This window comes from Castor canadensis, chromosome 15, assembly GCF_047511655.1.
Source record: "Castor canadensis chromosome 15, mCasCan1.hap1v2, whole genome shotgun sequence".
NCBI lineage: Eukaryota > Metazoa > Chordata > Mammalia > Rodentia > Castoridae > Castor > Castor canadensis.
Genome location: NC_133400.1, coordinates 47395423 through 47456370, shown reverse-complemented (window position 1 = coordinate 47456370; position 60948 = coordinate 47395423). Strand labels below are relative to the sequence as shown.

Genomic DNA, 60948 nt, shown 5'->3' with positions numbered 1-60948 from the left:
CTTGGGCTTGAAAATACAGGAAATATTGTCATTTGCAGCAAATGTATGAAGCTAAAGACATTGCATTAAATGTAATAAGCCAGAAACAGAGCAACAAAAGCAGTGCATGATCTTACTGTTATGTGGAACTTAAAAACACTCAACTCACAGAAGTGGAGACTAGAATGGTAGTTACCAGAGTCAGAGCATGGAGCAGGGGGAAGGAGACATTTTGGTCAAGGGTACAAAGTCGTAGTTATATAAGTGAAATAAAATCTAATGTTCTATTGCACAGCAGGATGAAAATGACTAGAGCTAATATTAATACATAATTCAAAATCACTTCAAAAGGATTTTAAATGTTATCACTGTAAAGGAAAAATCAATATTTGTTTGTTTTATTGTTGTGTTGGGTGATTGTACATTGTGGCATTTATAAAAGGTCTTACAATGTATCAAATTCACACCATGGCAGACATGCTAAATAACCTTGGTGTGATATTATATAATTTTTACCATTGTAATGTAAAAAAATTAAAACCTTTATAAAACATCAAACAGAATGTTTGGAACACTGAGGCCAAATCTAAACATTTAAGCTAACAATTAGACATAAATGTCATGCTTTGGTTAGTGATGTCGTCTCCAGATATAAATTTGAAACTTGGAAGACAAATCACTTAGTGCAACTCAGGCCTGTGTGAACAGCAGGGCAGTTTCATTCTGGGATACTGGTACTGGAGTCCTGAGGGCTCCAGTATGGGCATTTTAGGTAAAAGGCCAGAGTTATGCACAGGGATGGAAGCAGAAGCTCTTAACACCATCTTTCAGATAACAGATATGACTCCACCTTTACAGGCAGCAGGGCAAAGTAAAACCCTAATGATTTCAAGTCAGGCTGGATCCTGATTCAGCACAAAGAAGAAGCTGTATGTTCTACTCTATAAAATCTATGTACAGCATAGATCCAACAGGCTTAGTGGGATTTAGAGAGAGTGGCAGAACACATGGTTTTCAATGATCTGCTTCTCTGTTGCTGGGAAGATCTTGTCACAGACCGAACAGTTCAAACAAAGGGCTGCCTTTGCTGCTGCTCAAAAATATGATCCCAGATTCCATCAAAAAAGTCTGAGTTGCAGATGAGACACCTCTCAATGTGATACAGCAGAGAGTCAAGATCCAGACTCATGTAACTCAGCAATCTGCTGCTTGTTGTTCTTCAAGAGATCATTTTCTCTTTCCATTCTTTTTTTCTCTTTCTGCAAAACATCACATGTAATCTTGTTCTCAGTCTTCTTGACAGGTCAGTGTTTTCATCCATTAACTCCTGTTGTTTCTTCATTGCAGTCATTTCTTTCTACATCATCTGCTTACTGTCTGCTCAAGCTTCTTCTGGTACTCTTGCTGTTCAGTTAAACTAAGAAAGAGTTGACCATTTTCATTTTTCAGATGTTGCAATTTCTCTGTCTTATCTTAATCTCCTTGAACAAGGTTCTCTATTTCTTTCCCTTGTGTTGACAGCTGGGCCTGAAGGTGATACACTCTGATTCCCATCTTCTCATTCTCTCTTCAGAGAGAACCTTTTGGTTGTGTTCCTTCAGTTGAAGCAGCTCAGTCTCCCAACAAGTTTTCTCCTCTTCCACTTTCTGTTCTAACTTATCATTGATGATCTGTAGGGTTTCTAGCTCCTCCTTCTTCCTTTGGAGCTCAGACTGAAAATCTAAGTTCTGCTTTTGGAGGCTGGCACAGCTGTCCTTCAGCTCCTGGTTTTCTTTGCAAAGCTCCTTGTTGTGTTGCTCAATTTCTTACACCTTTCCCTTCTTGGTAAGAACCAAGATGTCCTCTCCACTTTCTTGATGGAATTGGAAAAGGGTACTTGCTCCACAAACCACACCATCCTGATCCACATAGCAGAACTGGTAATACTTGTCATCCTTGGGCAGGTAATAAGCTTTGAGTAGGACTTCCTGCTGTTTGGATAATTCCATTTTTAGATCACTGGACAAAGCAACCCACATGAAGATGTAATACCCACAGGTTGTCTTCCATCCCACTGTAAAGATGCCAATCCAATCCTTTCCATGGGGGATGAAATGCTGGGTGAAAGTGTATTAGCATGTGACATACCTTCCAGGGACGTAGAACTTCTCCACACTGTTAAAGATGACTTGAGAGAAATGACAGTGATCCAGAAAGACAGTCAATGTGGGGGGAAATCTTCCACTGTCTTTTCCATGGTGGGGTCCTGCTCAGGTCTACATCCCCCAGCAGTGTGCTTTGACCTTCCAAGGTCCTCCATCTTGAGACTGATTAGGCAAGATTTAAGCCAGATATTCCTTGTGAAATTCAACTCCTGGCTCAGGTTCACCAATTTATGTCACCAGTTTCTACACAAAATCACAGGTCCTTGAGATCCACAAACATTGAAAAGCATTTCAAAGTGCCTCACAAGGTGAAAGTTTTAGCAAGTATTTATTTTAGTATAACAAGAGAAAGTATAGACAAGAGGGGGAGAGAAAAAGAGAAACATTTCATGACTCATGCAGGAAATGGGAGCAAAGATACCTATATTCTCATTTTTAAAGACATTATGTTGTATGTCATAATATATTAAATTTCATATCATGAGTATGACATTTATCAAAAATGGAAAAGATGTTCACTCAATATCTTAAGTTAACTGGACAGAAGAAAACATTTTTTTTCTCTTTTCTTTTATTCATATGTGCATACAATGTTTGGGTCATTTCTCCCTGTTTCCTCCCACCCAAGAAAACACTTTTTAAAAAAATACTCTTGATTTTTTTGTTTCTGGCTAGGCTGAGATGAAATCTCATGGTTACTTTAATGTTATTATTATTATTATATTATACTGAGGGTACATCATGACATTGTGACCACATCCTCACCAGTACTTTTTGTTTATGTTTTGATGATAGCCGTTATGACTGGAGTGAGGTGAAATGTCAGTGTTGTTTTCATTTTCATTTCCTTTATGGCTAAGATTATTGAACATTTCTTCATGTAATTATTATATTTCTTCCTGATAACTGTTTAATTTATTTGCCCATTTATCAATTGGATTTTTTGTTCTTTTTGTGTTTAAGTTCTGGAATATTCTTTGAATATTCTGGATATTAATTATTTAAATGATTGTTAGGATGTGGAGGAAAAAGAACACTTCTACACTGATGGTAAGAATGTGAATTAGTGCAGCCCCTAGGAAAATCATATGGAGGTTCACGAAAAAGCTAAAAATAGACCTACCTTATGACCCTGTTATACTACTGTTGGGCATATATCTGAGAAGTGTGAATCAACAAATGAGAGAGATCGTTGCACACCCAAGTTTATCACAGCACTTTTCACTATGCCTACGCAATGGAATCTGCCTACATGCTCAACACTGATGAATGAATAAAGAAAATGTGGTGTATATACACAATGGAGTATCATTCAGCCATTAAGAAGAATGAATGTGATTTTTGTGGAATCACACTTTGCTTTTAGGTTGAATTTGTGTGACTCAGTTTCTCTACCTTTGTGACTTGTGTGCACAACAAGGGTCCTTGGAAGAACCCAGGACACCACAAAATCCAGAATTCCATCAAAACAGAAGGAAGAAAACATTAAAGATGACTATATAACATGTAGGAGAAATGTAAGAACTGAAGTCATAGAGAGTCTGTGAACATGAACATGTTACTCAATGAGGAGAATGCTTTAAACAGGCCCCAGACCTAATTGTGAGCAATTAAACGCTTGCTGGTATAAAACTAGGACACGAAGAGAGAGAACCTGGAGAAAGTGAACAATGTCATGATGAATTTAGGTGCCTCAATTCTGGTCAAAATCATAAGCTCACCCACACTGAACACGATGAACATCAGCACTGTGGGGCAGCCTTCACCAGATGCAGTCACATTTAGATACATGAAAGAATTCATAACGAAAAGAAGACATTCTCACAAAAGCAATGAGAAGAAATCTTCAGATATCACAGTTTCATCACCGACATGAAAAAGCAGTCATGTTGAAAAGAAACACTTTGAATGTAAGTATTGTATGAAAGATTTTACTTGTTCCATACACCTTCAAAAACATGAAATAACTCACACTCTAAAGAAACCTTGTGGATGTAACCAATCTGGGGAAGCCTTTGCATGTTTCAGTCATGGTAAAACTATGAAAAAAATTCAGCCTGGCAAGAGACCCTGTGAATATAAGCATTGTGGGAAAGCCTTCTTTGTGTGCAGCAATCTTTGAATGCATGAAAGGATTCACAGTGGAGAGAAACCTTATGAATGTGGGCAATAAGAGATGACTTTACTCATTCCAGTAGCATTCAGAGGTGTAATGCCATTTACTGGCAGAACCTGGGTGACCGAAGCCGTGAAAAGATGAGCAGACTACTAAGTCCTGCTCAATAGCCACTTTAATGAAGTATACATTGCTTTTTATAAACTCCTTTTACACAGAGAGCATTTGGTCAGAAAAAAATGCCAAGTATTATGTGTCAAGGTTACATTAGCACAGGGAAGCACAGTTAAAATTAACTTTTTGTTATGTCTCCTTTAAAACAGGAACAGAGAAGCAAGAGAAGCACACGGTCAGCATAACTTTCTTATTTACATCTGAAGGACACGAAGCCATCTGGGAACCTTGAATACTGTTTTTCTGAATGTCTGGCTTTTTCACAAGGCCAGATACCAACTCACACAGGCAAGGTCCCACTGCTGGCTCTGACAAAGAGGCATGAAAGAACCTCTTGGTAGAGAAATTCTATGCACATAAGCAATGTGGCAAATCCTCCCTTCATTTGATTAACCTTCAAACACATGAAAGAACTCATACTAGACAGAAACCCTATGGTTGTAAGCCATGTGGTAAAGCCTTCACTCAGTACATTCACCTCTGAATTCATAAAAGAACTCACACTGGAGCGAATCCCTATAGATGTAAGCAATGTGGGAACTCTTTCACTTGTTCTGCTCACCTTGGGATTTATGAAAGAAAAGCACTGGAGAAAATCACTATGGATGTAAGCAATTGGGGAAAACCTCTCCCTCCACGTACCATCCAAGTCATGAAAGGACTCACCCACACTGGGGAGATATTCTTAGAACTAAGCAATGTATGAAAACTTTCATCTTATCCAGTTGCCTTCAAACACATGAGAAAACTAATACTGGAGAGAAACCACAGGTAGGTAAGCAATTTGGGAAATCCTTTACTCATTACAGTGCCCTTTATACACATCAAGAAATCACAGTAGAGAGAAGCCTTGCTTATGGAAGCAATGAGGAAATCTTCAGTCTTCTGACTTCCTTTTTCAAAATGGAAAAACTCACATGGGATTTTACTGCATGTTGAATATGGGTAGATTTTTAAGATGTCTTTCTTGCACTTAGTGAGGATGCACAGTGGACGGAACATTTATTACTGACTAGCATATGTTGTTGCCTGTTGTTAGGGTGGTTCAATCCATAGATATGAAACAAGTTGTTATGGAGAGAACCTTGACAAGGACAGATATGCAAATATGTTCAGATGGCCCATTGAAACAAATGTACAATGGATCAAAAACCTGTCATTACAGTGTGTGTGATGGTGTACACTCTGCAGAAGTATTGAGTGGACCACAAGTATGAGGCCACTGAGGCTGTATAACAACTTTAAAGACAGCATGCTATAAATACAGAGACCGTGTTTCCAAAGATCAACAACATAAGAAAAATCTGCCCCTGAAAAATATAATATTGCATTTTTCAACAAATTGTGCCAAAATCCAGTGATAATTCCTCATGTAGTTGAATGCCATACAAGTGAAGTGAGCAAGTTGTTACAAATTTACATAGAATGCTCTATACAATACAGTATTCCAAAAGAAATTACTAAGAACTATAAATATTTACTTATTCATACATAATTTCAGACTTAGTATTTCTGAATTTTCTTCTTGAAAATAAGTGTTATTTTTCTTATCGTGATGACTGCCTGTAGTTCTAGCTGTATGGGAAGCTGAGGCACAGGAATTGCTTAAGACCATAGGTTAAATACCAGCAACAATCTCTTTCTACAAGAACAACAGCTCAATAAAAAGAAGCTAAGTGAATTAAGGTGACATAATTCCATAAATTTTGCTGATGAATTTTGTTTGAGTTTAATGGGTAGTGTTTTTTAATGAAATTCATAAGGTGTTTATACTTTCATTTACAAAAGTTTGGTTTCATGAGTGAATTCAAATATATTAGTAATTGTTTAGTTGGCTTCACTTGAATGTAGATTTTGAATAATTGTAGTTAATAAGCCATTTAAATGAGTTTGTGTCAATTGTTGGCATTTTCCTATTGTCTTCTTCTGCAGATTCTTTACATTTATTTCTACATTCTGTTTCCTTTTTCTCCAGAACAAGTGACATCAATTATATGAAAGCTATAATATTTTACTTTTTGATGTATATGTTCTTTCTACAAGGCTTCTATATGTGTTCTTTATAGTCTTAACAGTTTTTAAATGACTTGTATACCAAAAATTAACTTTCTCATTTACTCAGAAAGTAAATGTAAATATCCCATCATAATTATAGTTTAGATCTGATTTATTTTTGCTGTTTTTCCTTTCATTTCAGAAGTCACTACTAATATGTGCATTCAAATAAGGTGTTATTTCCTCATGCAAAATTTACTTTTCATGTTCTTACTATCATAACATTTATTGTGATTGTAGGTTGTGCTTTACCCATCATGCCAAATTATACCTCATGGTGCCCTCTTGCCATAGATCACCAAGGACTTACCTTTTTTCAAATACATTGTAAAGAATTTTGCTATTCAAAAAAGAAGGAATGAACAATTTTACGTAAGATAAATGAATTTAACATGAAAATATGATTTATTCAGGAATAAATATGTATTTCAGTTTTTTGTCATTGAATTAATACCCAATTCACTTATGATGGCACAAAGTTTTGATGAATAACAGTAATTTTAAGTGCTATCAAAACTTAACCTACCTTTTGTCCTCATTTCCTGATTTGTGTGGTACTTTTAAAATATTTACACACCTTGTGCAAGACAATGGGCAAAGCATTAGTTAAAATGAATGTGCAAAAATCTTTTCCATCCCATACTAAAAATTAATTTTCATTTGAGGAGCAGTGTAAGAAAGTGATGACTCTGTTATACAACAAAATTGAGAGCAGTTACAATTTCTCTACACTGGCTGGTCAATGTAGTCATGTCTCCTGTGGTTGAACTCTAGTGGTCAGAAGCACAGGCTCCTCATATTCCTTTTATTCTGCACAAAACTGCATCTGGGATAAAGTGATCACAGTTTCTTGTTGCCTGAGGACAGTCCTTCGTATTCCTGTTACATTTGTTTAACCATTTTGCTTAAATAAGCTATTTGGCTTCCATTTTATTTTGTCATTTGTAGTTTGCTTAGCAACCAGAATGTGTGGTTTGTAAGCAGAAATGGCTGTGTTTATTCTGGGTTGTCCTGCTTCTCAGGACCAGGCAAGGCATACCCAAAGCTCTCCACCTGTTCATCCAGTTTCAGGTACCTTGGAATGCTCATTACTGGTGGGTAAGCTCTGTTGGTGATTCAGTGATGTGTACTATAAGCCTTGGTATCCTCCACCTTCCTGGCCTCTGACTTCCTACACCTTGGCCTCTGCACATAATCACTTGTACAAATGAATTCCCCCCTCCCAGAGCTCTCAGCAACCTCCCTTAATTTTGGCCCAAACAGAAAGAAATGTCCACTTCCACTTGTGACTCTAACTCATTTTTTTTACCCACAAGAGCTCTGCATTTGATCTGATTCCAGCCTTTCCCCTGTAGCTAGACCAGCACTGCAGGCCAGCACTCACTAGATCAGCAAATGACACTTGCTGGAGTTCCCTGACATTGAAAAATTCAGGGACAGTGCTGAAGGTATGGCTCAAGAGGAAGAGCACCTGCTTTAGAAGCATGAGTTCAAACCCTAGTCCTATAAAAAAATTGCTTCATGCCAGTGGCTCACACCCATAATCTTGGCTATATGGGAGGCTGAGATCAAGAGAATTGCAGTTCAAATCCACCCTGGGCAAATAGTTCACAAGACATCATCTTCAAAACCACCTGAGCAAAAATTGAATGGAGGTATGGCTCAAGTTGTACAGCACCTGCTTTGCAGACCCAAAGCACTGAGTTAAAACCCCAACCCATGAAAAAAAAGAAAAAGAAAAAAGAAAATTGCAGGGACCATCCACACCGAATTTTGCAGTCTGAATAGTCTGTCAAAATGGCCTTCTTCTACTCCATCTCAACTGAACACCAAGATGAAAAAGGAACATTACCAGTGCTTCATGTTGTGCTTACCCCAGGTGTCCTTAGACTAAATCTCTATACTAAGACCAGTGTCATTTGTGTTACTTGGCTCTCAGCAACATCTCTATGCCACAAACTGAAGTAATCTTTCTCTCCAGTGTGCATATAATGAAAATATATTGACAATAATGTCATCTTATAGTATTCATGATATTAAATGATGACAAGATGATGTTGTGAAACAAGTCATAAATTAAACTGATGTATAATACTACATAAACAGCTAAAATGTGTGGGTGTTTCTGAGTCTAACATTTGTGATGCTGCTGAGGACATGTGGTGACATATAGGACTTACACCGACAGAGTCATCCCGATTAGGTGCATGATCTTGAGTAATTATGCTCACTGTGCTTGACTTTCTGTATATGAAGGAAAGAATAATGTTGGAGAAGTGGAGAAAATATCAAAGAACATACTACCATGGAGGAAATCACACAATATACAGTATGAAATAAACATAATATATAAATGAAGAAATGGACAAAGTGAAGATCTCCTGTTCCTCAATAAAACATAAATCCCTTACTTTTCTACCATCTTCCCTGTCATGGAAGGAAGTTGAATCATATGACACCAGGCACAGTGGCTCCTGATTTCAGTGTTAGCTACTTGGGAGGCAGAGATGGAGGGATGGTGGTTCTAGGCCAGCTCAGGCAAAATATGTCATTCCCTTCCTTCCTGGATTGCAGTTTCTATTAAGTTTTGTCACAACTGTTGTCATTATGTCACTACACACAATTGAATTTTTCTTTCTCAAATGGATACTAAAGAATTGAAATTAGTTCCAAATATAGTGGCTCACACTGGTAAACTTAACTACTCAGTAGGTAGAGCTAAGAGGATGACAGTTCAAGGCCAGCTAAGACAAAACTGTTGCAAGACCCCATCTAAAAAATGAACTATTCAAGGATCTGCCAGATGCTGGTGGCTCACACCTGTAATCCTTGATAATTGGAATACAGAAATGGGGATTGGCAGTTGGAGAGCAGCCTGGGCAAAAAGTTCACATAACCCCATCTCAACCAATAAAAAGTCAGGTACAGTGATGTTACTACAATCCCAGCTACATAGAAATCATAAATAGGAGAATCGAAGTCCATGGCAATCTGGGCATAAGGTGAGATCCTATTCAAAATTATCTAAAGAGTGGCTCAAGTGATAGTGAGCTCATACAGCAAGTGTTAGGCCTTGTGCTCACTTCTAGTATTGCCAAAAACAAAGTTTAAATACAAGTAACTGACAACTCTGAACAGTAAAGTAGATATTGGGACATTGCAGACATTAAAAAGTACTTCATGCTATTCTTATAAAAAGACTTTTAGGGGTCAGGAGTGGTGGCACATGCTCATAATCCCAGCTACTTGGGAGACAGAGGTAGGAGTATCATGGGATTGAAGTCAGCATGTGAAAAAACTTCGTGATACCCTATCACAAAAAAACAGTGTTGGTACTCCAGATTCTTGGAGATGGACATAAGAGGATTGTGGTCCAAGGCCAATATGGACAAAAGTACAAGCTCCAACCTGAACAACAAACCTGAGCAAATATGGCAGGGTGTGTGGCTAAGGTGATAGAGCACCATGAGGCTCTGAGTTCAAACTCCAGTACTGCCAAAAAATGCTTTAAAAATGTCCCAGGTTGACAATGACAGCATACCTCCTCTCTAGAAAATGAGGCTCTCTCTCAAAATAATAAACTTTGCTGCTCACCTCATCTTGTACTCAGGTAAGTCACCTTGAAGTATTTATACGTCCTTTGATGTTTCAAGGGGGAAATCAGAGTGGATTGCCTCACCAACAGGAGAAACCCATAATAAGCTAGCACATAAACAAACATTTTCTCAAACTGGTAGTCAGTACATGTTGCATCATTCACTCTATACAGAGCAGAATGGTAAGGTCATAAACACATAAAAGGGCAGGTTAAAAATCCTTCAATAATGTGAAAGGAATGCACCACAGACAACTGTGGCCCAAAGTAAGAAAAAGTATTGGTCACAGTGTCATGTCTGAATGCAAGATCACATATCATATACCTTAAAACTCAGCATGGCAAAATGCTGCACTAGGCCTATACTTCTTTGAGAATCATGATAGAGAAGCCCACAGAGAGGGCGCACTGCCCCTCACTGACCATATCTACACCTAAGCAGCTGAGGAGGCACTGCATAGGACAAAGACATGATCACTGAGGACATTCTTACCACTTGCACTCTGACTTTCCATAAAGAAGATGGATGTACACTCCATCTTGTATACAGTGCCATCTATCATCATACATATTCTTTACTGCCCACATTTCTATCTTATGAACAGAAGTTTAAACATTTTTTAAACACCTCACTTTTATCCAAAACATAAGCACCAGTATTGCAGAAATTGACTTTCCACACCTCAGCATTCAGAGCACATTGTGCCTGGATTAATACTTATAATTCTGTGTGTTAACAGTCGGATAGCAATCTATAAAGGCTGTGAAGTTAACAGAAACCCTACAAGAGAAGTTGAAACCCAATATCTTGTGGACCATTATAGCAGTTCACTTCTATTCAGAGCACCCCATAGCTTTAGGAATCCTCTTCTCTCTGTTGACTCAGATGAGCACCATCCTTGGTGCTGTGACCAATAATAAAGCTAATATTACAACAGCAAGCATCACAGCTTGTGCTCCCACTAGTGCTGAAAGCTTTTTCCTAGGAAAGTAGTGCTAGTGTCCACACCTAGACATGATATGGTGATAACAATATACTCAGGAACCTAAATGGATGTGGAGGTGAGTGAAGATGCACTCTTCACCTACCTGAAAAAACTCCTGAATTGTTACTAGCCAGGGAACATGATATAACTATAAATTGGAATGGAGTGAATGTCAAAGGCAGAGTGGTGTGAACAAAAAGTCTATAAGTTTGTTTGTTTAAGATAGCTATACACTGGGGACATGGGGGAGTAGGGGTTCTTGAATCTGATGAGGGCATTCCTGAGAACCTCTGAGAGGCTAGTGGTTGTCCTTGCATTCTGGGTGTTTTATTAATGGCAGAGACAGTATATTTTACAATATAGTCATAGATAAATAAGTGGGTGAAATCTGAATAAAGCCTGTGTTCTCTGGCTTCTCTTCAGATCGTATGACTCTTGCTTTTTACTGAATAAAGTCTGTAGTGTAGTCAGTAAAAAAAAAAAGATAGCTATACACGGACATTTCCATGTATATGTGTATCATTATCTGAATTGGTTCATCTCTTCTATTTTTCTTCTTTCTACCTAAGTCCCCTTCTTATGGTGATTTCAACAGGTTTAAATATTTTGTATTCACTCTGGTATAGAAAGTACATCAGCCATATTCACCTTCTTAACTTTCTTATTTTACCCTACCTCTCTTTTATGTTACTTCACTCTAGCATGACCTGTTTTTCATAGTATTGCTGTACTTGGATACAAGTACATCTCTATTCTCCATATGAGAGAAAACATGGGGCTTTCAGCCTTCTGAACCTGGCCAATTTGACTTAAGATGTTGTTCTCCAGTAGAACTAGATATCATTTTTGAAACAAGGTAAATGAAGCTCAAAAAGCCAAATGTCTCATGTTTTCACTCATGTGAGAAATATAGAGATAAAATAATAATAATAATAAATAATGGGACATAAGATGAATATAGAAGATGCACAATGTGGGGGAATCAGTCAGAGGGGGGATGGAAGGAGATGGTACTGGGAAGGGACCAGGATCATATATATATGAAGATAGCATGTATATATATGAAGATATCATGCTGAAACCCACTAAGTACTATTTGAAAATGGAGGAAGAGCAGAGGAAGGTTAAGGGATTACATTAGAAAGGGTTAACTAGTTTAAACTATATTGTATGCATCAATGGAAATATCACAATAGAACCCCTTTGTAAAATTAATATATAGTAATAAAATCCACACATGATAATCTAAGAGTGAAAATATCTTTATACTAAAATGGAGGGCATCACTGATGAAACTGAATTTTGTAGAAAATGGTCATTAAAATATCATATAATTTTCTCCTGAGTGTTAACTTTTTACAACCACTTTGAAAACTTCCTTGCATTATTCTGTAACTTAAAATTTTTCATACCCTTATCAAGAAGCAATTCTAGTCAAATGCATATATTTAATAAAACTCATACATTGGAAACATTGACATGTAATAATGTTTCTAGGGATATTATATGTAATAGTAGAAAAGATGTGCATTTTATATAGCTATTAAATAAGAAGCTACTCAATAACCAAAACCAATAAGTCATTGTTATAATAAACTATGTCACTGTAGTAAAATAATGTCACTTGGGGGAAAAAAGCACAGTTGTCAAAAATATGACCTATAGCATGAAAAACTTTTCTCCTGCAGTTCAAAATAACTAAAAGTAAAACTTCTATAATTCTCCATCAATATATATTTGGTGATGCTATACAGAAAGAGAATAAAACTCAAAATTTGAGCAGGTGAGTTTATGGATTACATTATATAATAAAAAATAACAGAAGTAAAATGTTCATAGATTACTAAGTGCATTTTACCTAGACCCAAAAATGGATGTTTCTAAAGGTTTTTAAAATTGTTATTACTATAATTATGGACATCAAATACGAGGAAGCAGTCAACCATTCTCTAAAATATTTCATGTTCTATACATGCTAAATTTAAAACTTGCTGTTGTATTTCTTCTTACACAAACTCCTAGGCAATAAGAAGTTTTTACATATTGGTGGTTTTAACATGACCATTGTTTGATTGTTTTCTTTAACAATAAAGTATTAATATAGATTTTTAATTTATCCCCTATCTATGGCCAAGAAAACTAATCTCTCTCCTATGTTGTGCTTAACAGAATTCAGTTCTCATGTTCATAAGAAAAGATTGATCCAAGATTGCTTATGGAAATTTTTTTCATATGTGGAAATAGTCACCATCCAAATGGAAGCAACCATGTTATATTCCTGCAACTGAATGTGAGTAATAAAAACACAGGCATCCAGTGCCCTCTTCTACCCACTTCAAGGGTATGGCCATGTCTTACTTTTTCACCAACATCATATTGGTCTAAGACAGTACCTGGTCCCACATGGAGAGTGGCAATGGCCTCCTAAGTGTTCATTTCAGTTTGCTAGGCAAAACTGCCAACCATCCCTGTTACCTTCTTGGCAAGCCAAATTCCTCTGCATTCTCCTTATTTTAAAATCCTGTCTTCATTATCTTTGCACATTTTCTTTTTTGATTATATACTATTGTTGTACCAGTGGTACATTGTGACATTTACAAAAGTGCTTACAATACATCTTAAATTCACTCCTCCATCACTCTTTATTCCTCCTTCCGCCACTCTTAGAATAGTTTCAACAGGACTCATTTGTTTTATTTTCACATATAAGTACCTAACACTTCCACCATATTCAATCTACTAAACCTTTTCCCAATATCCTCCTCTCTCCAACTTGTACCAATCCCCAGACAAGACCTATTTTACCTTCCTGTCTCCCATTTTTAAAGAGACATTTTTGTTCATTTAAGATAGTTATACATGGAATTTCAATATGACATTTCTATTTATATATGCCTTACCTCCTAAATTGGTTCATTCCTTCCATTTTGTTCCTTCCTATCCTAGTTCAAGTCTTAATGGTGATTTCAACAGGTTTAAAAATTCTATATTCATTCTTACATAGAAAGTATATCAACCATATCAACCTTCTTTACTTCTTTCTTTCACCCTCCCTTTCCAGTTAGCACTGTCACGTTAGTGTGACCTGATTTTCATTCATGTCCTTCATTGCTTAGGTATCTGTTTGTTGTTCGGTGGGATTTTTCATTGTTATTACACATTTGCACATTTTCTATATCCAACCAATTACTCCTTGAACTTTTTGTGCCATGTGTATTCCCTCCTCAGGCATTCTCGTGTGCTTCCCCACTGCCCACAAAGCTCATCACCAGATGTACAATTGACCTACTTCTTCAACTCCTTTTGGTGTTTGACCAAGGGTCGCATTCTTAATTGGCTCCTCCTAGAATATTTTTATTTAATATTGCAAACACACTGTTTGTCCTTTCCCAATCTCCCGCTAGATTTCTAATGAAAACTGATTTTGATTAACTATAAAATTGGTCTTGATCTAGTTCATGAGGTTAACAACGAAGTTGCTCAAACAAGTAGTAAGTCTTCTTTAAATGTGTTTGTGTGGTTGACTGCATGTTAATTAGAAAATGTATTTTCTGAGTTTTTTATTGTGGTGAAAATTTAAATATATAGCTAAGAAACAATCCTTATTATATGACACCATAGTCCCCTATAATCAACTGAAATCATTATAACATATTGCTTTAGTATATGTAGTACATTTTGAATTCCTCATTAAAGTACTTATATCTTTAATTTTGCTAAAGTATATAAGGGGACAGGGTAAAATGAAAACATGATATCACTCCATTAGAATAAAAGAAACACATCCATGAAGGTTGACAACTGGTGTAGATAGAAAACTCTACATTAAGCACTGGAGAAGAGCAAATCCTGCCATTGACAGCTGGCCAGTGTTACCCTTTAGGCCTTCTTGTGGTGAGGAATTACCACTAGTAATGCCCTTTGCTAAAGATACAATTTAATAAAACCTGGTAGAGGTAAGGAGAAGATTGTCCCTCCAAACAGTTTCATGCCCAAGTGTTGTGCTGCATGGCAAGGGTAATTAATGCTAAAATTAAGTTAGAATTATGGTGTTTTCAGCAGAGATTTGTCATTTTTTATTTTTGTTAATTCCCACATGAACAGTTGTTGAGACAGAATCAGACTTAAACCATTAAAATTTTGTGGGTTGAATGAATACTTAAATAGATTGTATGTTTTTCTCTTTATTAGCTTTAGTCATTTCATAAATTATATACATGCTAAATGTTTTGATACACTTTCTGATCTATGGATTGCATCTCAGGATATTAAAATGGTAATTCAAAATATTAACAACATGGGAATATTAGTTTCACAAGGTTGTCTACTATTGTTTTACAAGTTAAACATTCCTGAAAAGTGTATCATTTCTTAGGCTACTATACAAAATATCATTCTTTACATCTTTCCAGTTAATTTTCAGTAGCAGCTTTTAACTGACTCTTCAAAGAAGGATTCCCAAATAACAATCAACCCAAATGTCTTCTCATGGCTCCCATGACATCCTTATTCCTCAGGCTGTAGATAAATGGGTTCAGAACAGGAGTGATAATGGAGTAAAACACTGCTGCCACCTTATCTCAGGCAGGGGAATGCAAGAAATGTTAGTTTTAGTCATTACAAAAATTGTACACATGCTAAATGTTTTGATACACTTTTTTCCCATAGATTATATATCAGGGTGTTAAAAACAGTCATTGAAAATATGAACAACATTGGACCATTAGCTTGTCAAAGTTATCTACCATTATTTCACAAATTAAAAAGCAAGTTAAACATTCTTGAAAAGGTTTCTGTACAAAAAATCAGTCTTTGTATCTTTACAGGAGCAGCTTTTAAGTGATTCCTCATATGTCTATAAATAACCACCAACCCAACTATCTTCTCATGGCCCCTATGACCTCCTTATTCCTTGGGCTGTCAATAAATGGGTTCAAAACAGGAGTGATAATTGAGTAAAACACTACCACCACCTTATCTTGGGCAGGAGAATGCAAGGACTGCGGCTGGGTGTAGATAGAGAGAGTGGTTACATAGAACAGGCTTACCACAATCAAGTGGGAGGAATAAGTTGAAAGAGCTTTGGTTTGTCCTTTACCTGAGCACATCTGGAATACAACAATAAGCACACCTGCATTGGAAGCTAGGATGACCATGAATGGTAACAACAGAATAAGAAGTCCAGTCAAGAGAACTATATACTCATATTAGGATGTGTTCTGACACACCAATGACAGGAGAGATGGAAGATCACAGAAAAAGTGGTTCATGACCAGAGACTTACAGAATGGATGCTGAAATGCATACAATGTATGTACTAAAGCATTGATAGAACCGCTGTTCCATCCACATGTGACCATGTAGCAACAGATTTTCCTTCTCATGAAGACAAGATAGTGTAAAGGATAACAGATGGTTATGCACCAATCAACAGACATGAAACCTAGAAGAAGGGCTTTAGAACCACCAACACTGAGGAACACAAAGGTTTGAACTTTACAGCCCAAAAATGTAATAGTCTTGGTATTTGACAGAAAGTTGGTTGCCATCTTGGGCACAGTGGTGGAGATGTATATCATGTCAATGACAGAAAGTTGACTGAGTAGAAAGTACATGGGGGTGTGGAGTCTGGTGTCCAGTTGGATAATGTGGATCAGTGTGATATTTCCCACCAGAGCCACTGAAAATAGAATGGCAATGACAGCAAAGAGAAAAGTGTTCATTCAGCCATATTGGAAAAGACTGACAAGTGAAAAGTCTGTCCCCAGACTGTGATTTCCTGTGTTCATGGATTACATTGAATCATCAAAGCAGGTGAAATCTGTAACACTCATGTATAATGCTGTTGCCCATTAAGAGAAAACAAAATGACAATTTTAAAAATAATAGATTTTTAAAAATCTCTTTATGTGACTATACCTATATCCTATTCAGTACACCGAAATTTTATCTATAGAAAATTAGTTTAAAAAGTGATTTTTAAATATATTTATTTTGCTCAACATGTAAGAATTGTACATATTAACATGGAACTGTGATGTCAGCAGATGCATGCAGTGTGTATTGATCAAATCTGGGAGAGTACCATTTTCCTCTCATTGTCATAGCTATAAATTTGGAGTTTTCAACTCCTTGCTTCTAAGTCTGTAAACATTACAGATGGTAAAATGAAAATATTTAGTGTGCATAATTTAAATATAAAATAATGCATTTATATGACTTGCTTGTAAAAATTACATTCTCATAGACTGGAGCCTGTCTTATTATAAAAACCTTCACTCAGTCAAGTCTCTCATGTATGTGACCAATTTGTATGACAGTTGATCAAACACAGTGTAATTTTAATGATTCCTTACTTCACTTCTCAATTTTCTATTATTTTAGTTATAAATAGTAGCTAAAGCTGTAGTAATATTTGTACAGATATAATATTCAGCCCTTACAAATGAATTAGCATTAATTTCTTCCTGTAAATGTGAATGCAATTTTATAAAGTTGGAGAAAAAATAAATACAGAATAAGACAGCATCACGCTTAACTAAATATTCATTGTCCTTTGACAGAGGTAGAATGCAAAAAAATGGCTAGGTCAAAGCTTTGGAATTGAAATGTTCTTTTTGGATTGACACAGGCCTGGCAGCCAGATATTTCCAGAATAAATAATGTCATGTTAATCTATAGGCAGGTTTTCTAAAACATATGGTGAATTGACCTGAAGCAATATTACATTCTCTCAGCATTTATTTGAACTTTACAGGCACAGCACAGTGATAATTATTGAAACACAAAAAAACCCCAAATCAGGAGCAGGAAAGCTTGTGAAAGTGGCGGTGGGAGGAAAACTGCACAGGAGAGGAGGGAAGGCCCACCTCCCACATGAACTGTAAATAAACATGCAGGCCTGACAACGCAGGTGCAGTGTCATTTTCCCAGTGTGCTAGGAAAGGGGAAAGCTTGTAGCAGAGGTTCACGCACAGGAGAAATCTGAGCAAACAAAGCCTGCAGGGCCAGGTGAGTGCTAAGCTCACCCCTGAGATCTGCATAAATAATGCCTCCAGCAACAGCAGGCTGACAGCAGTGGGCAGGCAAGCCACAGCTGCAGATACCATTCTCAGAACTGTCTCCAGACTTTTTTTTTCTTTGTCTCCCTACCTTTGATGAGAGAACAACCGAATTCCACCTGTAAGCTGAAAAAATTACTGAAACTGTATTGCATTTGAACTTGGGACACTTGGTGGAGTTTTTTTTTTTTTGAGCGTGTGTGTGTAGTTTTGTTCTACTTTATGCGTCCCCTTTGATGAGACAACTACAGAACAACATCTGAGGCATCATCTCCAGGACTGGAGACTGAGACAGACACCCAAATTATTAAGACTGAAACTTCATTGCATTTGAACTTGGAGGTTCTATGGTTTTTTGGTTTCTTGGTTTTATAAAATTTTCTATTTTTTCATTTTAGTTTAATACATTTTTATATATAGATTTTTTCTTTCATTTACTTATTTTTTATTTTTATTCTTATCTTTATTTTTTATTTTTGATTTTCAGTCCTCTCTCTGTCTCTCTAATGTCTGTTCAGCTTACTGTCAATTAGTACACTAAAGCTCCCTGTTTATATATTTGAAAACTTCTTGTCTGATACCTTGTTCTATTTTCTCCTTTCCATCTGTGTATTTGATTTTCCCATTTCTTTAACTTCTTGCTTTCCATCTCAGCTCACCCTTCCATTCTAAATATTACCATTGTTCTTATTACAAGCTAGAAAATACTTAATTGCACACAGTACAGGGACAATAAAAACACCAAAGACAATGATGGGAAGACAGAAAAAAACAGGGAAACCAGTTTCCCCACAGCAAAAAATTAGTACAGGAACCAGAGGGGAATGAAGAAAACAGGTACTCAGATCCAGACTCCAACAAAATGAAGATAAACTATGCCAAAGGACACAATGAAGCCCACAAGAATAATTTAAAAGAAGACATACTACAGGTATGCAATGAGAATTTTATAGAGATGATACTGGATAGGGTCAAGCAAAATGTACAGGAGACACTCAAGAAATTCCAAGACAACAAAAATAGAGAATTTGAAAAAGTAAAAGAAGAAATAAAGGAAACCATAGAAGCACTGTATAAACACCAAAGTGAAAGAGAGAACACGATGAATAAACAGATAAATGAACTCAGGACAAAAATAGACAACATTAAAGAAGAAATGACCCAGGATATGGAAAACCTCAGAAAAAAGAATGAAATGGAACTGCAAAACAAAATGGAAGGCCAATCCACCAGAATAGAACAAACAGAAGACAGAATCTCAGAACTTGAAGATGAAATGGAAATTAAAGGAAAAACCAAAGAACTATTAATTAAACAACTCAAGACCTGTGAAAAGAAAATGCAAGAACTCACTGACTCCACCAAAAGACCAAACTTGAGAATCATGGGCATTGAAGAAGGAGAAGAGGTGAAAGCGAAGGGAATGCGTAATCTATTCAACAAAATAATAACGGAAAATTTCCCAAATCTAGAGAAAGATAGTCCCATACAGATGCAAGCAGACTCCAGGACACCAAACAGACCAGATCAAAATAGAACTATTCCACGACATAACATCATTAAAACAACAAGTTCTGAAATTAAGGAAAGAATATTGAAGGCTGTAAGACAGAAAAAACAAGTCACAAACAAAGGTAAACCCATCAAAATCACAGCAGACTTCTCAACAGAAACATTAAAAGCAAGAAGAGCATGGGGTGAGATCTTCTGGGCACTGAATGAAAATAACTTCAATCCCAGGATACTCTACCCAGCAAAACTGTCATTCAAAATAGATGGAGCAATAAAAGTCTTCCATGATAAGCAGAAACTAAAACAATATGTGACCACAAAGCCACCACTACAAAGGATTCTTCAAGGGATTCTGCACACAGAAAGTGAAACCCAACTTAACCATGAAATGACAGGCAGCACCAAACCACAGGAAAAGAAAAAGCAAGACAGTAGAGAGTAACCTCAACTTAGGTACACACAATCAAACCTTCAAACAACTAAGACAACTAAATGACAGGAATCACCACATACCTATCAGTACTAACGCTTAATGTTAATGGACTTAAATCAACCATCAAATGGCACTGCTTGACAAAATGGATTAAAAAGGAAGATCCAACAATTTGTTGCTTACAGGAGACCCATCTCACTGACAGAAATAAGCATAGGCTAAGGATGAAAGGCTGGAAGAAGATTTACCAAGCCAATGGCCCCCCAAAACAGGCAGGAGTAACAATACTTATCTCTGACAAAGTAGACTTCTAACCTACATTGATCAAATAAGATAAAGAAGGACATTACATACTAATAAAAGGGGAAATAGACCAAAAGGAAATAATAATTATCAACCTGTATGCACCCAATGTCAATGCACCGAATTTCATCAAACAAACCCTGAAAGAACTAAAAGCATATATAAGCGCCAACACAGTGGTTGTGGGAGACTTTAACACCCCATTATCATCAATAGATAAGTCATCCAAACAAAAAATCAATAAAGAAATCCAAGATCTAAAATATGCAATAGATCAAATGGACCTAGTTGACGTCTACAGAACATTTCATCCAACTTCTACACAATATACATTCTTCTCAGCAGCCCATGGAACCTTCTCAAAAAGAGATCATATCCTAGGGCACAAAGCAAGTCTCAGCAAATATAAAAAAATAGAAATAATACCGTGCATACTATCTGATCACAATGCAGTAAAAGTAGAACTCAACAACAAAAGTAAAGACAAAAAACATGCAAACAGCTGGAAACTAAATAACTCATTACTTAATGAAGAATGGATCATCCATGAAATAAAAGAGGAAATTAAAAAGTTCCTGGAAGTCAATGAAAATGAAAACACAACCTACCGGAACCTATGGGACACAGCTAAGGCAGTCCTGAGAGGAAAGTTTATAGCAATGAGCGCATATATTAAAAAGACTGAAAGATCCCAAATCAATGACCTAATGATACATCTCAAACTCCTAGAAAAACAAGAACAAGTGAATCCCAAAACAAATAGAAGGAGAGAAATAATAAAAATAAGAGCTGAAATCAACAAAATAGAAACCAAAAAAACCATACAAAGAATTAATGAAACAAAAAGTTGGTTCTTTGAAAAAATAAACAAGATCGATAGACCCCTGGCAAACTTGACTAAAATGAGGAGAGAAAAAACCCAAATTAGTAGAATTAGGAATGCAAAAGGGGAGATAACAACAAATACCATGGAAGTCCAGGAAATCATCAGAGATTACTTTGAGAACCTATATTCAAATAAATTTGAAAATTTTAAAGAAATGGTCAGATTTCTAGATACATATGACCATCCAAAACTGAACCAAGTGGAAATTAATCACCTGAATAGATCTATAACACAAAATGAAATTGAAGCAGCAATCAAGAGTCTCCCCAAAAACAAAAGTCCAGGACCTGATGGATTCTCTGCTGAATTCTATCAGACCTTTAAAGAAGAACTGATACCAACCCTCCTTAAACTGTTCCATGAGATAGAAAGGGAAGGAAAACTGCCAAACACATTTTATGAAGCCAGTGTTACACTTATCCCAAAACCAGGCAAAGACACCTCCAAAAAGGAGAACTATAGGCCAATCTCCTTAATGAACATTGACGCAAAAATCCTCAACAAAATAATGGCAAACCGAATTCAACAACACATCAAAAAGATTATTCACCACGATCAAGTAGGCTTCATCCCAGGGATGCAGGTGTGGTTCAACATACGAAAATCAATAAATGTAATAAACCACATTAACAGAAGCAAAGACAAAAACCACTTGATCATCTCAATAGATGCAGAAAAAGCCTTTGATAAGATCCAACATCATTTCATGATAAAAGCTCTAAGAAAACTAGGAATAGAAGGAAAGTACCTCAACATTATAAAAGCTATATATGACAAACCTACAGCCAGCATTATACTTAACAGAGAAAAACTGAAACCATTCCCTCTAAAATCAGGAACCAGACAAGGATGCCCACTATCTCCGGTCCTCTTTAACATAGTACTGGAATTCCTAGCAAGAGCAATTAGGAAGAAGAAGGAATAAAAGGAATACAAATAGGTAAAGAAACTGTCAAAATATCCCTATTTGCAGATGACATGATCCTATACCTTAAAGACCCAAAAAACACTACTCAGAACCTTCTAGACATCATCAATAGCTATAGCAAGGTAGTAGGGTATAAAATCAACATAGAAAAATCATTAGCATTTCTATACCCTAACAATGAGCAAACTGAAAAAGAATGTATGAAAATAATTCCATTTACAATAGCCTCAAAAAAATCAAATACCTAGTTGTAAACCTAACAAAATATGTGAAAGACCTCTACAAGGAAAACTATACACTTCTGAAGAAAGAGATTGAGGAAGACTATAGAAAGTGGAGAGATGTCCCATGCTCATGGATTGGTAGAATCAACATAGTAAAAATATCTATACTCCCAAAAGTAATCTACATGTTTAATGCAATTCCCATCAAAATTCCAATGACATTCATTAAAGAGATCGAAAAATCTACCGTGAAATTTATATGGAAACACAGGAAGCCATGAATAGTCAAGGCAATACTCAGTCAAAAGAACAATGCAGGAGGTATCACAATACCTGACTTCAAACTATATTACAAAGCAATAACAATAAAAACAGCATGGTACTGGCACAAAAACAGACATGAAGACCAGTGGAACAGAATAGAGGAACCAGATATGAAGCCACACAATTATAACCAACTTGTCTTTGACAAAGGAGCTAAAAATATACGATGGAGAAATAGCAGCCTCTTCAACAAAAACTGCTGGGAAAACTGGTTAGCAGTCTGAAAAAACTGAAACTAGATCCATGTATATCACCCTATACCAAGATTAACTCAAAATGGATCAAGGATCTTAATATCAGACCACAAACTCTAAAGTTGATACAGGAAAGAGTAGGAAATACTCTGGAGTTAGTAGGTATAGGTAAGAACTTTCTCAACGAAACCCCAGCAGCACAGCAACTAAGAGATAGCATAGATAAATGGGACCTCCTAAAACTAAAAAGCTTCTGTTCATCAAAAGAAATGGTCTCTAAACTGAAGAGAACACCCACAGAGTGGGAGAAAGTATTTGCCAGCTATACATCAGACAAAGGACTGATAACCAGAATATATAGTGAACTTAAAAAACTAAATTCTCCCAAAACTAATGAACCAATAAATTATTGGGCAAGTGAACTAAACAGAACTTTCTCAAAAGAAGAAATTCAAATGGCCAGAAAACACATGAAAAAATGCTCACCATCTCTAGCAATAAAGGAAATGCAAATTAAAACCACGCTAAGATTCCACCTCACCCCTGTTAGAATAGCTAAAATTAGCAACACCACCACCAACAGGTGTTGGCAAGGATGTGGGGAAAAAGGAACCCTCTTACACTGTTGGTGGGAATGTAAACTAGTACAACCACTCTGGAAAGAAATTTGGAGGCTACTTAAAAAGCTAGTCATTGATCTACCATTTGATCTAGCAAAACCACTGTTTGGGATATACCCAAAAGACTGTGTCACAGGTTACTCCAGAGGCACCTGCACACCCATGTTTATTGCAGCACTATTCACAATAGCCAAGTTATGGAAACAGCCAAGATGCCCCACCACCGACGAATGGATCAAGAAAATGTGGTATCTATACACAATGGAATTTTATGCAGCCATGAAAAAGAACGAAATGTTATCATTCACTGGTAAATGGATGGAATTGGAGAACATCATTCTGAGTGAGGTTAGCCTGGCCCAAAAGACCAAAAATCATACGTTCTCCCTCATATGTGGACATTAGATCAAGGGCAAACACAACAAGAGGATTGGACTTTGAGCGCATGATAAATGCGAGAGCACACAAGGGAGGGGTGAGGATAGGTAAGACACCTAAAAATTAGTTAGCATTTGTTGCCCTTAATGCAGAGAAACTAAAGCAGATACCTTAAAAGCGACTGAGGCCAATAGGAAAAGGGGACCAGGAACTAGAGAAAAGGTGAGATCAAAAAGAATTAACCTAGAAGGCAACACACACGCATAGGAAATTAATGTGAGTCAACTCCCTGTATAGCTATCCCTTATCTCATGCAGCAAAAACCCTTGTTCCTTGCTATTATGGCTTATACTCTCTCTACAACCAAATTAGAAATAAGGGCAAAATAGTTTCTGCTGGGTATTGAGGGGGTAGGGGGGAGAGGGAGGGGGTGGAGTGGGCGGTAAGGGAGGGGGTAAGGGCAGGGGGGAGAAATGACCCAAGCCTTGTATGCACATATGAATAATAAAAAATAAATAAATAAATAAATAAAATTAAAAAAAAATGTCACCAGATAGTAGCTCTTAGGAACCAGTTCATGAAAATTCAACCTCAATTTCAAGATTACATATTTCTGGGCATGATATAATTAGATTAATAAAATTGTAGAAAAAGGAGATCACCTTATCTCCTAAGGGAAAATGAAAACTGTTGATAAGGACACAGAAATAAAAGATTTTATAGAAATAAATGAATAAAATGTTTGGATAATTGTTTGAGGTAAAGAAAGATGTGAGATCGGACGGGTGTGGTGATGCACGGCTATAATCCAGGCTTCTTGGGAGATGGAGTCAGGAAGATCAAGGTCCAAGGCCAGTCTGCAGAAAAGTGTGAGACTTTATATGAAAAGCAAAAGGACTGGGGCATGGCTCAATTTGTACAGCAGTTACCTAGCAAGCATGAGGACCTGAGTTTAATCCTTTGTGTAGCTAAGAATTAAAGGAGGAACAAAAGGAAGGAAGGAAGGAAATGAATGAAGGAAGTAAGGAGGAAATGCATTAGGAAATATGAAAAAAATAGAACAATTTAGAATATTTTTTATTATTTTACATTTAAAGTCTTCACCAAATGAGAAAAATTAAAGACATGACTAATTAATTGAAAGAAGTTATAAGTAAGTGATGCATAAAAAGGAAAATGGAAGGTTATAATAGAATGATTACCTACCTAAAGTGCATATCACGATTAGTTAAATAAAATAATCATATTATATCATCAAGGAATAGTTATGTTCAGAATGTAGTTCACTGTGAATTAAGATATTTCTAAGAAGCAAGTGGTACATTTTTTTAAATTACTGATTATTTGTTATAAGCTTTTATTATGTTAATAACTTTTGGACTAACAGTTTCACATTGGCAAAACTTTTTGAATAAATATTCTAAATATGAAATGCATCTTTGGTATGAACATGTTAAAAATGATATCATCTCCAAGAGCAATTTGAAATGCTGCATGCCTCATAAGAAAAGAGAAAAGACTTAAATGAAGTTAGCCAGGTTCAGAAAGCTGAAGGCCACATGTTTCCTCTCATATATGGAATATGGACTTAATACAAATACAAGCATTATGAAAAACAGTTCATGCTAAGAGGAGGTTGCCCATAAAAGAGGGAGGGTAAAAGAAGGAAGTTAATAAGGTGAATATGGTTGACATATTTCCTATATAAGAATGAATATAGAATTTTTAAACCTGTTGAAATCACAAGAAGGGGATTTAGGTAGAAAGAAGAAAAATAGAGAAGATGAACCAATTCAGATTAAAATACATATATACATGCAAATGTCACAAGAAAACTCCCTCTGTTGCTGTCTTAAAAAAACAAAAATGTCATTTCTTTTTTCTTTTACAAAATTGGAGAATAGGAGGGTGGAACAGGTCCTTTCTGGGAAGTCTGGTATCAGTGGGAGGAGGAGGTTGTGGGTAAAGGGAGCAGGAGGGTGAACATAATGCAAATACTGTGTGCATATGTATGCAAATGGAAAAATGAGACCTGTTGAAACTATTACAGGAATAGGGGCAGGGGGATAGAGAAAAATGATCAAGGGAGTGAATTCAAGTGTAAATTGTAAGAAGTTTTGTAAATGCCACAATGTACCCCCAGCACAACAATTAAAAATAAATAAATACATAATATTTTTAAAAAATTAAGAGATGATTAATCAGATTGTGAGTGTGTTAGAATATCTGATAATATAGTCTATGCTATTCTAGCTATGAAAACTAGACATTGACAAATTTTAAACCCAAAACATAAACATATATACATACACAATAATGAAGCCTATTGATCATAACTCAGGAAAATATTGTTATAACTATAAAAAAAATCCTTCAAACACTGGTGTTTGTCTCATGTTTGCATATCATCCTTGGCTATCAAGTACACTGAGGGTTTCCTCAGTCTTTGAAAACAAACACACATCTCCCTACCATTTCCCTAGGTGAAGTCAATTACTAGACTGTATGCTGCCTTCATTGTGCTCCTAAATTACATAGTGATAAAGTTCTTCTGTCACAGTAACTGTTTGAGAGTCCACCCTGGGAGTGTCAGATGTTCCCAGAACCTTGGTAAAAGTCAGCTGCTGAGTACTGGATGAGGGGAGTGCTTTCCTTATCCTCTCACTCTTTTTCTTTTCTGTTTTCTTTAGCTCTGAGGATTAAATCCATGCTAGACAAGGGCCCTACAACTGAGCTATATGCCCAGGCCTTGATTTTTTTTGAGATAGGAGCTCACTATGTAGCCCAGGCTAACCTCAAACACCAGATCTTTCTGCCTCTGCCTCCTATGCTGAGATTGCAGACAGGCACCACCATGCCCAGTGCTACTGTGACTTATTGATCATCACAACTATTAATCACATTCAATATCTAACCAGTTCTTGCAAATGTTAATTTTACTTTAAAATACTGTTATTTACAAACACACATGTGCCATTCTCTTTATTTCATTGAAAAAAAGGGAAGAACTTTTAACTTGTTCGATGTATTAAAGACACATAGTCAGGTCTCCTACCATGTCTGATTATAAAACCAATCACCTGGTAAGCAGCAGTAAGAGTGAATGTTGCACAACTGTCCTTGTAGTGTTGACTTTAATTTTAGGCCATACGAGATAAATGCATTTTAAATATAGATATTTCATGTTATGGAGGAGAAAAATGTGCTAAGGTGAACCTGGGAGCAGCTAAAAGAGCAGAGCCTCCCCACTTCTTTTTTTTTTTTTTTTCATCAGGCATGTCTGATTTATTTTCTTTTAGGTAATGTTTTTTGGAAAATTACATTTTCAAAGAATCAGCCCTTACAAACAGATAATCTTTCCAAAAATAAAATCCAGTATCTAGACTCCTAAAACTTACACAGGCAGATGGAAATGTCTGACGGTCGGCCAGGAGTGTCATGCTCAAGCAAGTTTCACGTCACACATGGTCAGCCACAGCTAATTTCAGCAGCAAATCCAAGCCCTACAGAGCACTACAGACCACAGGTGCTGCTCTCGGCTGGGCTGACAACTGTGTTATTGCTAAAGTATACATGTTTTCTTTGGCAACTTTATCAATTTAACACCACAGGACAACTATAAAGGTTTGGGTTAACTCAGTACTTAAATTATCATTATAATTATTTGAATGTAATTTCTAAGATGCTAGAATAAGAAAGCCTCCCAAAATGTGCCTAATGCCCCCCCAAAACCCCACAAAATCCTGCTAAATAGTCACTACAAAAAGCTTTTCAGTTTTATACACAAGTTCATAATTCAACTCAACTTCACCACTGAAAACATTACAAAGTTAGATCCAATTCCCCACCATATCTTCTGTGATAAAGGACAAAAAACAACATCTGGGTACCTGCCTACCTAACAATGCTGGGCACTTGAAAGATACCTCAAACCGAATGAATTAATGAGAATGTAAACAATAGCCCACACTTTAAATTGACATTTCACCAATCTGATTCTTTAGAAATGATTTTAAGGAGTTAAAAAAGCTTGAGGTAAAGACATTTAAAACATTGAGGTTTATGGTATTTGATGCTTATCACAATGCTTTACTGATATAACTACCTCTTTTAAAGCAGCTATCCATATAAATATTAATTTGTAATATGTATTACATGGAGACTAGCAACAATGAATGAATCCCTCCTCATCTTTGTCACCCGATGTTCACAATTGCCTCCATATTGGGTGAAATCATGAGTAAGAGGTTCACTTGAAATCAGTACCTTAATCTCTGAGCTCTCCACGCTCCGCCATAACCTTGGAAAAAATGAAAACTTTAGCACCATTGCTGCCGTGGAAACCAGCAGTGTATCATCAACTAGAAGGAGCAGAATAGATTTGGAGCCACCAAGTCCCATCCTCAGAAAATTGTCACTACTTGGCTTCTCTGTCACTTGCTGAAAAGCTCTGTTCTCAGGGCTTGTCTTTATTTGACCTGACTCAGAGCTCTCTCTGTGTGAAGGCTCCTATTGAAATGCAAATATAGCCCATAGGCAGGATAAAAAGCAGTAGACAGAAACTGTCCCTGTGGAAGATGCTGGACTTACTGGATTTTAAACTCCATCCCTTATAAATTTGTTCAAAGAATATCTCTCATTTCAAATTACAGTTCTATTCAAATAAATTGATAAAACAATGAAAAAAAAATCAGTGCCTCCTTTTTCTATCTCTTTCTTTTTTTCTTGGCAGTACTAGGATTTGAACTCAGGGTCTCATGCTTCCTAGGCAGGGGCTCTACCGCTTGAGCCACTCAGCAAATCCTTCTCAACTCAGTGTCAAAAATGCTAACTACCCTGTTTTAATCATCACACACTGAATACATGTATTGAGTTATCACACTCCACCACAGTAATTACTAAATTTTTTAAAAACAATAAAAAATCAGAAGAGATTCAAAAATATATTGCAAAATGCCATGTTTTATGGTACTCTATTCACCATTATATTAAACACATTGCAATTTTGAATTCTTACATAATATCAACGTAGTTCCAGCCATTAGGTAATGTCTTAGACCATAAGTGTGAGTTCAGTAATATAATATCCATATAAATTGTTCTACACACCAAGGTCAGAACTTTTCACAGACAGAGAAAAGGTAATGCAACATCTTTTCCTGGTCACTATAGATTTGGAAATGAGTTTACTATTATTAAATTGACAGATGGAAAGCCACAAATTTCTTCTTAAACAACTTTATGAAATGAGCAATTAGGTTTATATCTATTTTTGTCACAATTCACCTTCTTAGAATATTAACATCAATATCCACCCATATTTTTGCGTCATTGAATGTTGGATTTTATTTTTGATAAAATCCCTCAACACAGAGTGATTTAGATAAATCATTACAAGAGGTGGGAAGTAGAGAATTGTGTAGAACTAGAAGTCAGGAATATGGAGATGCAAATCTACTCAATATCAACAGGCAATAAAAAGTTTTTTAAAGGGGGGGTGATAATTCTTCACAATGTATCATACAATATATAAAATATTTTATTTTGTTACAACTGTATAAAAATCTTTCTATATTTACAACATTTTGTCTGACATCTCAATTTTTGTCATTCCAAAAATATTATAGAATATAATTATGTGATAAGTGTAATGTTTAACTTTAAGGTTTAGTCTTGAAGAAAGACCTGTTTCCTATTATAGTAAAGAACTCAGTGAGCTTCCTGGGCCACCTGCTCTTTCAGGTAGAGGACAACTTGTTCAAACACACTTGGTCTTACCACACCACGACAATGTGCCCAGCGGCTTTGTCTTTGTACCTGAGATGATTTACATTGATAAAACAACAAATAATATCAAATACATACCTCGATGTTCTTTGCAGATATCATTAAGGAATAACTGGATAGTGTGTATCCATGAACATATAATAAAATAATCAATTCACTATGTAAATTTATACGGAAAATACATACCTTTAAGTAGTGACACTACTTTATGTTCTTCTTTTCAACATGTCTAATAGTAAATTTGCCAAGGGAATTCTGATTTACTTCCATAAGTAAGTGGGTCAAACAGCTATTTGATAACTGACTATATTATGAATAAGACTCTTGGCCTCCACCAAGCCAAACCTTTGAAAGTGAAGATAAGGTGTGGCCTTGAACATAAGTGTTTTCCTCTGGATTACATGACATGTAGATTTTGTGCCGTTTCATAAAATAATTTGCAAATAATTTCACTTGTGGCACATATAGCCTCTTTCTTAGTCAGATGTCTCATTTTTTCTAGGATTTTTCTTCAAAATGAAATACTAAAGAAAAATGGGAAATGGATCTGCAAAATAAATGTAGAAGGAGTCCCTGCCATGTCAGTTAGAGGTAGAAATTAGGAAGTCAGCAATCTCTTCTTTGATTAACTTTAAAAGTTATTATTTTTTATCATTTCTTTCACAGAGACATGAAAGCAAAATGACATTCTAAGGAATCAAGCTATTTCATTATTTTTAGGGTTCTGAAAACAATCTCAAACTTCTTAAATCTCTAATTTGAAACATATTTCAGGAACTGTTACTACACTATGAATTTATAAGATTGTTGCTGTTTTCCTCAGACAACAAAACTTCAGTTACTGAGCACTAAATATTAAATAGAAACTACAATTTAAACCAAAAATGCCAATTTTGTCACCTGTGTAAGACTTTTAATGTCTTAACTTAAATGGACTGACTGCTTAATGAATACTGGTTCTCATAATGCTGCTTTTAGAAACCTTCTGGGAAAACTTGGCCTTTAGTCCACAATTCAGCACATTGACGTTTTATTAAAACTGGTATCTGCACTCAAAAAAAAAAAAGAATCTTGACTTGAGTTCAGAATGAATGCTCAAAATCAACTTGTTCAAATGAGAAACAACTGTAATTTGTAACTGATAAGGTTTTAAAAACTATTCCTTATTCTATTGTACATTTAAATATACTTATGGTTTAGCTTTCATGTAAAAACTGACATATGTAGATTTTGGAAACAAATATATGATATTCCAAGAAGTTCCAAAATTCAAGCGATGATACATGTTACATATTATATTTATTTTGACAGCAATTTTTAAATGATTGTCATGGTCCCTGAAGTAGGAGAATCTTGTGTCTAAAAAAAAAAGCCACAGGTAAATGCAAATGTTGACACCACTAATGGTTATTTGTGCCCCAGCTCATAGAGTGGAAGTTAGACACTGAATAGTGCTCACTTAATTCCTTACTGTTGCATCTAAGCTTATTTAATTCAAGAAATTTCAGTGACATTGAAGGTAGCCATTTTATCTACATGATTCCATGACATGACATAGGGCAGCCTCTTTGCTCAGGTATGCAAACAAGAAAGATGCAATAACTTAGGCAATGCAAGAGAAAAAACTGAAGAAGCATACACAGACTCAATCCACCCTGCACTTGACTAGGGTCTATGCCCCTGGTCAGTGATCACAAACATTTCAACTCCAGTTTCTGCCAATGTAAAAATGCCATTCTTTACTTTGGAATAGTTTCTCTCAATTTCCTATAAAAATGCTTTGTTAAAATATCCATGGAAAAAACCCCAGAGTACAGCCATCATTGATCATCAGTTCTCAGAGAAAATCTCTTATGAGGAGGATTACTATAGTGTAAGAGGACAAATCTAAATTTCAAGAAGCCTGAAACACACAGTTTGAAGAATGACAACATGTGGTTTGAGGTAAATGATGCAATTGGAGGACACCATGTTGAGTGAAGTAAGACAGCCTCAGGAAGACAAATGACACATGCTTTCTCTCATATGTGAAAGATGGATTCAAAAGAGAAACAATATACAAAAAAACAAACATGATCATATACAAACTCATATGTAGAATATGTTTATAATAGTGGGACTACTCTATGGAACTCAGGGAAGGAGAGAAAGAAAAGAGAATGATAGAGCATCAACAATATTATAAAACATAAAATCTGTTAAGGTAGAGGAAATAAGAATATGTATTGAAAGCTGTTGAAAAATGGGGTATGAGACATAAACGGGTAAGGGAGAGTAATGGATGGGGTGGAGTGGACCAAAGTAAGGTATACTCACAGTGGGGATACATTTAGAAATGCCTTTGAATGTTGTCTTAGATATTAATAACAAAATACAGAACTATAAAATAAGTACAGGGTGAGGGGTACTTGTGAGTGGTGGAAGGGTGAACAAAGGAAATTAAGGTGAGGGAATATGGGTGATGGACTTCATATACTTATAGGAAATAGAACAAGGTTTTAAGTCAGGTGGGAAAGGAGCTTGGGGGAGTGACAGTGGGGGTGATTTAACCAATGTACAATATAAGCCTATTTGAAATTGTCACAATGAACCCCCATGTACAATGAATATACCCTAATAAAACAAATTAATGAGAAAAAAAGAAGTAGAAAACAAAAGTGCAACACAAAATCTCAGTGTGACCTTGAAGGGGTCACGCATGTGACAGCTCTGAAGATTGTTTCCTGCCTGCACTTCTGTCTCTGGCTTTACATCAAATACATTTTTCCTTTTGTGCCTTTGACTTGTAATTGTGTGTGAGAAACATTTAAATTTCATGATGGATTAGCACAAGTGTACTACTTAGGATGGTCATGAGAAACCTCACGTGGAATCCTGCTTATAAGGGATAAAAGTGAAATGCAGAGGTAGAGGCAGGAGGAGTGGCTTAGTTCTGCGTGAGTTGCAGAATCAGGCACTCATCGCTCTCTTTACTCTGACATTTTCTCCTCTTTCCTGCTGAGTTTGGTGGCAGCAGTTACCACTGTAAGTTGTTGGTGACAAGTAAATGCTTTGATTGAGGCAAATAAATCAGTGCTGCCTGGAACAAACAACACTTCAATTAATACAACTTCATATTATGAGTATAATTGATATTTTTCCTGATATTTTTACTATTGCCAACTTCAAATTATGAGTATAATTGATATTTTTCCTGATATTTTTATTATTGCCATTCTGTGTCAATGAGGATGAATTCAGGGATGAACTTGCCATTCACTGTTCTCTTCCTATATGGATGAAAACATTTTAATATTTATCTGCATCCCAGTGTGGTTTAGTTCTACTAAAGACTCAAAATCAAAACAAATATCCAGACAGAATAATTTTAATTCCAACAATGTAAATACAGCCACTCCCTCTGCTGTGTGCCCAGGCCAGCACTCCTCCGTGGTCCCTGTTGGATCTCCCCCAGCTACAAGTGACATCTCTGCCCTGGCTCCTCCTCCCACACAAGGCAAACACCACCACCTGGGAAGCCATGTGTCCACATGTGGGTGTCTGAGTTCCAAGGGACTGACAAAGGGCCAGTAAATCTCTGTACTTCCAGATTCCAGTCTTTAAATTCACACAAGCACTAAAACAAAAATAAGTGGTCATCTTGTTATATTGATCAAGTTTAATAAACAATTAGAGCAAATGATGAAATTATAGCATATTAATCACTGTCACAAAGATTCCCTTCAGAAGTATAAAAATGTTACTTTCAACTTTGTTCCTTAAAATCCTGGATAATTTAAAGTGTGGTATTATACCAAACTAAAGTTAAAGATATAAAATGAATGAAAACAAAGACATGAAGTTTGATTTTCCAGAGCTACAGTCAACATCAACTTTTTGTTACAATTAAATCATTTCTCAGAGAAAATCTAAGTAATTTACTCACCTATTCACTTATTCATTTTTTGACTTATTCAGTCATGTACTGACTACTTAATAGGTGCTAAGAAAATGTTAAGCCCCCGATACAAAGAGATACATGCGGTCTTTCTGTCAGGACATCCACAGTGACAGGAGAGCATTAGATCCAGTGATGCACTGTGAGAGGTATCTTTACCATGTGTGTGAGGGTAAAATGTGCTACAGCTCCTTGTCCTATAACTCTGCCAGGGCTAGCAACAGAGAAAAGAGGGGGAGGGAGAGAAAGCAAGAATGGGTCCAGCCATATTATAGAAGATGTAAACACTAAGTGGAGACCTCAGGCAAAGAGCTGAGAGTATCCCAGACAATAGATTATTTTTGACAGCCATTCATTCTACTTCACAAATATTTAATTTTATTTAGAGGAAAAATGAGTTATGCAGGGTCAAATTTAGAGGAAGAAAGTTACTAGAATGTAATAGTCACTCTGCTCAGGTACACTATAGGTCTGACATTATATTTACTTTTCTCATAAAGTCAGCAGTTACTTAGAATGATGTTTCATGCAAGGAATCAGTTCATATATTGGCACCTTGGCTGGGCTCCATTCTAACACAGCACCATTTTCTACTGACCACCTTAATAAGATGTTCTTTCATCTACATTGATGGTCCACATGGCAGACATGTTGATGAATAAAATATTGTGTACATAAATTTCAGAATCAGAGCATTGTCACAAGATAATTTAGCATCTACAGCTCCCTCTGTAGAAAAGTAACGAAATTATAAATGGCAGATGAATGGTAGTGTCATGGCTAATAATAACACACTTAAGGACAGGGAAATAGCAATGTTCTGTGTGCAAAAAGAATGTTAAGTGCTATAGTTAGACAGGTAGTACATCCATAAATACAAAAAGAAGGTATGTGTATTCTTTCTATAGTTTGTAAATCTCCATGAAAGTACTTTGTTGTGAAAATTAGTTTTCCGTCATGTGATAGTGTATATAATGGTAAAAATGGCTCTGATATATGTCCAATATTATGCTATAAAAATTTTAGTTTCTTTCTTAAATAGAAATTTTAAATTGAAGAACAAGTCAGGATTGTATTAAATATGTGTGAATTTGTATATTATGGGTATAGCACTGGTTTTCCAAGTTGGAAGATTAGTTTTCCTCTCATTGATTACCCTTCTTCCATTCCTTTCAGTAGTATTTTTAGGGTTTTTATGTTTAGCAAGCATATGATACCCCTATGATTTTGAATAAAATGCTCTTTTCTTTTAGATTTTACTTTTACATATATTTTGTTTCAGTTTTAATTTTTCTAGCTTAATTGAGGTAGAATTGGCAAATAAAAACTGTATATATTTAAGGTGTGTGAAGTGATGTTTGATGTACTATTTGAAATGATTGCCACAATCAGGTAATTAAGACATCAATTACCTCACACAGCTATTCTGTGTGTGTGTGTGTGTGTGTGTGTGGTGCTAACATTTAGTAACTATTCCACTAGCAATCTTAAAGTATGCAGTATATATGGTTTCAATCTCCACAGTTTAGTCACCAAACTTAGCTTTGAACCCTGTGACCAATATCTCCACATTTTCCACTTTTGGTGGCAACAGACTCTCAGAGGATTTAGGATTTCAGTGTTTTAGGATTTAATAATCTACCAAGAGATTCAAATTTCATTTTTTCCTTCCAAATTTATGTGAGTCTCAGAGTTGCTGCAAATGGGATGTGCTATATGATGTAGATCCTCTTCAGTACCAGTGCACTCAGAAATCTCTTCCTCAAGAAAAAAATAATTTCAGTAGGATCATTGAAACATCTGGTTCCCTAACAGGTATGAACTTGAAATTTAAAGGACTATGCTTTTCACTTTCTTTCTACAGTTAATTTAGTGCTTTAATCAGAAAAGCTTATGAAAATTCAGAAATACTGGATTCGTAAATTGCAAGAGTAACTGTTCTGAAAATACTTGACTTCAATGCACTTAATTTTCACCGAATTAGCATTGATAATTCAAGTGTACCATGGATAACAGTGTTCCATTTTATATTGGCACTTATGTAACAATTGCATTTTCATCTAATCAGAGTAGGAAATTGACCCTTACATTACCATCTTTAAAGTTCTAGTTTCTTAAAACATGTTCCAGAATCAATATCAGCACAGTCAGCATTATTCTGTAAGACTGAAGTCACTCCGTGTTTTCAAAGGATAAATGATTTTATCATAGGAACTTAGAGGCTTATTCAGTCTTTGGAAGGACTGCAACAGGGAAGACCACTTGGTGTTATCTTGATAAATCACCTGGAAGCTGCACTAAATCTCAGAATGTACATGACACTCCTATTGATTGTGTCTCTAGCATTGATGTTGTATTTCTTAGAAGCTGGTTTCAATCTCACATCTATCTGCATGTCTGCCTCCCTCAGAAAATAACTAATTTCTATCTACTTCATTTTCCAAAATGGTAGACATTCCTGTCATTGTTAGACACAAGGAAAGAATCACACTTGGACCATGATTCTGGGTGACAGAGCTTCCAGTTCCCATTTCCCATGTAGTTTTGACCTTAGACTTGGATGGAGTTGCCATGAACCTGACAAAATTATATTAGCATGCATGGAGCTGGCAGAGTAAGACCATGAGTTCAAACCTCAGTATCACCCAAAAAATTAGTATTTAAGTACAGAGACTTATTTTGGAAATGTGATTGAAGAATAATTTATACTTTGCCTATGAAAGGAGACTTTAATGAAAAGTTCCTTTCTTTCCATTTTCCCCATTGATCACAAACAGCAACAGCAAATTAAAAACAGATAAAATTTTTAGTTTTCTTACACAATCCTAAAGTATTATTGTACATATACTATTTTATTTTTAATTTAAAATTTTTGTTCATGCAGAGTCTCATTCTTGACTAGCCTGGAAGTCATGATCCTCCTGCCTCAGCCTCTGGTGTGCCAGGGTTATAGGAATGCATCACCATGCCGGGCTAGAAATTTATTTTGTTTTCAAGGTAAGGTCCACTATGTAGTCCAGGCTGGATTTGATCTCCTGATGCTCCTACCTCTGCCCTAAGTGTTGTGTGCCACCATGTCTTGAAATTTAAAACTGCTATGACTTGAAATTTTTTTGGCTTAGTAAGGGTAGTGTTCACTCCCATGAAAATTCTACACAGCCTGGTTTATTCATGATTCACTTGCTAAATATAAAAAATTAACTGGGATGTTATTGAGAAGATATAATATATCTTGTTGAAATTTGCCCAACAATTAAGTAGAAACTATTCATTATTTTTCTTTCCTTGGTGAAATTATTTTGGAAGATTTTACTCTATTGATTTTATAAGTACATGGTACTAAATTATACTGTTTCCTTAATACTTATATATCTTCCACTTATCAATAGCTTCTTTTACATACAACTTTAAAATAAAATCAAATAAAATGAAGAACTGTCAGCAAAGATTTTACCTTATTTATATGAGCCAAGTTAATTGAGCTTTTAATTCCCTTTAGATTTCTGCCTATCTCCTGCTTCTAAAAGAAAGATAATATAATAAAATATGTAACATACATTCAGATATATTATTTTAAGAAGATATCTGATATTTGGAGTCTGGATTCATTAATGTGAATCCACTATTCATCTGAATGTTCACATTTAACATAAATGCATATTTTATCTATGTCTTACAAAATTATTTTTAGCTGATAAATAGAAACATAAAATTATACATAGTAATAAGCTACTGTGCAATTCTTCAGTCCATATATTCATTGTGTAAAATTTATTTATTTTTTGGAGGCACTGGTGTTTGAATTCAGAGCCAAACTCTTGCTAGGCAGTCACTCTTACAGCTTGACCTACTCTGCCAACCCCATTGTGTAAAGCTTAAATCAGACTAAACATATATAAAATTTAAGCAACATAGTTGAGGTCACCAAAATTAATGAAGAAGATAGACTTTTTCTGACTCCAAAACCACAATTACTAAATTCTGAGCTTGGATTTCATCACTGTGATTGTTAGCTTCTCAAGATGGAGGCATCTGAAGCTGATGATTACCTGACTGCTTGATATATTGCTACTTGTTTCCAAGGCAATGAGACTTGTTTAATTTCTGCATTTGAAGGACAATGGGATAATTATGCTATTGCCTACCCAAAGGAATGAAGGAACAATGAGTTACTTTCTCTGAGGACAGCACAGGTCAAATGGCAATTTAACTTGAATCTCTGTAACAGAAGAAGTTTTGAATTATTTAATTTCCTTAGTTCAAAGGCATTCTATAGTCCTGACATGAAAGGATGATAAGATAAATTGCTCTGGTTGAGTTCAATAGATTCTTGATGATATCTTGAGGAAACTATAAAAGATAAATGTTTTATATCTAGCATTTCTGAAAAAAAACAGGATTGGTTTTACACCCACACAAAATAAATACAAATTGAGTGTTAGGTCATAATGATGACCAAGGCACTGAACTGCTGAGTGAGTAACTGCCTAATTCAACATTTATCAACATTGATAAGCTTGCTTTTGCAGCACCATATTAAAAATAATTTGTCAAATCTTTAATTCAGCATAAATATAAGTGAAAATAAGTGATGTTTTAATTTTTTTAGTTGTTTATTCATATGTGCATACATTGGGCCATTTCTCCCCCCAACCTCCCACCCCCTCCCTCACCCCCACCTCACCCCCCACTACCAGGCAAAATCTGTTCTGCCCTTATCTCTTAATTTTGTTGAAGAGAGATTATAAACAATAATAAAAAAGACAAGGCGTTTTTGCTAGTTGAGATAAGATTAGCTATACAGGGAGATTCCAAGCATTGCTTCCATGTACAAATGTGTTACAACCCAAGTTGATTCATCTCTAACTGTCCTTTTTTCTAGTTCCTGATCCCCTTCTCATATTGACTTCTGTCACTTTAAAGTTTCTGCATTACTTCCTCTGCAGTGGGAACATCAAATACCATCATGTTTTCTGTTTCTTACCTATCCCCATATCTCCCATCTGTGCTCGCACCTTACCATGTGCCCTAAGTCCAACCACATTGCTGTATTTGCTCTTGATCTAAAGTCTGCATATGAGGGAGAACATATGATTTTTGGTCTTCTGAGCCTGGCTGACCTCACTCAGAATTATGTTCTCCAGTTCCATCCATTTACTTGCAAATGATAAGATTTCATTCTTCATGGCTGACTAGAATTCCATTGTGTATAAATACACATTTTCTTAATCCATTTGTCAGTAGTGGGGCATGATGGCTGTTTCCATAACTTGGCTATTGTGAATAACACTGCAATAAACATGGGTGTGCAAGTGTCTCTGGAGTAACCTGTGTTGCATTCCTTTGGGTATATCCCCAGGAGTGGAATTGCTGGATCATATGGCAGATCTATGTATAGATTTTTAAGAAACCTCCAAATTTTTTTCCATAGTGGTTGCACTAGTTTGCATTACCATCAGCAGTATAAGAGGGTTCCTTTTTCTCTGCATCCTCGCCAACACCTGTTGTTAGTGGTGTTGCTAAATGATGGCTATTCTAACAGGGGTGAGGTGGAATCTTAGTGTGGTTTTGATTTGCATTTCCTTTATGGCTAGAGATGGTGAGCATTTTTTCATGTGTTTTTTGGCCATTTGAATTTCTTCTTTTGAGAAAGTTCTGTCTAGTTCAGTTGCCCATTTCTTTAATGGTTCATTAATTTAGGGACAGTTTGGTTTTTTGTGTTCCCTGTATATTCTGGTTATCAGTCCTTTGTCTGACGTACAGCTGGCAAATATTTTCTTCCACTATGGGTGGTCTTTTCACTTTAGAGACCATTTCTTTTGTTCTGCAGAAGCTTTTTAGTTTTATTAAGCCCCATTTATCTATGCTATCACTTAGTTGCTAAACTTCTGGGGTTCTGTTGAGGAATTCCTTGCCTATACCTATTACTTCTAGAGTTTTTCCTGCTCTTTCCTACACTAACTTTAGAGGTTCGGGTCTGATATAAAGTCCTTGATCCATTTTGAGTAGATACTAGTACAGGGTGATAAACATGGATCTAGTTTCAGTTTTTTGTGGATGGTTAACCACTTTTCTCCACAACATTTGTTGAAGAGGCTGTCTTTTCTCCATCTTATATTTTTAGCACCTTTGTCAAAAATAAGGTGGGCATAGTTGTGTGGATTCATATCTGTGTCCTCTATTCTGTTCCACTAGTCTTCATGTCTGTTTTTCTGCCAGTACCATGCTGTTTTTATTGCTATTGCTTTGTAATATAGTTTGAAATTGGGTATTGTGATACCTCCAGTATTGTTCTTTTTGTTGAGTATTACCTTGGCTATTCATGGTCTCTTGTGTTTCCAAATGAACTTTAGGGTAGATTTTTCAATTTCTGTGATGAATGTCATTGGTATTTTGATGGGAATTGCATTAAACATGCAGATTGTTTTTGAGAGTATAGCTATTTTTACTATGTTGATTCTACCAATCCATGAGCATTGGAGATCTGACCACGTCCTGTAGTCCTGCAGATCACTTTCTTCAGGGGTTTGTAGTTCTCCTTGTAGAGATCATTCACATCATTTGTTAGGTTTTCTCCTAGGTATTTGATATTTTTGAGGCTAATGTAAATTGAATCATTTCCATATATTCCTTCTCAGTTTGTTCATTGTTAGTGTATAGGAAAGATAATGATTTTTGTAAGTTGTTTTTGTATCCTGACACCTTGCTGTAGCTGTTAATGGTGTCTAGCAGTTTTGGGTAGATTTTTTGGGTCTTTAAGGTACAGGATCGTATCATCTGCAAATACAGATATTTTGACAGTTTCATAAAATGAATTATGCAGCTTTCTTTCCCTTTCTATTTCATGGAACAGTTTAAAGAGGGTTGGTATTAGTTCTTCTTTAAAGGTCTGATAGAATTCAGCAGAGAATCCATCAAGTCCTGGACTTTTCTTTTTTGGGAGACTCTTTATTGCTGCTTCAATTTCATTTTGTGTTATAGATCTATTCAGGTGATTAATGTCCTCTTGGTTCAATTTTGGATGGTCATAAGTATCTAGAAATCTGTCTATTTCTTCAAGATTTTCAAATTTATTAGAATACAGGTTCTCAAAGTAGTGTCTTATGATACCTTGGACTTCCATGGTATTTGTTGTTATCTCCCTTTTTGCATTTCTGATTTGGGTTTTTTCTCCTCATTTTACTCAGGCTTACCACGGGTCTATCAATCTTTTTTTTTTTTTTTTCAAAGAACCAACTTTTTGTTTCATTGATTCTTTATATATTTTTTTTCTATTTCATTGATTTCAGCTCTTATTTTTATTATTTCTCTCCTTCTGTTTGTTTTGGGTTTGCTTGTTCTTGTTTTTCTAGGAGTTTGAGATGTAGCATTGGGTCATTAATTTGAGATCTTTCTGACTTTTTAATAATATGCACTCATGGCTATAAACTATCCTCTCAGGACTGCCTTTGCTGTGTCCCATAAGTTCCAGTAGGTCATGTTTTCACTTTCATTAACTTCCAGGAATCTTTTAATTTCCCCTTTTATTTCATCAATGATCCATTGATCATTGAGCAATATGTTGTTCAGCTTCCAACTGTTTGCATGTTTTTTACTGTTGTTTTTGTTGTTAAGTTCTAGTTTTAATGCATTATGATCAGATAGAATGCATGGGATTATTTCTATTTTCTTATATTTGCTGAAGCTTGCTTTGTGGCCTAAGATATAATCAGTTTTGGCGAAGGTTCTATGTGCTTCTGAGAAACATGTATATTATGCAGTATTTGGATGATATATTCTGTAGACATCGGCTAAGTCCATTTGATCTATGGTATGATTTAGATCTAGGATTTCTTTATTGATTTTTTGTTTGGATGACCTATCTATTGGTGATAGGGGGGTATTAAAGTATCCTACTACTACTGTGTTGGAGTTTATATACTCCTTCAGAGTATGTTTGATGAAATTGGGTAGATTGACATTGGGTGTATATAGATTGATAATTGTTATTTCATTTTGGTGTATTTCCCCTTTTATTAGTATGGAATGTCCTTCTTTATCTCATTTGATCAATGTGGGTTTGAAGTCTACTTTGTCCGAGGTAAGTCTTGCTACTCCTGCCTGTTTTCAGGGACTATTGGCTTGGTAAATCTTCTTCCAGCCTTTAACCCTAAGCCAGTGCTTGTTTCTGTTGATGAGATGGGTCTCCTATAAGCAACAGATTGTTGGATCTTCCTTTTTAATCCAGTTTGTCATATGGTGTCTTTTGGGGTGAGTTAAGTCAGTTTACATTCAGTGTTAGTATTGATAAGTATGTGGTGATTCTTGTCATTTAGTTGTCTTTGTTGTTTAAGGGTTCGATTGTGTGTAGCTAAGTCAATGTTACTCTCTGCTTTCTTGCCTTCTCCTGTGGTTTGGTACTGCCTGTCTTTTCAAAGTTTTGTTTGCTTTCATTTTCTGTGTGCAGTTTTCTTTGAAGACTCTTTTGTAGTGGTGGCTTGGTGGTCATATATTGTTTTAGCTTCTGCTTATCATGGATGACTTTTATTGCTCCATCTATTTTGAATGATAGTTTTGCTGGGTAGAGTATCCTGAGATTTAAGTTATTTTCATTCAGTTCCCAGAATACCTCACTCCATGCTCTTCTTACTTTTAATGTTTCTGTTGAGAAATCTGCTGTGATTCTGATGGGTTTACCTTTGTATGTTACTGGGTTTTTCTCTCTTACAGCTTTCAATATTCTTTCTCTATTTTCTATGCTTGTTGTTTTAATGAAAATATGTTGTGGGGTAGTTCTATTTTGGTCAAGTCTGTTTGTTGTCCTGGAGGCTTTCTGTACCTGAATGGGCATAGTTTTCTCTAGATTTGGGAAATTTTGTTATTATTTTGTTGAATATATTTCAAACTCCTTTTGCTTGCACCTCTTCTCCTTCAATTCCCATGATTCTCATTTTTGGTCTTTTCATGGAGTCAGTAAGTTCTTGCATATTCCTTTCACAGGTTTTGAGTTGTTTTTACTTTAATTTCCATTTCATCTTCAAGTTCTGAGATTCCATCTTCTGCCTGTTCTAATCTGCTAGAGTAGCCTTCCATTGTGTTTTGTATTTCTGTTTCACTTTTTTTTCTGAGGTTTTCCATATCATGGGTCACTTCCTCTTTAATATTGTCCATTTTCATCCTTAATTCACTTATCTCTCTATTTATGGTGCTCTCTGTTTCACCTTGGTATTTATTTAGGGCTCCTATTAGTTCACTTATTTGTTTTTGTGTCGTCTCATATTCTTTGTTTTTATTGTCTTGGAATTTCTTGAGTGCCTCCTGTATGTTTTGTTTGACCATGTCTAGTATCATCTCCATGACATTCTTAGAGATTTCTTGCAGGATTTCTTCTTTCAGGATGCTCTTCTGGGCTTACTGTTGTTGGTATTGAAGCAGTAGCTCTGTCATAGTTTCTCCAGGTGTTTGGGTCAGGAGACAGCTTTGTGAACCACTATCTGTCCTGTTTTAGGCAGCTGCTCATCTGCTGCCTACTGTCAGCCATCTTCTATTGCAGGCTTTGTTTACTAAAGGTTCACATGGAGAGCAGCTCATTGCTACTCCTCCCTTCTCTGGTGGAGGACCATGCCTGCCGGCTGCTTTTGCAGGCTTTGTTTACTAAAAGTTCCCATAGAGATAGCTCTTTGCTCCTCTTCTCTTCTCTGGTGGAGGGGCATGCCTGCCAGCTACTTTTGCAGCCTTCATTTACTAAAAGTTCCCATTCTTGGTTTCTCGGTGTAACATGGCATGGAGAATCTTTGTGCAGGCTGGGGGTTCAGGGTTTCGGATTTTTGCTTCTTCTTGGTGGTTTTTTCTTGCCAAGTGTGGCTCAGCATTTCAGCAAGATTTTTGATTTACAGAGCTCACACTGTCTGCTTCCTCCCTCTAGACACAATCTTGGATCTTCCAGTGATGTTGTTAAATAACACTTTTATATTCTTACCGAATTTGTCTGATGTCACACAATCTTCAGTGATTTTTTTAAGAGGTGCTATAATTGCTTTTACTGAAAAGCAGTGACTTCTTACTTGGGCCAACAAATTGAATAAAACCAGGAGAAGGTTGAAATCCCTGCCTCCATTTTGTATCTGTCTTTTCTCTAAGACATTTTCTTCATAGTCTCTTTGCAATCACCTTGGATTCTAGAAAGGACAGATCTGATAACATCTTTAAGACAAGGGATTGAAAATTCTCATAAGAAACAGTGGAGATTTATAGGACAGACCACCCCTCCAAAATGAGGACAATTACACATAATGATAAGAATGCCTTCTTGAACAGGAGCAATCATCTAATGGGAACCATATCACTCCCCTTATGTGATGACAGTGATAACATCTCTGGAACCCCTCTGGGAATCCTTGGGCTGAGAAAATGGTTAACCAGAGCACATCTGTCACTGGGATTGTTTAACTATGCATACATTTTGTCCCCTGCTCCAAGATCTTTTGTCTACTTAGACTATAACTCATGTCTATACCCCAAAGACAGCTGAAGGTGAGCTGAGTGCTTATTCTGCCTCTTCCCATGGAATGTCCCAAGCCGTGGAATAAACCTCCTTTCTCTTCCTTTACCATGCCTCTTTATTTGGTGTTTAGGCACAGGTGGCCAGATCTGGCATATGGAATCTCAGGAATTTAGGTCTTTGGTACAAAGCTCCAGTTTCACTTTTTCAGTAACAAGTGATATAATATTGGGATCAATTTTTGGATTATGCAAACTAAATCTTGGATATATAGTTATTCACTACATTATAACCCAAATAGATTTATACACTTATTATTGAAGTTTAGCATTAGAAATAATGTTTTAAAAAGTTTTAGAGCAAGAATTTTGAGCTTTGGGGAAAGGAAGATGGTGGATAAGAGAAACCCAATATTTTTCCTGCATCTCCATGAATCTGAAGCAAAACATCAGGTGTGTGGCTGCAAGAGAAGTGGGAGATGTAGAGGCACAGGAGGACAACAGTAACAAATAGGCAGTTAAAAAACAGGTGAAATCCAGAAATATTGGATTTTAGATTTATAAAAGAAAAATGGCCCCTAACATAGAGTGCTAAGCAAATCAGTAGGCGGGGGAAAACCCTTCATCAGTAGTGCTATAAACAAAAGAGAAAAGAATTCAGGAACTCCACAGGAGCACAAACTGACACTCTGCAAAAATAAAGTTTAAGATGGGAAACCTGCATACTGCACAGTAAATGGACCACAGAAAAGGGATGCCTGTGATCCCTGCTGTCCTCACTGCTGCCATGGAGGAATATAGTCTTGGGAGAGGGTTTACAGTCAAGCCTTTTGATGAGGGAGACCAGAACACCTTGCATTTTTATATTTCCACACCTCAAAGTTCCCTGACCACCTCTGATTAAATAATCAACCACCTCAAGAACCAGTGTAGATGCAGGAAACTGGCAGTGAATTGGACTCAGATTCACAGATGCAGATCTAATTGGAGTGGAAAGTGTGAGCCACAATCAACACTGCAGAGGGAAGCCAAAGGCTAAAACACTGGTGTAGTTGCAGCCTGAAGTCTGATTAGAGGATAGAGCAGATGCATGGGAATTGAGCAAGGGTTCTATTAAGGAGGAGAGCGAGGCTAAGAACCCAGGACCTTTAAGACCCTGTGCCTTGCATTGACACACACACACTGTTTTGTTCTGACTGCTTCCTGTACTCTCAGTGAACCAGAGAAATTGGCAGGAAGCATTGGCTGCTTGGGAATTTCCCATGTAAAGATCACACAGACAGAGCTCTCTGGTGTGAGAGGTGTGCAACATAGAAGATTCTTGGACTCAACAGAGTGGAAATTTGGGGGTGGCTCCTGCATAGACTTTCATAAAAGCAGTAAAGGCAGGGTTCAGCCTACAAACAGCTCTTTCAAGTCTAATTTTTTCAGACTTTAGACAGAAAACAGCTTCTTCCACACCATAGTCCAAGTAAACTGGAAAAGACAATTCTGGGGAGAAAATCCACATCTTCTCATCAGCAAAGAAATATTGACTGATGTTTTTCAAAATTATGTTTTGGTTTTCTCTGTACTTATTTTACTGTAGTCTGCCTCATTATTATTTCTTACTTCTTCATTCCATGTACTTTTCCTCTCTTTCCTATCTGGTTTCTTCTCTCTATTCTTCTTCATCTCCAATCTTTTAATTTCTAATATCTTTAGCTTTAATAATTTTTAAACTCCTAGTTTATCTGCTAATATTGTTACTAGAAAGTTCATTGCTGGAAAATACCTTGGTTCTTGTGTCCAGTGAGAGAAGTATTCAGGTAAGATTTAAAAATATAGTAAAAGTCATAGTAAAATTTATTAGGAAAAGAAAAAGAATAATGGAAGAAATGGTAAAAGAAGGAGATGGCTAATTCTTCTGGCTTTTTAGTTTTTACTTTTTAACTTTAATATCTGAACCTGGCCCTTTTACTATTTATGAAAATAGTAATTTCCCTGTATCCTCATCCATCATTCATGGCTAACTACTACCAAACATTGCTTGTTCCTTTCTTTTTTGTCCTTATGTGTATGTAGTAGATACTTCCATTTTTTTACTGTGTGTAAATATCTGGGTTTTAAAAACATTTTTCATCTCTAATTTTATTATTTTAGGTATTTTCCCTACTTTTAATCAGATTCACTACAGATTTACCAATTTTATTTATCTTTTTGAAGAACCAAGTTTTAGTTTCATTGAGTCTGTATCTTGTTTTTTGGTCTCTATTTTGTTGTGTTTGAACCTATTTTTATTATATCTCTCCTTCTGCTGGTTTGGAATTTAGCTTTTTCTTGTTTATCTAGGAGTTTGAGATGCAACATTAGGTCATTTATTTGGTATCTCTTGTTCTATGTTCTTAATGTAGGCAATCATAGCTATAAACTTTTCCCTTAGCACTACCTTGTTGTATTCCAAAGATTCTGATAGGTTGTGTTTACATTTTCATTATTTCTTTGATGATCAACTTATCACTCAATGGGGTGTCCTTAAATCTCCATGTGTTTGAGTATTTTTTGTAGTTTCTTTTGTTGTTGAATTCTAGTTTTATTCTATTGTGGTCTGATGGAATGCAGGGAGTTATTTCAATTTTCTTATATTTGTTAAGACTGTTTTGTGTCCTAAAATATGATCTATTTTGGATAAAGCTCCATCAGATGCTGAGTAAAATTCATAAACCGCTGCTGACATTAAGTGCATATAAGTCAAAATTGTTTTTTCCTCTTTTGAGTAATTTAGGTTTGAAATCTTCTTTAGGTTTGAAGTCTTTAGGCAGCTACTCCTGCTTGTTTTTAGGGTCCATTACCTTGGAAAATCTTTCTTCCTCTTATACTCTAAGCCAATGTATTGTTTAGTGTTTCTACAGTGGGACTCATTTTTTATAGGCAACAAATATTGGGTCTTGCTTTTTAATCGACCTCATCAATATACCTTTTGATCAATATTCCTTTTGATCGACCTCATCAATATTCCTTTTGATCAATATTCCTTTTTTAACATTCAGTGCTAATATTTTGAGGTATCTGGCAATTCCTGCTATTTTGGTATGGGGTGTGTGTGTGTCTGTGTAAATTTACTACACTTCAATCACTTATCTACTCATCTGGTAGGATTTATGCATTCCCATAGTTTTATAGTTATGTTTATCTTCATCTTCTATGTGTAGGATTCCTTTGAATATCTTCTGGAATGTTGGCTTAGTGGTCACAGATTGTTTTAGTTTCTGTTTGTCATGAAGAGTTTTATTTTCCCTTCAATTATCAATGATAGTTTTTCTGGGTAGAGTAATCTAGGTCTGAAATTATTTTCTTTCAGGACTTGAAATGCCTTATCCTATGCCATCCTTGCTATTTTCTTTCCTTCTTTCTGGAGTTACTGTTTTTACTATAATAAGTCATAAAGAAGACTGGGTCTATTTGGTTGCCTACAAACCTCCTGCACCTAGATGGGCATCTGTTTCTAAATATTTGTGCAGTTTTCTGTTATTATTTTGTTGAATGTGTTTCCTATGTCTTCAGCTTGTACTCTCTTCCTTCTTCAATGCTCATGATTTGTGGGTTTGATCATTTAATTGAGTCACAGAGTTCTTTATATTCCATTCATATTTCTTCATACATTTTTCTGTGTATTCATCTGGGTTTTTTCCCTATCATATCTACTTTATCTTTAAGCACTGAAGCTCTCTGTCTTCCAATTCTTTCAGTCTGCAAGAGTGGCTTTCAACAGAATTTTTATTTGACGTAGGGAATGTATTATTCCAGAGGTTCTGTAGGTTTTTGTTGTTGTTGTTTCTGAGGCTTTCTATATCTTTAGGGATATCATATCTTGTATTACCTTCCTTATTTTAGTTATCTCTTTATTTATATCTTCCTTGAATTTATTCAGATGTTTATTTGTTTTCTTTTTGAATTATTATTTTGCTTTCTCATTGAATTCACTTAGCTCTTTATTCATATTCTCTTTGATTTCATTGACTTGTTTTTTCATGTCTTTTTTTATTTCATTAATATTTCTAATAATCATTCTTTTGAACTTGTACATTGAGGTTTCATTCCCTTCACTATCCATCAGTTTCTTTGTTGTTTGATTTTTGACATTGTCATGAGTCAGATTCCCCTGTCTTTTCATATTTTTATGCCTCTATTTTGAGATTTACTCACCTGTAGTCAATTAATTTGTTGGGCATTTTAGTCAGCTAATCTTTCCCCTGAATTGATATCTATGTTCTGGCAGGATGGGTTATTGGTTAGGTGCTATGTGGTCATCTTTTTTCTTTCCACTGGTCTGGAGGTAGTAAATCAGCAATAACAAATTTACCAATTCAATACAAACCAGATATTTATATGAAATATATTAATTTGGTGGTATTGTCTATACACTGTAGGGGCTTAGAAAAATGAAACATATTTGCTTAAAAGTTAAAACTAAAGTAGTTAAAATAAAAGGGGTTGTGGAAGTGATAAGGAGGAAGAACGATAGGGAGATGTGGTGTAAAGTGTGTGGGCTGCAGAGAAACTAGACCACTGTGTGTAAAGTTATAGTTCAATTGCCATGGAAAAGACTGCTGTTTTCAGGAATTCCAGAAGGATAGAAAATTTGAGAGTAGTATTAGAAGCAGATAGAATAAGCCTAGTGGAATGGTTTGTAAACAAAACATAGGAAAAGTGAGGAGAAAAAGAGCAATATTTTAAAGAAGAGAAAAAAGGGAAAAGAAATGAAAAATTTGGCAATATAAGAGGGATAGAGAATTAAAACTTTAACAATTTTTTAAAGTCAGTATTTCTTCCTTGTTGAAAAGAAGATTGGATGTCTCTGTGCTATGTCAATACATTGGATGCTCCCCTCCAATCTCTGGTCCTCAGGTTTTTGTCTGCTGTTCTCTTGCTGTATTTTCTTGGTGTCCCTTCAGGGTCCTGGCTTTCCAAGGTATAACTTGGAGGGATCCCTCCAGGTTAAGACAGCTTCTAGAGTGAGATAGAACAATTCCAGGTGTGAGAGGTAGCCATTGTGAATTGGTTATGGGTTCCCTGAGCATGGCTAGTGTGTTAGAAAGCACACTGTACTTTTGAGCCTGTGCTTTTCCTTGTATAGGAAACTTGATGGCTGCTTTGGCTTTTCCATGATGGGCTTTTTTTGTTTCTCCCCTTTCCACCCAGATCTCCAGTTTAATGTGAGGGATAAAAAGTTCATATCACTTATTGATAGGCATATGGTGCTGGGTTATGCCATAAGTTAAGAGCTCCAGGTAGCTGGCCAGTTCGACTTGGCTTCTCCTTGTCTTGGGATAGAGACTTAGATGTTGAACTCTAGCTGACTAGCCTGCTGGTTCCCTGCCTCTCCTTTGTATGGAGATGCTTGGTTAAGTGACTTCATTCTTCTCTCATTAGGCCAGTCTGGGAGACTTCAATTAGTCCATGAAGATTTTCTGGGGAGGGAGTCAGAGTCAGTCTGCTTAGCCACTAGATCTCTTAGAGTGTCAAATGGATTGTTTCCTGTGAGCCTCTATGGCTTATGTGGTAGTCCTCAGGATTGAAAGCAATAGATCACTTGATTAGTTTGCAGGCTCATCTCGCCAATATTGGAGGGAATGCGGATCAACTGTTGTCTATTGCTTTATGGTTTTGGAAAGGGTCTTAGACCTCTGTGTGATATTTCACAAGCAAGGTGGTCCTTGTGAGTAGGAAGCAACTTGGGTCTAGAAAGAAACAAAACAAAGCAAACCAAGGTCCTGTCCACATCCACATGCCTGAGGTGGATTTGTGCATTTAGATCCTTAGTTAGATGTTGATAACTCTGATTATGGTCTGTCCTCACATTCTCACCTTCTTTTTAAACATACTAACTTGCTCAGCTACCTTTACAGACAGGAACCTGAAGTTGTATTTCATCCTCATAAAGAATTAGAAATGTAGTTACCCCTGGTTTATTTTGTGAATTGATATTTTGCCATTGCTGTCTGTTACATTCTCCCCCTTGAGTTATAATACATATCATAATCCCAAAAGGAAACTGCCCACTAAGAAGATATCCATAAAATTAAAAAGAAATATCAAAGAGATATCCTTCCCAAGAGATGAACAAATCACAACTTAGAAACAAGTAATATGAAAGAGCAAGGCAATGTAATTCCTCCTAAAGTTCAATCACCCCTCAGTTACTTTATGGATAAAGACATACTGAAATGGTTTAATGGTGAAGAATTCATAAATCTAGTTTGGAAATGATCAATGACCTGAATTCAAACAAATTGATAAATGAACTAATTTATCAATTTAAGTTAATTCAAGACCTGGACATGGACATCAGTAACATGAATAACAAATTCAGCAAGCTAATAAAGATGCTGAAAAAAACCCAGAAATGTTGGAAATGAAAAACTCAATAAATCAAACAAAAATACAATACACAGCATCACCAACAGACCAGCAGAAGAAAGAGTGAGAGGAAATGAAGACAAGGTCAAGAAAATATCACATTCATTCATGCAGCAATGAAGAAAAATTAAGCATGACCTAATTTTCTCAAGCTTTCTACATGATCAAGAAATAAAACATAAGAATCAATTGGGTAGAAGAAGGAGCTGAGATGCAAAGTACTGGCATAGAATACCTGTTCAATGAAATTACTGCAGAAAAATCTTCAAATATAGGGAAAGATATGGAGATCCAAGTACAGGATTCATTAAGAACCCCAAATAGAAATAACCAGAAAAGAATCTCTCCCCATCATATTATAGTTAAAATATCAAGACTATAAGATGAAGAATGAATATTAAAACCTACAAGAAAAATGTAAACTTACAAAGTCAAATACATCAGAATTACATTAGACATCTCAACAGAAAATCTAAAAGCAAAGAAACTATGGAATGATGTATTTCAAATCCCAGGACAAAAACAACTCAACTACCAGCCAAGATTACTATACAGTTAAGATATCATTTAAAATAAGTGGAAAAATAAAGAACTTCCAAGATAAGTACAAACTAGAGCAGTTCATGTTCACTAAGCTTGCATTACAGAAGATACTTACAGGAATCTTACACAGATGAGGAAGAAAGATGGTCAGACACAAAAAAGCTCAAGAAAGAATAAGTTTCACAAGATGAACTGATGAACAAATGAGAAAAACTTTCAGTTCAGTAAAGTAGCAAACTCTTCAGATGAATAAAGGACAAATAAAGAGAAAACAGTTCACAAATCAATCATGAAACAAACAGATACAATTGTAGTAATGAGCAAATACCTCTCAATAATAACCTTAAACATAAATGGTCTTAAATCTCCAAGTAGAAGACACAGACCTGCTGATTTGATTAAAAACACAATCCAACTATTTGTTATCAACAAGAAACAACCATACAGGCAAAGGTACACACAGTTTGAAAAGGAAAGAATGGAAAATGAGATACCAAATAAGCAGAAATTGAAAGCAGGCAGGAACAGCTTATTTTGCAACTGAGGCCAATAGGAAAAGGGGACCAGGAACTAGAGAAAAGGTGAGATCAAAAAGAATTAACCTAGAAGGTAACACACACGCACAGGAAATTAACGTGAGTCAACTCCCTGTACAGCTGTCCTTATCTCAATCAGCAAAACCCTTGTTCCTTCCTATTTGGCTTATACTCTCTCTACAACAAAATTAGAAATAAGGGCAAAATAGTTTCTGCTCAGTATTGAGGGGGTAGGGGGCAGAGGGAGGGGGCAGAGTGGGTGGTAAGGGAGGGGGTGGGGATGGGGGGAGAAATGACCCAAGCCTTGTATGCACATATGACTAGTAAAAAAAATGATACTCAAAGGGCTAAAAAGTGTATGAAAATTGCTTGGTATTACTAATCCTCAGGGAATTCCTAGTTAAAAGTACAATAAGATGCCCACTCACCTAGGTAAGTATGGTTATGTTCAGAAGTTCTAAAAAGAAGTAGTGCTCGCAAGGCTGAGGACAAGTAGGAACACTTGCACACTGTTGGTGGGAGTGTAAAAACAGCCAATATGGAAAACAAGAGGTTTCTTAAAAAGTTAAAAATAAAGCTCCCATGTGAACTAGCAATTCCATTACTAGGTATGTGCTCAAAGGACATAAAATCATTATGTTGAAGAGGGACATCTTAAAGGTTAAGGCAGTAGCATTGCATGTTAGCGGCCAGCCTGGGTTGCATAATGAGTTCAAGGCTAGTCTGAGCTACATAGTGAGATCCTTGTCTTAAAAAATCTCCAGAAAGAGGAAGAGAGTGGGGGGGGTGGGGAGAGAGGGGGAGAGAGAGAGAGAGAGAGAGAGAGAGAGAGAGAGAGAGAGAGAGAGAGAGAGAGAGAGAGATCTGGAATCTTATGTTTATTGCAGCACTCATCACAATAGCAAAGACATGGAAAAAACTTGAGTGTCCATCAAATGATGAATGGATAAGAAACTGTACCTACACACAATTAATACATAAAAAGAAAAGAATACAATAAAGACAAAAAAGAATGAAATCTGATAACATAGATAGAACTGGAGACAACTATGTTAAGTGACATAAGACAAGCACAGAAGGCCACCATCACATGGTCTCAATCTAATATGGAATCTGAGAAAATTGATCTCAATGAAGTTTAGAATAGAATGGTGGTTATCAGAAGCCAGGGAAAGTGTGGAAGAGGGAACGATGGTGAGAGATTGATCAATGGCTACTTAGTTACAGTTAGATAAGAGCAAGAAGTTCTGGTATGCTTTTGCATCTAAGGATGACTATAGATTTCAGTACTACATAGTACATTTCAGAAAGCTAGAAGAAAATTTTTAATGTTTTACTTCATTTAACTATTGCACATGAATACCTGTATCAAGACATTGCTTAGTGCCACTAAATATACACAATTTTGTGCCATTATGTATCAGTTTAAAAGTAAATAAAAATAAAAAGCAATTTGGAAAGAGAAAAAAGAAAGAATAGCTTATTTTGTTTGTCATATCTAACAAACTAGATTTCAAGCTAAAATTATTCAAGAGATAAAGAATGGCACTACATACTAATAAATATGTAACATCCATCAAGAGGACATTACAATTATAAATTAATATGCATCAAATGTTGTGCAAACAATTTCATAAAAATAAACATAAGATAGTGGAGAAATAGAAGGTTTCTCCATTGGATCCCATTGATAAGAGTCTTTATAACAAAGGAGATTCTGGGATTTAGAATGACCCTTTTTTCCACCTACTATCTCTGCACAATTGCAGAGTTTCCAACAGTGCCATGTTGGGGCAGAGCAGGTGGAGGTTCACAACCTCTGTGGTCTATTGGAGCCACTAGGAGGAAGGCCCAGGGAAGAATATTCCATTTGGAGTGAAAAACAAATTGTGATTATACGTTATGGTGACCTTGTATTTTGGATCTGTATTTGGTGCACCTTTCTTTATAATAAGATACCAATGCTTAAGATATAAGGGTGTTTTAATTCATACATTTGACAAATATAAAGAATGTTTTAAGAGTAGCACTCTCTTTGGAAAATGGATCAAACTCTTAACCTCACAGTACACTAGATATGGTTGAAAATAAACTCATGACATGAATGCCTAATGCCTCTACACTAAATTAGAGAATGTGATAATTGAGGAGGATCCAAGATGGCAACAAGGGTACAGAAGCAGACAGCATGAGCACCATGAATCAAAAACCTTGCTGAAATGCTGGAGCCACACTTGGCAGGATTAAAGCACCAAGGAGAATCAAAACTTCAGCACCCTGAACTCCTAGCCTGTACAAAGCATCTCCATACCACATTATACTGAGAAAACAGGTGGGCTACCGCTGCTGCCAGACTCTGGCTCCACACCTGCTTGGGAGACATTTGGTAGGCCAAACAGCTAAGCACCAAGTATCCCCAGTCATGTCTAGGATAAACCAGCATAGCTCCTTGGGCAGACTGACCCCCCACCCTGCAAAAAAAAATGGAACAATAAACAATGAACTGAAAACTAGCACACAGATGAGGGGGTCAGAAATGCTGAAAGTGCACTAGAGAAGGGGAGAAGGGCAAGGAGCTTATCTCCACAGGAACTATCAGTAAACAAATGGCTGGAAAGGCAGGAAGGCTGACAGCAGTTTGGGGATAAGCCACTGCCTGTAGTAAGGCAGGTAGCATACCACAAAGCTCATCTCTTAAGCCAGTGAGCAACAACCAAAGTCAAATGGCTCTGAAAAACTGAAAAACAAACAGCAAACCATCACAACATGCTGACAGCAGGCAGCCGGCTGATGGATCACTGACCTGGCCCCAGGGAAAGGGGGTGAGGCAAAGAAACAAGCCCCCAGTAACCAAGAACAGCAAAAAGCCAATTACAAAGCAGGACAACTGGTAGACTACATAGATAATCTCCTGAACCTGAGGACAGCACTCAAACTTAAACTGCCACACTTCACTGAGGGAGGAGCTGGCCAAGCAGCTGCCACTGAAAGAAGAAAAAATACACTACCTAGTCACCTGGTAAGACTACAACAGAGCTTCTGCTTAAATACCAACACCAGGACTGGATGCAGGAGGAGTACCACCAGAACTTAAACTAAGACTGAAATTCTATTGCTCCTGAACCTGGAGGGGTTTTTTGTTTGATTGTTTGTTTGTTTGTTTTGTTTCTGGCTTGTTTGTTCATCTCTCCATGTTGATTTCTTTTGTTAGTTCTATTATTGTGAATTAGTTAATAATAAATTACACACACACCAGGGACAGAAATAGCACACACACACTTAGCTAAAATGAATACAACATAAAACAAAATTAAACCAAGGGAAAGAAAACAGAGTACTGAGCATAGTTGCACAGTACCAAGTGGAGTGATGGGAAGAAGAAAATGGATGGAAACCATTCCCTCCCCAAAAATAATTTAATACAAGATTCACAGGGAAATGAAGAAAATGGATGCCCAGTTCTGGACTCCAACAAAACAAAAATAAATGATGCCAAGGAACCCAACAGTGTCCACAAGAACAACCTCAAAGAAGAAATCCTGAAAGTAATCACTGAGAATTTCATGGAGATGTTTCTAGACATGGTTAACCAAAATGTACAAGAGGAACTCAAGAAATTTCAAGAACCCAAAAATAAAGAATATAAGAAGAAACAGAAACAAATAAATGAACTTATAGGAGCCCTAAATAAACATCAAAGTGAAACAGAGAACACTATAAATAGAGAGATAAATGAATTAAAGCCTAAAAAATATTAATGAGGAAGTGACCCATGATGTGGAAAGCCTCATTAAAAAGAATGAAACAAAAACACAAAACATAATGGAAGGCCACTCCAGCAGACTAGAACAAGCAGAAGACAGAGTCTCAGAACTTGAAGATAAAATAGAAATTACAGAAAAAACCGAAGAGCTATTACTCAAACAACTCAAGACCTGCGAAAATAATGTGCAAGAACTCACTGACTCCATCAAAGGACCAAACTTGAGAATCATGGGCATTGAAGGAGGAGAAAAGGTGCAAGCAAAAGGGATTTGTAATATATTCAATAAAATAATAGCAGAAAATTTTCCCAACCTAGAGAAAATTATGCCCATTCTGGTACAGGAAGCCTCAAGGACATCCAAAAGACTTGACCAAAATAGAACTTCCCTATGACATATTATTATTAAAACAACAAGCACAGAGAATAGAGAAAGAATACTGAAAGCTGTAAGAGAGAAAAAACAAATAACATACAATGGTAAACCCATCAAAATCACAGCAGATTTCTCAATAGAAACCATAAAAGCAAGAAGGGCATGAAGTGAGGTATACCGAGCACTGAATGAAAATAACTTCAAAGCTAGGATACTCAACCCAGCAAAACTATCATTCAAAATAAATGGAGCAATAAAAGTCTTCCACAATAATCAGAAAACAAAACAATATATGGAAGATGGCAACTAGAGGGAGGAAGCAGAAACCCCACCTCCTAAGTAAAGTCTTGGAGAGGTGGTGGAGATAAGCTTGGCAGGAAAAGTCACCAAGAGGCAAAAGTCAGACTCCTCCACAACCCCATCCCCCCATAGCATCCCCACTCCACATTAAACAGAGAAACAAGGAGGGCTCCCACATCACCAGACTCCAGATTCCAGACTGCTTGGGAAGATGCAGACCACCAGGTGAGCTATGCAGCACACTGTAAATCAGCATAGCCACCTGCACAGACTGACCCCCACCCAGGGAAAAAAGAGGAAAAAAATCTGAATAATACACAAGTAGTTGGAAAAAAAAAGACACTTAGCAAAGAGGGAGGGGTGCCCTGAGCTGCAGAGAGTGGGGGAGGAGCACTTCCCACTCAAACTATAAATAAACAAGCCAGCAGGAGAACATAGGAGCTACAGCACCTCCCCCCCAGGGTTCTTGGAGAGGGGAAGGCTTGTAAAAGTGGCTAAAGCATAGCACACTCCACAAGAGAGTGGGGGAAAGGCACTCCTTCACATGATCTGTAAATAAACAAGCCAGTGCTAGAAGACAGGAACTGCAGCACCTCCCCCAGTGTGCTTGGAGAGGGGAAGGCTTATAAAAGCTTCTAAAGCATAGCACGCTCCACAGGAGTGTGGGGGAGGGACACATTCCCACGTGAACTCTAAATAATAAAAAAAAAAGACTGCAATTGCAACAGGCAAATAGGGCTGCATAATGGAGAAAACAAAAGGGGCATACAGCCAGGAGAACTCTAAACAAACAAAGCCTGCAGGGCTAGGTGAGTGTAAAGCTCATTCCTGCAATCTGCATAAACAAAGCCTGTAGTAGCAGAAGGCTGACAGTGGGTGACAGGTGAGCCACAGCCCCAGATAGACATTCACAAAGCTGTATCCAGACTTTTGTTGTTGTTCTTGTTGTTGTTATTGTTCTTGTCTTTTGATGAAACAATGACAGAATTAGGAATGGATGCTGAAGGACTAACAGAAACTGTATTGCATTTAAATTTGGGATTTATTTGTTTTGCTGTGTTTTGGTTTGGGTTTTTTTGTTGTTTGTTTGTTTTGTTCTCTCCCTTTTGATGAGACAATGACAGAACTTCTTCCCAGACACCAACACCAGGACTGGAGGATGAAGGACTAACACAAAAACTATTAAGACTGAAACTTTATTGCATTTGAACTTAGGGATTTTCTTTTTTTTTTTCTGTTTTACTATCCTATTTCTGTCTCTCCAATGCCTGTATAGCTCACCATTGATTAGTACACTACCTCTTCCTGTTTAATACATTGGCTCTATTGTGTGTGTGTGTGTGTGTGTGTGTGTGTGTGTGTGTGTGTGTGTTTACTTGGTTGGGAGATTTTTTCCCCTTTTTCTTTACCTAATTTGCTTTTCCTCTTCTCTTACTCTTCTACTCTAAAAATCACCATGGTTATTATTACAAGGTAGACAATATGGAATTACACATAGTACAGGGACAGTAATAATAGCAAGGGCAATGATGGGAAGATGGAAAAAAGAGGGAAACCACTTTCTGCTCAATAATAAATCAGTACAGGAACCAGAGGGAAATGAATAAAACAGATACCCAGATCCAGACGCCAACAAAACAAAATAAACTATGCCAAAGAATCCAATGAAGCCCACAAGGACACTCTGAAAGAAGAAATGCTGCAAGTAATCAATGAGAATTTCATTGAGATGATATTGGATATGGTCCACAAAATGTACAGGAGACATTCAAGAAATTCCAAGAAACAAAAAAGGAGAATTTGTGAAAACACAAGAAGAAATAAAAGAAACTATAGAAGCACTGTATAAACACCAAAGAGAAACAAAGAACATGATTAATAAAGAGATAAATGAAACCAGAATGAAAATAGACAATATCAAGGAGGAAGCAGCTCAGGATATGGAAAACCTCAGAAAAAAGAATGAAACAGGAATGCAAAACAAAATGGAAGGCCTATCCAGCAGAATAGAAAAAACAGAAGACAGAATCTCAGAACTCAAAGATGAAATGGTAATTAAAGGAAAAAACCAAAAAATTACTAGTTAAGCAACTCAAGACCTGTGAAAAGAAAATGCAAGAACTTACTGACTCCATCAAAAGACCAAACCTGAGAATCATTGGCATTGAAGAAGGAGAAGAGGTGCAAGCAAAAGGAATGCCTAATATAGTCAACAAAATAATAACAGAAAATTTCCCAAATCTAGACAAATCTATGCCGATATATGTGCAAGAGGCCTCCAGAACACCAAACACACCTGCCCAAAATAGAACTACCCCATGGCATATTATCATTAAAACAGCAAGTAAAGAGACTAGAGAAAGAATATTTAAGGCTGTAAGAGAGAAAAAACAAATAACATACAAAGGTAAACCCATCAAAATCACAGCAGACTTCTCAACAGAAACATTAAAATCAAGAAGAGCTTGGGGTGAGGTCTTCCAGGCACTGAATGAAAATAACTTCAACCCTAGGATACTCTACCCAATAAAACTATCATTCAAAATAGATGGAGCAATAAAAGCCTTTCAGGATAAGCAGAAACTAAAACAATATATGACCACAAAACCACCACTACAAAAGATTCTTCAACGTATTCTGCACACAGAAAGTGAAACCCAACATAACCATGAAAGGGCAGGCAGTACCAAACTACAGGAAAAGTAAAAGCAATAAAGTAGAGCATAACATCGAATTAGCTACACATAATCAAAGCCTCGAACAACTAAGAAACTAAACGACAGGAATTACCACATACCTATCAGTACTAACACTGAATGTTAACAGACTTAATTCCCCCATCAAAAGGCACCATCTGACAAACTGGAATAAAAAGGAAGCTCCAACAATTTGTTGCTTACAGGAGACCCATCTCATTGATAGAATAAGCATAGGCTTAGGATGAAAAGATGGAAGAAAATTTACCAAGCCAATGTGCCCCCAAAACAGGCAGGAGTAGCAATACTTATCTCTGACAAAGTAGACTTCAAACCCACACTGATTAAAAGAGATAAAGAAGGACATTCCATACTAATAAAAGGGGAAATAGACCAGAAGGAAATAACAATTATCAACCTATATGCACCCAATATCAATGCACCCAATTTCATCAAACTTACCCTGAAGGACCTAAAAGCATATATTAACTCCAACACAGTGGTTGTGGGAGACTTTAACACCACACTATCATCAATAGATAGGTCATACAAACAAAAAATCAATAAAGAAATCGAAGATATAAAACACACCATAGATCAAATGGACCTAGTTGATGTCTACAGAACATTTCATCCAACTTCTACACAACATACATCCTTCTCAGCAGCTCGCAGAACCTTCTCCAAAATATACCATATCCTAGGGCACAAAGCAAGTTTCAGAAAATATAAGAAAAGAAAAAAAATTTTTTTTTAGAAACAGTTCAAATTTAAATAAATTTATGATGCATAATTTACAAATTTTAACTAATTAAAAGCCATAATACAATACATAAATAATTTGTTAATATGTACCCCCAAAACAAAAATTAAAATTAAAATAATGAATAACATTCCACAAGATGCAACTAATCAAAATACAGCTAAGTATTACTTTACCAAATGGCGTATTAACAACACTACTACATCCTATACATAAAAAAAATTCACTGTAGAAAAAACTTGACCAATGTTCTAAAAATATGCACTCTTTTATAAGAAAGTCCTTACAATTTTCACAACTACTTAAGGTACATATAATAATCCTACATACTCAAAATTACTTAAGGTATGGCAGTAATTAAATACAAAAAATATATGCATCAAAACTCCACTGAAAACAAATGTAGTATTTATGTGACTAAAAGTTATTATCCTTCTTATACCTAGATTACAAGGTAAATGTCCTCCTGTATATGTTAAAAATAAACTCCTTACAAAAACCTTCTCTCTTAATAGTATTTAATCATAATAAATGAGATATATTTCCACTTCTCTGATTAAAATGAGGAGAGAAAAAAACCCAAAATCGTAAAATCAGGAATTCCAAAGGGAAGATAACAACAAACACCATGGACGTCCAGGAAATCATCAGACTACTTCGAGAACCTATATTCAAATAAATTTGAAAATCTTAAAGAAATGGACAGATTTCTAGATACATATAATCATTCAAAATTGAACCAAGAGGAAATTAATCACCTGACTAGATCTATAACACAAAATGAAATTGAAGCAGCAATCAAGAGTCTCCAAAAAAAGAAAAGTCCAGGATCTGATGGATTCTCTGCTGAATTCTATCAGACCTTTAAAGAAGAACTGATACCAACCCTCCTTAAATTGTTCCATGAAATAGAAAGGGAAGGAAAACTGCCTAACACATTTTATGAAGCCAGTATTACACTTATCCCCAAACCAGGCAAAGACACCTCCAAAAAGGAGAACTATAGGCCAATCTCCTTAATGAACATTGACGCAAAAATCCTCAACAAAATAATGGCAAACCGAATTCAACAACACATCAAAAAGATTATTCACCACGATCAAGTAGGCTTCATCCCAGGGATGCAGGGGTGGTTCAACATATGAAAATCAATAAATGTAATAAACCACATTAACAGAAGCAAAGACAAAAACCACTTGATCATCTCAATAGATGCAGAAAAAGCCTTTGATAAGATCCAACACCATTTCATGATAAAAGCTCTAAGAAAACTAGGAATAGAAGGAAAGTACCTCAACATTATAAAAGCTATATATGACAAATCTACAGCCAGCATTATACTTAATGGAGGAAAATTGAAACCATTCCCTCTAAAATCAGGAACCAGACAAGGATGCCCACTATCTCCACTCCTATTCAACATAGTAATGGAATTCCTAGCCAGAGCAATTAGGCAA

At 36.2% G+C, this 60948-nt stretch overlaps 3 pseudogenes; 1 reads left to right on the top strand and 2 right to left on the bottom strand.

The window, feature by feature from the left end:
* Nucleotides 1-965: 965 nt before the first annotated feature.
* On the bottom strand, nt 966-2215 carry LOC109680927 (calcium-binding and coiled-coil domain-containing protein 2 pseudogene; annotated as a pseudogene).
* A 13303-nt stretch (nt 2216-15518) lies between these two features.
* On the bottom strand, nt 15519-16838 carry LOC109680926 (olfactory receptor 2AK2-like; annotated as a pseudogene).
* A 36540-nt stretch (nt 16839-53378) lies between these two features.
* On the top strand, nt 53379-53678 carry LOC109679963 (cytochrome c oxidase subunit 7C, mitochondrial pseudogene; annotated as a pseudogene).
* Nucleotides 53679-60948: the final 7270 nt, after the last annotated feature.